A 72,089-nucleotide genomic window follows, 5' to 3' on the forward strand; every position below is an offset into this window, starting at 1 on the left:
CTCTAATATTATGCATTTTGATTTAGTAGTTTTGAAAATTATTTTATTGGGATCCCATTTTCAAAGAGTTTTATTTTTTCCTTTTTTTGGTAACCATAGCTAAGCATATTCCATCATGGTAATGGTTAATTAGGGACATTAGTCTTAATATCATGGCACTAATGTTTAATTAATGGATTAATTGTTGTGGACATTACACGGCCCTTATTTTGCATGTAGTTGCCTAATCTAACATGTGGTGCATGTGCACTTTGTCGTGGCGCACAACATAGAGAGAATCAGTGTGTGGCTCATAGACATTAAGCCTAGATGAATGGTTAAAAAATAATGTTATGTTTTTGAGCTATTTAAGCAAAATAAGGTTAGATAAGATGATTTCCATGCCTTTAACACTCATTCAATGACTTCAAGGTATTCTTGGGCATAACTGTTAGGGTTTTAAAGGAAGATTAAGCCAATGATTGACGATTTGAAAAGATTGAAGTGGATTTCCTTCAATTTTTTTTACATCTTTTTCCTTCTCTCTTTATTTTTGATATGGATATTGTTCATGTATATGTTTATGGCTCTCTTCTAAATATGTGTGCCTAATAAACTTGTTCTAGAATTATTTCAAACCTTTGTATTGATTAAGACTTGATAACTTTTCTCTTTTGGTAGTTAATAATATGTATGTGTTTATTTTATTCATTACTTAATGCTTCTAAGTACTCATTTAGATTGTTTTGTTCACTTAGGTTATACTTGAAAAAGATAGCTTAGGTGTAGAACTTGGTTAAAATTGTCTTTGACTTGAAATTTATTTAATAAACAAATAGTTTTATTGGTAAAATGGAGATATTTTTACTAACCTTACATAGTCAAATTAAGGTTGATGCTTCATTTTTGTTTTCATTAATTAATTGAAGAGACCCATAATTTTTAATGTTAGCAAAACGATTGATTTTGCCTCGAGAAAGCTTTTCCAAGTAATTTAGAACCTCATACTAATACATTCTCATTCAAAATCTTATTTGAGAGGATGTTAATTAAATTTTGGGAAAATAGCATTCAAAGACTACTATATAAAATTTATATCCCACAAGAATCAAATGATTTGATAATAGTGTTGCAGTCGTCTGGTCCTTTTAATATATTAATTCCATAGGCAAAAAGACCGAAATGCCCCTCATAGTTAAAAAACCAAAAAAAGTAGAAACCCCCTATTGTCCCGCCATCGGCCATCATTGGAGCCCCTGCTGCTTGTGGGGTTGCCAGAGCTCCGATGCGAATGACATTTTATTTGAAAACTGAGGTTTTTAGGTGGCCAATGGTAGGTTTGATCCCATGACCTTTAGCCATATAATATATATATATATTAACAAAAAAAATTATAAGTAGTAAATCAAGCACAAAACTACTTCCATGTAATAAACTAATGTTAGTTATTAATTTCTAAATGGAACCTATTATTTTATGAATGTTACTTGTTTATCTGACATGGACAATTACAAATTAAGAGCAATCAAAACTTTACTCATTTTATTTGTTAAACGTCCTAATATATTATTATCAATTACAAATAGGTTATTATCAAAATCAAGCGAATACTTATTAATGAATGACTAACATGTACATCTAAATCTTTTTTATCATTTTGTCTAACTTGTTAAAATCATAATAGATTTTTGTTAATTTCAAATGAATTGTTGTTATTTTACAAATATCACTTGTTAGTCTAACATGAATAATTACAAATTGTGGGCTTCAAAACTTCACTCATTTTACTTGTTAAACATCCCAATGTGCTGTTATCAATCACGAATAAGTTATTTTCAAAACCAAATGAATACTTGTTAGAAAAATTGATAGGAAGGATTAATAAGTGTTAGTTATTCACTGATAAATATCTGTTTGGTTTTGATAACAACCTATTCGTGATTGACAATAACACATTGGGACATTTAACAAGTAAAATAAATGAAGTTTTGAAGCCCTCAATTTGTAATTGTCCATGTTAAATTAATAAATAACATTTGCAAAATAACAATAATTTATTTGAAATTAACAAAAATCTATTATGGTTTTAACAAATTAGAAAAAAATGATAAGAAGGGTTTAGTTGTACGTGTTAGTCATTCACTGACAAGTATCCATTTGATTTTGACAATAACCTATTCGTGATTAATAACAATATATTGGGACGTTTAACAAGTAAAATAAGTGAAAGCTTTGAAGCCTCCAATTTGTAATTTTATATGTAAGATTAACAAGTGACATTTATAAAATAATAACAAATCATTTGAAATTAACAAGAATCAATTATGGTTTTAACAAGTTAGAAAAAATGACAGGAAAGGTTTAGTTATATATGTTAGTCATTTACTAACAAGTATCCGTTTGGTTCTAATAATAATCTATTTGTGATTGATAATAATATATTGGAACGTTTAACAAGTAAAATGAGTGAAGTTTTGAAGTTCCTAATTTGTAATTGTTCATGTCAGATAAACAAGTGACATTCGTAAAATAATAAGTTTCATTCAGAAATTAACAATACACATTAGATTATTATATGGAAATAGTTTTGTACTTGTTTTACTACTTATAATTTGTTCTATATATATATATATATATTAAAGGGCAAATGTAATAACACGATCCCTAACCCCTTACATTGGTGAATGTAATGCTGGCATGTGTCCCCTCACGGGCCCACGTGCGACTTTTTCTATGATAGTACATGGGTTATTTCTCACCCCACCAAAGAGGTTATTAGGAACCTTCCTAGAGATCAATCCCCCAACCTCTCCTACCTTAGTGAAGTTGTGGCCAACCCTGGTACCATTGAGTCAACAGCACCGCATTCGCCAGCGTAAGGGGCTGGGGGCCATATTATTACATAAAAGGTGCTTTTTATGTAACAGTCCTCACCCCACTCTATCAGGGGTTATTTGGACTGGGCCAACCTACATCATTGTAGAAAAAGTCAGTTTTTCCCAATGTGGTATTTAAGTTATTAATCACTCTACTAAAGAGGTTTTTTGGAGCCTTCCTAGACTGAAACCTCCAACCTCTACTACCTTAAGGAAGTTGAGGCTAAGTTTGGTACCATTGGGTCAAGTAACAACCTAAAAAATTTAATTTAAGGTTAATAGGTTAATTAAGGATAAATTATACAATTGAGAGTTAACTTAGATTAAAAGATAATGTACAGAAGGCTAATGGGTTTATCGAACCCTAATTAAGGTATAGAATTGGACCTTAGAAAATATTGGGCCATATTTAGGCCTAATTAGATGGATAGCAGTTGGAATCTAAAATTTTGATCTTTGGTCATAGCCAAAGGCTTATTGGTCATAGTCAAAACTCAATTTTTAAGCCTCTAGGCCTATAATTTAGCTCAAAAAAATTAAATAGTTAAGTGGAAGTCCGAATGTAAACAAGGAGAGCTTTGCTAGGGTTCGTTGTAGGCATCTAACTGAGTCTATTTAGAGCTTCTAGTCACTTGGAATAAGTGTCTACAACCTCTTCTCTTCCTCTTTTGTGCATTTTCAACATTGTTTTTTGGTAGTTCTTTGAGAATTCAAAAAAGAGTTGAGTTTGCCTAAAATTCTGACTTCAATGGAATTAATGAGATTTTATTTAAGTGTCTAACTTTTAGATTATGATGCTATTGATGTTTTAGAATTTCAAAGTAGGGTTTAGAGTAAACCCTAGAGCTAATTAGTTAAGCTAAAGAGGTTATGAGTTACTAGTGGTGTTGATTAGACTAATGAGAGTCTAAGTGAACTAATGGAACCTAAAAATGGATTTGGTTGTCGGTGGATGACCACAATGAGATTTTTGAATTTAGGTGTTGATTAGAGTTAATTAAAGGTAATTAATCATTAATAACTATTAATGTGTTTTATTATAGATTGACCATTGTTGGTATTATTAAGCTTCTTGAAGACTCCATTTGATATTCATGGGTAAACCAAGAGTTGAGGTAACCAAAAATTTAAGTATAGTATATTATTGTATTTGCAATTACACTTTAAGCATTATTATAGATAGCTTGAAATGAACTTATAGATGAATATATTGATTTTAAACTATCATCCAAATATGAAACATGACTCATTGTGATGAGGTATTTGGTGATCATATTTATATATATGTTATTTGGTACTTGAAATATGGATTGGGCTTTGATTAGATGTGAGTTGATTATATAACGAGCCATTGTAAACTATAATATGGTGTAAACTATGATAAGCATGTAAGTTCTAGAAATTTTGATGATAATGAATCACTATGATATGCATGAGTTTAGATTTACATATGTTGATTGAACTTGCATGATCATAATGGGTGGGAGATCATCATAACATAATAGAGAGATTATGATAGAAAATCCACGTGGCGTAGCCTCTACTGAGTTTGCGCACAGTGGTTGGCATACTTTATTAATATATGTGCTTAGTATTGCTGACAACCTACGGGTGCAACATGGGTCGAGCATGATGCTCAGTATCACTGATCCTAGATTGGACGGTGTGGGTCAAGCACTTATGACACCTCAAAATTCAAATAGGGGGAATCTATGGTCCAAAAATAAGTATGGAAGCTTTTGGCCAGGTGACCCTTCACAATTAGAAAGCGAGACTAGTCTAGTTATATAGGCTAGACCTATATGAGATAATTGCCCATGGATTCAGTTAGATGATATAAAGAGTAGTATAAGGTGGTTGCATTTGATCATGCGAAATATATTATAAAGATGCATTGTGAATAATGTTGGTTTGCCTTATATGATATTATATGTTTAATTGTTATGATTACCACACTTTAATATGTTTGATTAAATTACTTGGTTACTGAGATGTTTATCTCATTCCCGTAGTTTAATGTTTACAGGTGAGGATGAAGTTAAAAGCAAAGGGGAGGCCTGTGAAGTTAGAGACTGAGTAATCAATTATATTATCTCTAGTTTTATCTTTTATGTGTAATTTGAATACAATATTTTTTAACTAGGGGTCTTTCATATTGACTTATGTTTATTTAAAATCTACTTGCATTTGTAGTCTAAAACATTATATTTAATCATTTTTGGATTTTTTTAGTCACAAAAGGGTCCAAACCCCTAATCTGACCATGGTAGTATGCCAAGATAGTTTGAACAAGTATATCTTGATAAGTTAGATGAGTTTAACATGTCTTGAGCAATTATTTAGCTTGAATGTAAATAATTGCATTTTTACCTCCTTATTATATACTTCATGGTGGTTAAGTGGTCAACTCTTGTATTAAGAGTTGTTTGATAGTTGTAACTATTCAGACAAGTATATTAGGACTTATTGAGTGTGATTTAAGCCCTTGTATGGGCTAATGGCTTATGGTTTAAGATTTAGACACTTAGTTGATGGTTTAGAGGTAAAAATGTGAAATTATGGTTTTAGGTATCTAAATTCTTCATCTGATGTTGAATTGACATGAAACTAAAACCATTAGTTAGATTATGAAATTGTTGAGATGTGGGTGCTTGAATTACCTCAATCAGAGATTCGAGTCAAAAGTTATTCGTGTCGGAAATTCATAGTTCGGGAGCTATTATGACAATTGTTGTCATATCTTTGGCCATGACCAATAGGTTTTTGGCTATAGCCAAAGGACTTTCCAAGACCATTTGGCCATAGTCAAGAGAGAATTGGCTGCAGCCAAAAGCTTTACTGAAAGTGTTAGCCACGGCTTAATATTCTTTAGCCACAACCAAGTACTTTTGTTTAGCAAAAATGACCTTTTTTACCTCATTTTGACTTGTTTTCAACTTTAATTATTATTGATGCTTCTCAAACACTTTTTACTCCAATTTATAATAGCTAAATGACCTTTTAAACTCAATTTTTTGATTTAATAATTTATGGGATCCCATTTTTATGGGGTTTTTTTACTTAGCCTTTTTGAGTTTTTATGTAGCCAAGGTTGATCTTTTTTTTCCATAACATTTTTATTATTAAATTAGATATAAATATCATGGTAGCTCTACCTTAAAATTAATTATGTGCTAATTATGTGTTTAAGAAGTGGAGGTTTTACAGCAGATGGCAAAGGGTCATAGGATCAAACCCATCCTTGGCCACCTAAAAACCTTAGGCCATGTTTGGTACACAGGTTTCAGTTTTGAGGGATTAGTATTGGGATTAAGATTGGGATTGGGATTGGGAATAAAGTTTTAAAATTATGTTTGGTATGTAGGAATATTTTGAAGGAATACCTTATTTCATTTTATTTTTTACTTAAATATAAATTATAAAAAGACAAAGATACCCTTTAAAATAATAAAAATAGAAAATAAAAACCAAACGTGATCATCCCTTTGTCTCGTCATTTCTTCTTCTCACCGATGAACTTCTGTGACGATGAACTCAAGAGATCTCCGGCTTCCATTTTCGATCGTAAAGCTCCATATTGTGAAGGGTTTTGTTCACGCCATTCTAATTTCTCTCAACTCCATCAACTCATAAGCGCCTCTAAGTCGAAAATGAAGAGCCAAGGAGAGCATGTCAGGTATGCTTTGAAGCCTTCAAACTCTGCCATTCAGCGGGGAGATGAGCGAGGGGCCCAGGTTAGAGGGGCCTAGGTTAGTGGGGCCCACCTTGGAATCTAAGGTGTCAGTGAAGCTCAGGTACTAGGGCTTGAGGGAGTCGAAGTGATGGGAGACGGTGAAGGAAAAGCGAGAGGAGGAGCAGGAGCCGATCTTGGCCGTCAACTTAAGGGGTCGAATGTCTCGAGAGGAGCAGGCTCTCGGGTAAGAAACAACAGAAACTAACAGCCAAAAAACTAGAAAAAAATAAACAGCAAAAATTGAAACAGCAAAAACTAACAGTTAAAAAACCAGAAAAAACAAATAAACAGCAAAAAGAAACAGCAAAAATAGCAAAAAAACTAGAAAAAACAAATAAACAGCAAAAAGAAACAGCAAAAACTAACAGCAAAAAAACCAGAAAAAATAAATAAACAGCAAAAACTAACAACAAAAAGACCAGAAAAAACAAATAAGCAGTAGAAAGAAACAGCAAAAATAGCAGAAACTAATAGCAGCAATATACCTTCACATATTCATCCCAAACAGTCTTGGGAGTTATCACACATTTTTTTTAGGGTCCCAACCAAAACCAGATAAATTAAAAAGGTCAGAAACCACACCATAGTTAATTTTTAACTTCTTGACTCTTGACTGAATATGGGGATGGGCCTTAATACCACTTCTAGGTACCAAACCATCAAGCATGTACTCCAAAGTATTTAAGACACGTGGCCTTAAACCATTATCAGATACAAGTTCTCCCTTATCATGTAACACCATCTTGGATTGAATTAATAATCCATCCTCTTCGGGTGTCCACATGTGCTTGTCTAATTTTCCAGACCTACTTGACATGTTTGTTCAGCTAGAAGAAGAAAATGTTAGAACTTGAGAAGAGGTTAAATCACAATAAGACAATATGACAATATATTATTATTAAGGACATAACAATAATACATGTTCTATCATGCCATACACCACACTCAAAGAAACAAAGAAAATTGACATATTCAAATAAACAATAATGTTTAAATGAAATAACTAATTCATCTAGATATCCTATTAGAAGAAAAAGTAGTGAACATTTCATTAGCAAGAGTATCACTAAAGGTAGCCCATTTATCAGAAGCATCCATGTTTTGAATTGGGGTGTTTTCCATCCCGTCCATATCAACACCTCTTTGGTGCGTGCGGGAGAAAAGGATCTATACCACCTCTGACAAACCCGAAGACTCTTATGTAAGAAGTTCCTCTTTCCCTTCTCGTGCAGGGAAGCTAAAGCAATCCTATTTTCAAGCTAGTTCTCAGAGAGAATAGAGTTTAGATCAGGCCTGCAAGTCAGAGCAGTAGGCAGTTTCTTTCTTTACTTCTAAATCACATCTTGACCCTTCTTTCTTACATCCTTGTTAGCCAGGAAAACAAGATTTGAAATCTTTCCTGTCAGCTAGCCATCCTTGCAACCAATCTAAAAGCAGTGTTTTCTTGCTAAGACGATTCTTAAGAAAAAAAGATGCTTTTTTCAGGACATATCTTAAAGTCCTAAAGGATTAAAAAGAAGAGTGAGCGACGAGTGGTTTAATTCGGAATGAGAGTGAGAGACCACTAGCGGAAAGAGTTTTCTAAAATACTAGGGTTTCTTGCATAAGATTTAGCGAGAAGTCCGAGTAATCAAAGGAGTCTAAGTGTCGGTTCGCTGCCCTAACCGTGCGATTTCAGGGCATCTTTTCAAGTATTCATCTAAACTAAATGCTGGTGTCGGGTATATGGCAACTCGTATGGTCTGGAACTCTACTATAGATCTAGAATCTTCCCTCACCTCACTAGGACCACTAGCACAAGCGAGTATAGAGAATACACCACTAGATTTCGTTTCGTAGGCAAAGGAAAGGGAAAGGCATTAGCAATTGAAGCACTTATGACTGAAACCCTTTTTTCTGCAATTGAATGAGAAGGCACTGGAACTAGCTCGCAAGCATAAGCAATGGCAGGACAAGAAGATCTATTTTCGGACTTAGCTTCTGAGATTCTCTTACTAATAGAAAACAATCTTTCTTTTGGGAAAGTCTTTTGCTTCTTGGCCTGGCCCAGATCTTCTTGAATAAACTACAGTTTGCCCCTTGGAATTAAGCCTCTTAGGCTCAGGAACTTAGGGTCTGAGTGAAGGAGAGGGATAGGTAGGCAGCTCAAGCTAATAAGCTGTACCGAACAAGCAGCAATCAAGTAGAAAATCTTATTCTATTTTGATTCCCAACATGCAGAAGTACAAAACCAATTAACATAGAAACTAGAGTAAGTTGGATGGAACCTGATGATCTTCAAGGCCGAAGGGAGTTAGAGTGGAAGCTGGCGCGGGAACAATAGGAGCTCCAGCTCGCTGAATAAGCCACCACGTGTTTCTTTCACACCAGCCCAGAACGGATAGCTGATACAGCTAACGAAGTAGGACTATTCTAATCCTACCCAAGAAAGCAAGAAGGAGAGGGATAGGTAGGTAGCTCGAGCTAATAAGCTGTACCGAACAAGCAGCAATCAAGTAGAAAATCTTATTCTATTTTGATTCCTAACATGCAGAAGTACAAAACTAATTAACATAGAAACTAGAGTGAGTTGGATGGAACCTGATGATCTTCGAGGCCGAAGGGAGCTACAGTGGAAGCTGGCGCGGGAACAGTAGGAGCTCACTCAGCTTATTAGCTCTGCTGGTTCACCTTCTAAACAGGTCAATGCAACAAGCCAAACCACATGGGTCGAGTACAAAGCAACCAACGGTCAAACGGTTTTATTGAACTTGAATCCACTATGTATTGAGAAGTGGCTTTTGTATTTCCAGCTCTTTATCTCTTTATCTTCTATTAGAGTGTGATCTTTCATCAACCCCAACTCGGCACCTATCTTTTAAATCTGAGCTGGCTTGTTGAGCTTGCCTCTGATCGCATTCCGTTGACCTGTGATTCAATAGACTATATGTGTCTGGTTCAGAAGTGGATACGGAAGGCATGGCAGGGCCGATGATGACTCATCTAATTCCATGCTGTGCTTTTCAAAATCCCGCTCAATCACGTAAATAAAGATCAGATAGTTAGTCTCCCTCGCTGGCTGAGGACGCACCCCTTTCTCTGACATCAAATTCACTGATAGCGATCGATTAATGAAAGGCAGGGGAACTCGTTCTCCGATGAGACTTTCCTGCTTTCAAGCCAGTCTTCTTCCCATGACACCGACCTATATCCCAACCAATCCAGCAAGCAAACTTGTGGGTCTGACTGGCTTGAAAGCAGGAAAGTCTCATCGGAGAACGAGTTCCCCCGCCTTTCATTAATCGATCGCTATCAGTGAATTTGATGTCAGAGAAAGGGGTGCGTCCTCAGCCAGCGAGGAAGACTAACTATCTGATCTTTATTTACGTGATTGAGCAGGATTTTGAAAAGCACAGCACGGAATTAGATGAGTCATCATCGGCCCTGCCATGCCTTCTGTATCCACTTCTGAACCAGACACATATAGTCTATTGAATCACAGGTCAACGGAATGCGATCAAAGGCAAGCTCAACAAGCCAGCTCAGATTCAAAAGATAGGTGCTGAGTCGGGGTTGATAAAAGATCACACTCTAATAAAAGATAAAGAGCTGGAAATACAAAAGCCACTTCTCAATTCATAGTGGATTCAAGTTCAATGAAACCGTTTGACCGTTAGCTGCTTTGTACTCGACCCATGTGGTTCGACTTGTTGTGCCAACTCACTTAACCAAATATATCGGAGAAGAAGTTCTACTAGATCTACAGCACTTGCTGCTTCATGCCCGATTGCATCTGACTCTGTTGGTTCACCTTCTAAACAGGTCTCCGCACCTGAGACACATCCTTCTCCTGTTGCTTATTCTTTTTCCTATATTGTGGTGGCTTATTCAGCGAGCTGGAGCTCCTACTGTTCCCGCGCCAGCTTCCACTCTAGCTCCCTTCGGCCTCGAAGATCATCAGGTTCCATCCAACTCACTCTAGTTTCTATGTTAATTGGTTTTGTACTTCTGCATGTTGGGAATCAAAATAGAATAAGATTTTCTACTTGATTGCTGCTTGTTCGGTACAGCTTATTAGCTCGAGCTGCCTACCTATCCCTCTCCTTCTTTCTTTCACGGGTAGGATTGGAATAGTCCTACTTCGTTAGCTGTATCAGCTGTCCGTTTTGGGCTGGTGTGAAAGAAACACGTATTGTACAAAGGAATTCATCGTTCTTTACTCGCATTGAAACAACGTAACGCGCCTTATCTAGTCTAGTTCGGATGAAGGTGAAGGTCGCCTGCCCTCGTCACAATACGAAGTAGGACTATTCCAATCCTACCCGTGAAAGAAAGAAGGAGAGGGATAGGTAGGCAGCTCGAGCTAATAAGCTGTACCGAACAAGCAGCAATCAAGTAGAAAATCTTATTCTATTTTGATTCCCAACATGCAGAAGTACAAAACCAATTAACATAGAAACTAGAGTGAGTTGGATGGAACCTGATGATCTTCGAGGCCGAAGAGAGCTAGAGTGGAAGCTGGCGCGGGAACAGTAGGAGCTCCAGCTCGCTGAATAAGCCACCACAATATAGGAAAAAGAATAAGCAACAGGAGAAGGATGTGTCTCAGGTGCGGAGACCTATTTAGAAGGTGAACCAACAGAGTCAGATGCAATCGGGCATGAAGCAGCAAGTGCTGTAGATCTAGTAGAACTTCTTCAGCTGCGTACTCCCCATTTGCGTATCTCACACTCCCAAAGCATATCTTTTTTTTCATATTTCACTACCCATAGCCATAGGTCGGCTTCGTGCAGATAGATGTTTGTCGGGGGAGATTGGTGCTCCTGAGGTATGCCCTTTTGGTGGGTTGTAAGACCAAAACTTCACTCTGCCTCTTCTGAATATCTAGTTCCGTACCGTCAGGTCCCGTTTCCGCTCCTAGCGAGCTAACATCATAAAATGAACTTCATAACTCTCCTGCTATTCATTCCTCCGCTTGCCAATAACCTCCATTCGAAGCCCAGCCGGGAAGGCAAAACAATGATTTCCCCGCCTGTAAATGCATTTAAGGAACCCCCTGAGCTCTCCTGCTTCTGCTAGCCCATCTATTAATAGAAAGTACAAGCCTGCAAAGCCTTTCCTAGCAATAGTGGTCGAAGCCATCTCTTACCTATTCCTTTTTCCAGTGCCATGCGAGGAAGCTACGAAGCAGCATCATCACCTCCCTGCCCGAGAGGCTCCCATCACTAGCTCCATATAGGCCCCATAGAACCATCCGATCTAGAGCGAGCCTCAAAGCAAGATCTTTCCCCTACCTTTGCCTTTGGGATACTTCTCACGGCCCTCAAACTATCAGGACGGACTGGCGAACTCCATCTTGAAATGTATCTGCTAAAGCATTCTTGGTGATCCCGCCCGAGGACGACTAGATAGAAGGAGGAGAGAGGGAAGGAACTTCATTTTCAAGTGGATCTACACCTTCTTGACGAATTAAGTTGTGTAGGAGGCAACAAGCAATTATAACTCGGTTATGTGTTTGAACAGGATAAAATGATGCACTTCTTAAGATAACCCACCTTAACTTCAAAATACCAAAACACCGCTCAATTACATTTCGTGCAGAAGAGTGTCTCATATTAAAGCACTCTTATGCACTTCTAGGATGTCGCACTTCTCTCCATTCACTTAAGTGGTATCTTTGCCCTCTATATGATGCAAGAAATCCCTTACAGTTGGTGTACCCAGCATCAATCAAGTAATAGTAACCTTGTGGAACTCTCAAGACATTCCTTCTACTTATGGCATCATGAAGAACCCGTCCATCTACTGCGAACCCTTCCCACCTAGGAAAAACATATATAAAGAAACCATCTTGTGAGCAAACACCCAACACATTTGTAGTTATCTCTCCTTTCCTATTCTGGTATCTTGCCTTGTCGAGAGAAGGAACTCTTAACTTGATGTGAGTTCCATCTAAGGCACCTAAACAATTCTATAAAATAGAAAAGTAAAAAAAAGTTAATACAAATTGTTCACACAACTTTCAAAAATAATGATAAATACATAACATGTATATTTACCTTAAACCACTTCCACCTTTCGTCGCTAGAGTCATCAGCCACTGGCTCTAGTTTCTTCAACAACATATCTCCAAGTCTCATCATACTAGTAAGTACTGAGTTGAAATGCCTACTAATAGTTTCTCTCGATCTACCAAAGTTATGTTGTATTACTCTATTCTTCACATGATGTGCTAGTATGTGTAAAAACATAGCAACTTGTTCATCTACAAGCATGTTCTTACTGGGTTTAAGACCACCCACATCCATTAGCATAGAACACAACTTATCAAATGTTGATCTATGCATTCTAAGTAAGTTGTAACAGGCTACATCATTACTAGACATCATTCTCTTTAGGTAAGATCTCTTAGCAATAAAATCCATTTTGTAAGGTATATGTCTGATTCTTCGTCTCCTTAGTATGATAGTCATACACATACAAATACAAAACGCATACACTACCTCAGTCATGCTCATCCAGAAGAGAAACAAACGTAATAGTATTCTCTTTTCCTCAGATAGTGCCATAATTGTGTACCAATTATATAGATATATAAGAGATTAATATTTAACATATGTAATAGAATAAAAGTAATTAGTGGTTAACAATAAATCACAGTGATAACACTCTTCAAAAAAATAATAGATGAATTGCTGTGCAATATAAAAGTATAAAATAATATTAGTATAGCAAATGATCAAGGACCTGTTTGATTTATTTTATTCTGCAATTAATTTTTCTTCCCAATTGTTTTGTAATAATTTAGCCTAGAGACATTTTCCTATACCTTATGTTTCTTAACTTTGTCTTAATATCAAAACAAAACAAAATAAAAAAACAAAGGAAAAAGCCTGTTTGAATTTTTTTCCAAATCTTTTTCTATTATAAAATAAAAAATTAGATAAGTGTTTTAGATTTAAATATTTAAAAAAATAAAAACATATCTTAGACCAGTATCTTTATGTTATTTTTTTTAAAGCACATTATTTATATTTGAATTCAAAACTATCATCAAGTATGGTTAATTATTATTATAAACATAACTTGATTTTTCAACTTTAAAACTGTCTTCACATTAACATAATTATAATTATAGATTTTTTTTTTTAAGTAGAAGAGGTGATGTGTGTGTCCAACAGGTCAAATAGATAATAAGTTATTAACAAGTTGGTTAAAATATTGGAAAATTAAGTAGACAGATATTGTTTGATTGATTCAGAGCTGCTTCTTTTTTGTTGCTTCAAAATGCCGTTAAATATTTTATTAAGTAATTATGATATGGATATTCTATTCCCTCAAATTATGGACCACTTGTATACCTTATGATTTTAGGACTAAATATAATATATTTATTTTGAATATAAAAGAAAATGGCATCTCTTAATTATAAGGTAAACAAACTAAGGACATGTTGGAGAACAAAAAGAGCCTGTAATACAGACAAGCTAGACTTTTCAAATAGAGCTTAATATACGCAAATATATTTAAAAACTCATATAGTAGCTAAACAATATTTAATGCTGCTGAAAATGATAAGTAATGAAACTGCTGAAAATGATAACACTTTTATATTACACAATAATTCATCTATTACAATTACAAAGCTAAACAAGATTTGATGCTCTGAAAATTTAATCTCAGCTTCAAAAAATGCATATTTCTTCTAGGAAAGCTACTTCATGCACTCAAAATTCTTACAGGGAGTTCACCATGGAATTTACAACTACAGCATCCAATCATTTATGAAGGAGAGATCACCAAAAATAAGCATGCAAACAAACTAGAATATCTCAAAGGAAAAGTAAATCAATAAATCAACAAACATTTTTCAGTCCGTGATTCATTAGCTCATTGAATCATATGAATAACAATCATTAATTTTGCTCGTATAATAAAGGAAAGATGGAGATGTACTTAATAATGAGTAGATGACAGCACTTAATTTATTCTTAAGGATTTTCTAACCCTATAATTTGTTGCCAAAAGAAATTACAATTAAAAAAATGTAGTAGTTCTCTTATTCAACAAATTACAAAATAAAAAATAGTATCCTAAACTAGTAATACGAAAAGGAAAGGAAAAGATACTAAACCCATAGTTGAATTTATGCCTAAATAAATGAAGAGAATGCCTATTAATTTCATGATGCGTACACTAAAGAAAATGAGATTGAGGTTGCCTGAACCCATAGTAGGTATGTACGCAATACCTGCCTCTCATTTACATTTTGGATTATTTCTTATACAATCGATTCTGTTTTCTTGACAGATGTAATAGGATTCTTGAAAGGGTTTGGCTCTTACAATTTCAAAAAATTTTAAAGATTATACAGATAAAAACCTGCAAACAATCATTTGTGAAGGAAAGATCACCGGAAAAGGAAAAGCCAAATACAAAGAAGATGGAAGAAGAAGATCGACGAAGGGGGAGGACGGAGCAACAGTACCTGAAGGCGCAATGAAGGAGATGGCGACAGGGCAGATCGATGGATGAGTCTCTTGCAGTGCCAATGGAGATGCGTTCGACTTGAGGTTTGCAATGCTGATGACTTTTATCAGGGCAAAAACTCAACAGGGGCACTCTTGTCCAAAAAATATTATAACCATGGATAACATTGTCATAAAATATTGCAAACCCAGGTTTAATTTTTCAATACCAGGTAGGAGGTGGGTTTATGTAATCCCATCTAAGTAGGTTTCAGCAAACCTAAATAAGAGCCAATGCTTTATACCAAACACATTAAATTGGGCCTTATTCAATGCCAATGCCAAACCCAACCCTTCAATGCTGCATACCAAACATGGCCTTAGTTCTCAAATAAAATGTCACCTGTGCCAAAGGTCCGGCAACCCCATCAACAACAGGGGCTCTGGCAACCGCACAGCCAACGGCGGTCTTACAGCCATGGTAGTCCGATAGTTAGCGACAGTGGAGGTTTCTTTTTTTTTCTGTTTTTTAATTGAGGGGCATTTTGATCTTTTTACCTATAGAATTAATATGTTAGAAGGACTAAAGAACTATAATGCTATTATCAAATTATTTAGTCCTTGTGGGATATAAATTTTACATAGTGGTCCTTGGATGATATTTTCCCTCAAATTTTTATGAAATACAAAGAGGAAAAATAATTCTAGGTTCCAATATTCTTAAAATCAAAGTCTCAATCAATTTTAGTTTTTTTAAAACACTTTTAACTTAATTTTCATTGTTTAGAATCAAAACCTTTTCATGATTTTGATCAATTTCCTTCATGTATTCAAACCATTCATCTGCTACTTTTTTATGCAAGGTTTCTATGCTTGTACTTCTCCTTTATTAAATTTTTGATTATTTTGTGGTTGATAATGTTCTTTAGTGATGTGTCTTGTGGTGGTAGACAATGATAATTATGGATAATGTTCGTTGAAAGTGATGGTTTTGACTTTTTGAGTATGAGGATTTTTTTTATTTTGACAAAGATATTTTAATGTTTTCATAATATAAATATGTATGCTAATTAAAAATTCACTTTCATTGCATTTCTACTTAAACTTCCTATTATACTTTCTTCAAAACAAAGACTCCCTCTTTTAGGTTATTTGACCTAAAAAGCTAGTGGGTTGAATTTAGGGTAATTGGATCATAAAAGAGCTTGAGAATGCAAAGCATAACAATGATGAAGGTCCAATTTGGCTTTCCTTTAAGTAAAACAATGTGTTCCAAAGCTAATTCCTTAGAGATGTGGTCAACCCATGATCCCCTAAATACTCGAAGCACAGCTTTTACTAGCACATAGCACTCCCTACTCCAGAGACATGGGAAAGGTTATTCCCCCTACTTGGTGGGAAAAATTCAAATTCAAACTAGGGAACTCTCTTTGGTATAAAAGTAGCCACAATGAAGTTGTTAGCACTCTCAATCACTAAAACAACTAGACAACCAAATAGTCTACAATTATCCTTACCATCACAAAGCCTGACTTAGCATGACTTTGTGTAACATCCTAAAAGTTTAACCTTGATTAATTAGGTTAAATGAGTATAATTAAGCAAATTAATGTGACATGTGGTTAGAGAGATTGTATTAGGTTGTGGTTTCAACCTTAAATTTAGGTCACTTGGACCTTAAAAAGGGAGGCAAACAAAAAAGTGTGGTTATATACCACATGCCATAGTGTGTGCAATGTGTGCCATGACACAATAGGCTAGAGAACATGAAGAGACCTCTTTGTATCACATGCTACGATGCATGTGGCATATGCCACAGTGCATGACTAAAATTTGATAGAAATAACCCGAGTTTTAGTTTGAGAAAGAGAGAGAAAACTTAAAATGAAAAAAAAAAGAGAAAAGAAGGGGCTTGACATTTGCTCTAATAGGGCTTGGAAATTTAAAGGTTTAAGATTGATTTGGAGCTAAAGAATATCAAGGTAAGTCTTTTTAGCTTTAATCTTCCTTGCTCTCCCTCTATTGACAGGTCTTGAGTTCGGGTTTGTATTGGAGAAGTGATTTTTGAAACTTTAAGTGCTCGTTTGGATTTTAGTTGGGTATAATAGATTATGAAAATAATTGATTAAATGATAGATTTTAATCATAATTGATTATGTTATAATGCAATGTATTTAAATACTATTTTTCTAAAATTAATTTTACAGAATTGATCAAATTAATTTTCCTCTACCAATTAATATTATATTTAAATTAGTTTTATAGCAAGTGTTAAGTAAAGGGTTGTGGTTGGCAGTAACTTATGTTAGTAACTTTTTTGAGGATCAAAAGTTTGAATTTTATTGAGAAAAAAAAAAGAGAAGAGAGTTTGCTTTTATTTTTATTAAATTTTGTGCCTTTCTTATATTTTTTTTACGCCTTTCTTTATAATTTTATCTAATGCTTTTTGATAGCTTTTTCATAGAAGCTCACAAATACAACTTAGCAAAAAAATCAGTTTTAACCCATTTAATCGATTGTCTCATTTTATTGCTATTTGGGTAATTTGCTTTTAAAAATCAATTTACTCATAGAAAATTGATTCCAGTGACAAACTAAACAAGCACTAAGGCTATAGGTCCAAATACATTAATTTAAATAGAGTTAATGTAAATTAATTGGACTATTTAAATCAAGAGTTGAAGGTTCAACTTGTTTTAGTAGTTAGCATTAATATCCGAAAATGTTGTATTAAATATGGGTTTGGAGATTGGTGGGAGACACTAATGGCCTTAAAAGATTTTAATGATGTTAATATGAGCTAAGGGAAGTTGTTAAACCCAATGGCTAAGCTCAAATGCAAGAGACTAAGGTTTTGGGTGTTTATAGATTTGAAATAGGGAGTTAGAATTGTGTAAAATGGTGATGTTAATAGTTTTGGATATGATTAAATATAGATTAACCATCCGTGTAATAATTTTGGCTTGAGATCAAGTTTTGGAAGCCATTGTTTGAGAGGTAAGCCTTTGATTGCTTAAAGATTTGAGATAATCAGAGAAAACTTATTCCTTTGGAATTACATGTTAATTGATATAAGTTTTTGAAATAATATTTATGTTAAACATAAAGAAAGATGCACCTCACATTCATTATCATATGTTATTTTGAAAAAGGAATAAATTGAGATTGTGGTGGTGATGTGTATGTTTTGATAAAATGATTATGACTCTGTAAATTGTCACATTTTTGTGAAATTCATGAATGTGACTTAGTAGAGATGAAGCTATGTACATGTGAATGTGTTGTTGTGGTTTGAACTCATGAAAGAATGGTTATGATATGATTGAAATATATGTGATGATATATAGGTAAATATGTTGAAATGATATTGTGAGAGATGAAAATCTGCTCATTAGGTTAGCTAAATGTATGTTATTGATTGATTGAACACATGAATGTGATTGACAGCATGCTTTGTGCATGAGCATGATTCATTATATGGTCATATTAGCAAGAGTTTGCCTATAGAGAGGAGTAGATAAATCCACATGGTATGGCTGCATTTTGATGTTCGAAAGCTAGCCTTATCCCACTATTTTTTAAGGGACTCAAACTTAGCTATCTCCACTTATTTGTCGAAAAAACTAGCTTAGGATTTACACACCTTAGAGATTTGAGAATGGGGAGACCATGGTTTAAGAGTGAGTGTATTGACCTTTGGTTGGGTTGATCCTTACAATGATGAGCTTTGATAGTTCATTCATATGAAATGAAAACTTTTTTTGATTTATAGCCCATGGTTTTAGTCGAAATGTATAAGGAGAATATAGTGTTAAAGTCAATCATGTATATTATCCCACATGTCACATGGTTGTTAAGTTTTTAGCAAGTTGTGATTATTGTGTTTGCTATTGTCACATGATTGTTAGTATTGTGGTAATGAGCAATGTGATGTAATTATGACAAAAAGTTTAGGGATCTATAATAAAATGCGAGCAAAATGCAAGGACTAAAAGTTATGTTAAAAAAAACTCACCCAAAATACCAAATGGACCCTTAGTGTGTGTTTAGATTACCTCCCAACTAAGGTTGGGGTGGTCTAAACCTCATTTAGGAGGTAAAAGGCTCATTAGTAGCATTAAAATTTTGTTTGGATAAAAAAGAGGTTGAACAGGCGGTGAGCTTAGAACATGTGTTTTGGTGAAAGCTGGGAGGAGTAGCCTTTTAATGAGTGTCAGGGGAGGAGCATTGGGATTCTTCTCTCTCCCTATATCTTAGTTAGTCTCCCTGTCTTCATAAATTGCAACGACAAGGTTCACAGTGCCAACTTCCTGGTGGCGAAGCACATTAGGGTCCTTTTTTGTCATACTTACCAATGTTTCACTTCTCGAAAAACTAATGGTACCAAGCTTACGCCAACTCACTTTCTTTGCCACCATTGTGCCATTGATTCACGCAAGCATCAACAAGATGAATAACGATTAGCATGATCATCATCATGATCTCTGTGATAGTCCTGATCACCATAAGGAGGAGGAGGATGTTGGAGATTCTAGTTCCACTATTGACTTTAGTTATGAAGATCACAATGATGAAGATGACAGAGAAAAGGAGGAGGAAGGAAAGAACTAGGTGGCTCCATGGTCTTGTGCTTCCACTTCGGTGTCATTGTCACCACTTGCGAGTTTTGCTTCAATTGGTTCTAGTTTAATCAGTGACATTGGAGTTTCAGTAAGAAGTTGCTAATGGCCTTTTCGATCTCCTCTATAGATAGAGCTGGGAATTCAAGCTGGCCGGGCCTATTCAGGCCAGCCTAAATAAGCCCGACTCCTCAAAAAGCCTAAATAGCTAAGCCTGGCTCGAATTCCTTCGGGCTTTGGGCAACTTGAATACCTGAATTTTATTTTTAAAATTATTTTTAATTAAATTTTTACTTTAAAATTAATTATTTTATTTACAAATTTGATACTTAAATAATGTATAAGACTCAAATATATGGTATTTTAATATAAAATGACGTAAAACTTAAATAATTAATTAACATTTATCATTTTTAATATATTTTATAAAAATAAAAAAATTTATTTGGGTATTTTGGTCAAGCCCATCAGGTTCGGGCTTGGCCTAAATTTTCTCATGCCTATTCGGGTAATAGGCCTGAACATAAAAATATCATAATTTTTTTAAGCCCGACCCTTACTTTTTTCAGGTGGGTTTGGGTAGCCTGTCGGGCTCGACCCGAATTACCGGCTCTATCCATATAGAACTATACATCTTGGTGGAAAGACCAGGTGGAAGGGAGGTCGGATTGGGGTGATGATGAGGGACTTTTCTTCTTGCACAGACATAAAAGCAAAGACGTGGTCGTGGAGAGTAGAGCTGGTAATTCAAACAGGTCAAGCTTATTCAAGTTAGGTTTAATTCGAGCCAGCTTATTTGAATTGGGCTTGAGGTATCCTGCCCTCTTAAAAAAGCTTATATAACCAAGTTTGGCCTTAACTTTTTTTGGCCGGGTTTAGGTTGGCTCATTGGATTTGGCCAAAATTGTCAATTCTATATGCATATAGAGTTGGAAATTATAGCAATCGAGTTTATTCGAGCCAGATTTAAAGTATCATACTCTCTTAAAAAAACTCATATAGCCAAACTTTGTTGTAACTTTTTTCAGGCGGGTTTGGGTTGGCCCGAATTATCAACTTTAGTGGAGAGGGAGTATTTTTTTTAACTTTATTTTTAAATAAAATTATAATTTAAATTTAAATTTTTGTAAAAAAATGTCTGGATAATCACAGAGTCTAATATTTTTCTCAAGAAATCAAATTAATCACAAAAATATATAATAAAATTTATGTCTTTTTTTTCATTATATATCTAAATTAATTTTTGAATTAAATCATTTAGATAAATTTTAATTTATTCAATTAACTTTTTTAAAAAATATATTTAAATATAAATCATGTTAAAATTATACCAATCTCAATTTGCTAATTTTAATTGAGTTTTAATTTCAATTATAAATTTGTTAATCACACGGGCTGCTGTGGTTCAAGGTTAAAAGAAAAAGAAGGCTCACACGCAACATCACATTACCAAAACCAAAAAAATAAAAAATAAAAAATAAAAAAATAAAAATAAAAAAAAATAAAAAAAAAAATTCAGCAGGACGGTCTGTGGCTTGGTGTGATCGGCGGCTTAGGGGAACCGAGCCATATCTGTGTTTGATGGATGGAGGAAGGCAGCGCAAAGGGGCGTCCCCTGGACCTTGACTGGAATAAACTCTTGCCTACCCACGATGACGGACCACCATCGCCTGTGGTCGTCATCAACACTTGTACCAAAACCATCGTTTCGATCACAGAACCCCAACGGACCTCCCATAGGGATGTCGATCCCCGCGCTGAAGACCTACGACTCCTAACCGATCACCAGCTTACAGATTCGTATAATAGTAAATTACGCACCTTCGAAAACACTGCTAAGAATTTGCCTGATAAAGGCGATAAACTTCGAGTCACCCTCAAGCACTATGAAGACGAGCTAAGTCGCAGAAGACGGAGACGCCTTGAGAAGGTCTGCTTACTTGATTTGTTTTTTCATTCTTGTCGTGATAACTGCCTGTTATTATGAAAGCTGCTCTCTGGGTGTCCGTTGTGTTGAGCCGAGAATGTATGAAACAGAAATGCAAAGCCAACAGAGCGGTGGGGTAAATTTGATTTGGATAAAAAAGTGTGTGTTGTAGTGTTCAACTGAGATAGCTGTTCCGTTGTATTTTTCCCCCTTGAAAAAAATATCTTTAATCTGCTTTCTGGGGCAAAGGTGCACTATCTATAGGCATTTTTTTTTTTTTTTTTGCTTTCGCACCTGTATCCTGAAGCGCCTGAGTATTCTAGATTCATTGTCCGCCCAGGCCACTTCAGACTAATCCAAACCCCCGCTTAGTTGGCCCTTTTTGAGGTGGTATTTGCTGGTACCGCTGGCGAAGCATGCTTTTGCTGGCTTCGCATGCTCAACTGCATTGTTGCATACCCTGAAACTCAAACTCAACACCCCAAGTTAAGCTGTCCAGGTCCCTACCAGTAGGACAGGCGCCCTTCGGTTATCTGTAGGCATTCTGGCGCACTACATTTTTTGCATTGGAAGTCCACTGTTTATATTGCATGTTTGCTACTGGTTTCATTTCATTCATTTGTTACGTAGAGAAAAAGGGAGGTGTACATGAACTTTCAAGTGAGAAAACAGCATGTCAGGCAATTACTTTGATCCCTTTGTAGAATTTTTAATGTATAATATAATTTTGTCGATTTTATTATACAGCTGTAAATAAGTATTAATCTATGCATGTAATTCAACCTGCTTTTTTTTTTTTTGGTGTCATAATTACTTATGCTTTAATGCTTTTTCCTCTGTAGAACAGGAAGTTGATGAGTGTGAGGAGTCCAGAACAGCTACAACCTCAACCATTATCGGTGAGGTTCTGGTATTGATCATGTGTCATCATGTGGCTAATTGAGAAACTTGATAGCAAAGATTTAAAAAACTGCATATGAGTTTTCCCTTTAGATTCATCTATTACAGGTTGTTTTAACTGTAAGCAAAATAATGATTTGCTGTTAGTCAAGCTTGTTAAATGCTGGCAATAGGGAAACTAAAGAAATTGCCTCTCAAAAAGTGGCTAACAGGGAACAAAGTTGATGGATAAGTCTTTTCAAAATTCTATTCCAAAAGGCACTTTTTTTTTATTGCATGAATTCTAAGGAATGAATTGCATTTGTTATTGCTTGTAAATAATGACTTGTATATTTTATCATATGTATTAATACATTGTGCCATGTTGACAAGGAATGGTATTTGTGGGTTGAGACATGGATTATATTATATTACTATTCTTTGGAAAAGGAAAGGGCAAGCATATTGATTTTGATGTCCCTTATGGGATCATTTTGTTATTTAGTGGATAGAGAGGATGAAAGGGGCAGTATCAGGTTATGAATGCGAGCATTGGACACTTTTGATGTTTTAAGCATGCTGCATGTTAAATCATCATACCTATCTGAGGAAACTGAATTATTTTGTAGATGTGTCTGATGGCTCGAGACAAGAGAATTTGCCATCTGAAGCACAGTCAAAATCCTCATTTGCATCTATTTTTTTTAAAAAAATTGAAGATGTAAGATCCTTTGCATCAGGCAACATCTTCTATGCTTCCTCTCTAACTTCCTGGCTGTTGCTTACCTAACTATAATTTGTTAAGCAGATTGATTGTGGGACACCCAATACATCCAAGAAAGAGTCACTTAGTAAGCATTGTGACAGTCAGAACACTAGAGACAACTTTGTACGGAAGGGACGAAAGAGAGAGCAATCATCTTCAAGACAATTTCCATATCAATGTCGCAGCAATCTTTCCAAATGTGATACCCCTAAAAATGATAAAAGGCGCAGAGTAACTTTCACTCGGTCTCTGCACGACATTGAGCAAGTGTCTGGATGCTTACCAGAAATGTGAGCAAAAATGCTTTGCTGATAGATTTTGTTCCTGTCTGTTATAATACTGACATTATTGTGGAATTTGGCACTGGTAGTTCACAGGGCAATTATGTTTTGTGACACAACTAATGCACTGCTCCCTCTCTGTACACCGATTACAAGTTCACTAGAGTCTTCCAGTGTGCATATGCTTGAATTGTTTAAAATTTTGCTCCTTGACAAGGATATCAATAAAAATAAAGCAAAATTGTGAAAATGATTCTACTTATATTTATTGGTTCATCAAATAAGTAATAATACTCACTTCACTGGTATTGGGTACCAGTTTTGTTCTCAACTCTACTAATTTCCAATTGTAATATGAGCTACACAAGGGGTGGGGATTGTGAGTACAAGGCTTTTCAAGTGAGAGGTGGAAGCAATTGCTCTTAAATCACAAATGCACAAATTGACAGATGCACGTCTAGGTTATTTGGGTATATCTTCCTTTATTGTTTTCTTGGTTAATCTTGATTATTGATTTGTGATATAAAGGTGGTTATTTCCTCCTTAGTTCTCACGCATGATCACTTCTCTCAGGCAAAGGTTAACTATAATCTTTTTTGCATGAAATTTTTACTAGGATTTCTTTTTCTGTACCCTTTTCCACTTGATCTGAAGTTGGGGCTAGCGTGTGTGTGTGCATGTGTCTTTGTTTTTGTTTCTAATCGGATTTTCTGAATGAAAGAATTCTTTATGTTGTTATTTCCCCACCTGCTAGGAAGGATGCACCTCAGGCAATTCGATTGGATGATTCAAGATCCAAGAAGGTACGTCTGTAGTATCTTTTATAACCCAAACTACAGCTGCTTACTGGTGAAGTAAGTGACAATTTGATTATTAGTGTTAACAATCTATCGATAACTGATATCTGACAAAACTTAAGCAGGGTCAGGCCATTGTTCTTGATGATGAGGATGAAACTTTTATTCTGGAGAAAGAATGTCAAGAAAAGAAACTTGATGAATGGTATGCAAATTTCGTCACTTTGATGTCTCCATCTAATCATTCTCATTTCAATTATAACATTTTTCCTATGAAATTTTAATGAATTTCATTCTCTCTTTTCAAGCCTGAATGAAGCTAAGATATATTATCCATCAAGGTACAACAAACTAATATTGCAGATGATTTGATTTCATTGTAATTTTTGTTTGATTTATTCTCTGTTGCATGACATTTTCATTGTTTTTGTGTGATGGCTCAGGGACGATCCAAAATGTGTTGAGATTTGCTACAGAGACATTGATTGCCTGGCTCCTGAAGGCTTTTTAACATCAACTATTATGAACTTCTACATTCGGTAGGCATGTTTGGGCCTCCCCTTTCAATTTTCTTATGTGTTCTGCTATTAATGAAATGATTCAAGGGTCTTCTCTTAATATCTCAATCTTTTGGGATGATTGCACTTATGTGGCATCTGACCAAGGGGTGAAGAATTTGATTCTTGTCACCTAATTCATCATTATTAACTTAATTAGCTAAAGTATACATAGTCCTTCACCTTTACACAACATTTCATTTTAGTCCCTTAACTTTGTAAAGTGTTTTATGACTTCTTTAACCCTAACACTGTTAGTTTTATCCCAACAAATTTTTATACTTAACTTTCAAATGTTGACAACACATTTTCAAATGTTGACATATTAAGTTTAATTTTTTCAAAATAACAATGATTGGTACAAAAATTAATTATTTGAAACTAACGATGATAGGATTAAAGGACTACAAAGATATTTTATAAAATTAAAGGACCAATTTGGAACCTTATATAAAGTTAAAGAACTAAAAGTATATTTTAACCAAATTAATTTTAGTATAGCTTGTTTCTTGTTCAAAAATCAAGCTCAAAGGACTTTCTCTAAGGAAGGCAATTTTAAGAGAGTTTAATAAAACTACTAATGTTTGAGAGGAAATGATCCATGACAACTATTCTAGCTGGTTGTAAGAGGAGCTCATAACTCTGACACTTTGTATCACTAGCCAAAGACAAAGGGTTAAAATTTGAAAACAAGAACTAGAATCAAGACTTTCTTGGTTGACATGACATTGAGTTTGTAATTAAAAAGGAGTAGCCACCATTTGCATGCATCTTTTATTTTTGGGTAAAGGGGCAAAAATACTCACAAAGTGGTCAACGATAGACGTTTAGTATCCTGAAGTGAGAAAAAAAGGCAAAAATACCCGTAACGTTACATAGATGGGTGCAAAAGTAACTAGATCATTCACTTTGACCTAATGCCATTAAATTCGATCATTAAATGTTGACTGCGCATGCCATGTGTCAGTCTTTGTTGACGTGGACCAGTAAAGGGGCAAAAATACTCACGAAGTCGTAAATGAGGAGCAAAAATACCTATAACGTTACCAGAGTTAGTGCAAAAGTACTAATCCATCTAATCCCTTAAATGTTGATTGTTTAGCTGACACTTAAGTAAAAATTAATTATTTTTTCACTGATGTAGACAAAAAATATTTCCAGATGAATTTTTACAAATGTTGATCAATCATCATATGAGTGTTCATAATATTATTTTAGTAGGTGTAATAGTGACCAATCTATTAAAATCAATGTTACATGATTTCTTTCCATCGCTACGTATCTCGCCCTCTTCCTTTCTCCTTCTTCACTCATTTTTCTTGTTTGTAAAACCTAAGATTCAACATAATGAGATAGGCTATACAAAATCGAAGATCGAGAATGAAGACATCTAGCTTTAGAACATTGTCACAACCTTAAGCAATTGCATTCATGAGAGGTTCAAAAATTTTCAAATTGTTTTTGTCACTGTTGCAAAGAAACAAGTGATTTAATTTGATATTCAATCAAAATGATATTTTCTCATATGATATTCATATAATGACTAATTAACCTTTAAAGAATTTTGTCTAGGAATATTTTTTATCCATATTGGCGAAAAAAATGGTTAACTTTTGTTTAGGTGTTAGTTAAACAGTCAATATTTAAGGGATCGAATGGATTGATACTTTTACATCAGTTTTGGTAATGTTATGGGTATTTTTGCTCTTGGCCTACGACATCATGGGTACTTTTGCTTTTTTATTAGTTCACGTTAGTAAAGACTGACATGTGACATGCATAGTCAGCATCTAACAGTCAAAGTTAACGACGTTAGGTCAAAATTAATGGTTTGGTCACTTTTGCACCTATTCATGTTATGTTATGAGTATTTTTGTCCTTTTCCTCAATTTAGGATATTGGGTGCCCGTGGCTAACCATTTTGTGGGTATTTTTGCCCCTTTACCTTTTATTTTTATGGTTAACAGTTTGCCATTTTATTTTATTTTCTTAAATATAAGGGTAGTATAACAATTATTTTTCATTTGACTCCTTTTTCCCCTCACGTTGAAATCAACATATTGATATCCAACATTTTTAGCATGTCCTTTTCCCCCTCCTTTTGCCTGCAAGAATGTCTTTGGTTTGAGTGGACTTTTCCTTTCATCTTAAAGTATCAGAATTATTTTAGACTGTAATTTTCTCTGCAATATATTTACGGCATATCATATTCAATTTTATGGGATAAAATATAGGTTATTTAGACGTGGCATTTTTCTTGATATATACATATATAAGTTGGAGTTTAATGGTGTTCAGCATATTGTATGCCTGCCAATTTGTTTGCTATGACTTCTTTTGTCACAATTTTTAATCTGCAACTGATTAACAGTTATTATTTATTACAATAAATGAATAAATTATGCTTTCTTCCTAGTGGGATACCCAAAGTACATGCACCTACCCTCTACTTTGAAGAATTACACTTCCTTCTCTTGAAATTAATAGATGCATTGTATTAACCTCCTTTGCAACCAAGAATAAGCTGCAATAGCACAGTTTAGACCAAAATACCTTAATAGTTATCACTTGTGTGATATAACAAGTAGCAAGTTTTACATTGCATTTGACCAGCATCAATTAGTTATTTTTGAAATTTAGAATAAATTAAACTTAGGGTTTTTTCAAATGACATTAGTATTTAAAAGGTATAGGAAATTCATTTTTGTAAAAGTTATATCTTTAGTAAAAGAAATTAAATATTTTTTAGGGTATTTGGGTTATCTTTTAGCTTTACATGATTTTTGTGTATATTTTTTGGGAAAATAACAATTATAGACCCAACAGGATGATTAATTATAATTATAGAACTCCAATTAACGAAATCTCTTGGAAGGACCATGGTTTTTGTCTGCAATTAAAAAACAAATAAGCTGACAAGATTGCCTTTATGACCAAAGGTAGCTAGCCCACTTGCAAAAACTAGATAACCCACTAATGGGGTTGTCTCCAAGTTCCCAAGTTTTGGAGAGGCACAAGCTTAATTTTAATCCCAACTATTGATTATTGAAATTGCATTAAATCAATTATGAATTGAGGGTAACCTACGTGTGAAAATCAGGTAACCCGTAACCTCACTTGGAAATTAGGTTTTCTCCTAGTTTCCAAGTTTTGGAGAGGCCCAAATTTTCTTTTAATCTAGACTATTGACTATTGAAATCACATAACATCAAATGTTAATTCTAGGTAACTCGCTTGTGAAAACCAAGTAACTCACTTAGAAATAAGGTTGTCTCCAAGTTTTCTCTTAGTACCAACTATTGACTATTGAAATCGCATAACATCAGTTTTGAATCCCAAGTAACCTACTTGGAAACAAGGTTGTCTTCTAGTTTTTTAAGTTTTGGAGAAGCCAAGTTTTGTTTTAATCCCAACAGTTGTGAAATCGCATAACATTACTTGTGAATTCGTGATAACCCACTTTTGAAAATCAAGTAATCCACTTGGAAATGGCGATGGTTCTCCAGCGAAGGGTATTTTTGTCAATCCTTAATATTTTTAATTACAACAAAGGACCAAGGTCTTTTATTTGAATTTGAATAATCTGAGGTCCTTAAATGCAGTAAATGTTTTTATAGGGTCATGAATTGTCATTTTCATGATTTTTATATGGAGGAGATAATTGTATAAATTGGCCAAGAAACGGAGGAGTTATTTGTCCTAGTTACCATTATCATGTGATTACTGCTTTACTTGTCATTTTAAGCTTTGTTAATCATGCATGCTTGTAAATAGTGATTCTTCATTTTCAGCTTTCTTTTTTCTAAGCCGAAAATGTATGACTTGTTTTTATTTGACTAGATACCTGCAACAACAAGCGTCTGTAACAGATAGATCAATATCTGACTATCATTTTTTCAACACATATTTCTACAAGAAGCTTAAAGAGGCTGTTTCCTACAAGGTAGTTAATTTTCTTCTTGCTGGCATAATGTGGTTATGTGCTTGTGCATTAACCCCCTGTTTGGATAGAAAGAAATGATGGAAGGAAAGAAAACTAGGAGAGAAAATAGGAGAGGAAATACATTAAGGAGAGAAAACTGGAGGGAAGAAAAAGCAGTGGGGAAAATAAGGTGTGGATCCACCTACTTCCTTCAAAAAAAAAATAATAATAAAAAAAAAATTCTCTCCACATAGGGAGAGATTTTGAGAAGAAAACTATTATTCTTTCCTTACCCCTCCCTCTTGACCTCTTCTGTCTCACTCAACCTCGTCTTATTAGTTCTAATCCACCTTGTCTTGCCTTTGAACTCCACCTACAATATCACAAAGACCTGGTTCTATTTATCCACCAGCCATATGACAATAATTCATCCAGGCATGTATCACCAGCGGCTTGTTCTGTATATCACAATTTCTCTTGTTGAAAATAATCCTTTTTTATTTTAAATAGAAAAATATATTGTTACCAGATTATTTGATTTTAAAATAGAAAAAGCACATTGATCTTTTTGCCAAAAAACTTGATTTTAAAATATTTCGATGGTGTTAATTTTTATATGGTATTTACCTTAAGTTTATTTGATAGAGATTATGACATGAGACCTTATAGATCATGATATAGGGGTATTATTGTCATTGTAACATTTGCCTATTTTCTTTGCTCCACGTTTTCTCTTGCTCATCCAAATACAAGGAGTGATTTTTACCAAAAAAGGAAATTACAAGGAGTGATAACATTATCACTCCTCTCGATTTTCTCTCCTCCCAACTTTCCTCCCATCCGAAAAGGCCGTAAGAGTTTCTTGTTTTAGTGAGTGGGCTAACTTTTTCTGATAAAATTGAGTTGTTCCATTTAAAAGACTTTAAAGCTTCTTGCTGTTTGATTGTCTGCAGTACTTGTTGATGAGTAGGTGCAATGACTCATTATCTTTGACTTAATTTCTATCAATTATTATTTTGCTTGGAACATTCTTGGTGTCCTTAGGCACCAGGAAAATAGTCGTTTACATAGAAATATCATCATATTGCAGTTTTGTAGCAGGTTTCTTATCTCTCTCTCTGTTTTTTTTTAAACACTTGGGGCATAGTTATTTTAAGACTGAACTTTTGAAATTTGACAGAGTTGAAGTGGGATAAGGAATACACTGGACATGTGTTTAAAAGGAGTAGGGTGAAACTAGAAAGTGGATGCAAAGCAAAATAAGTTTTAAAAATAGAAAGTGGGCAATGGCATGTTAACAAGGAATTTAAGTTTGGGGTAGAAATGGAAGTTGCAGTACTCTCATCTCAGGGAGTTATCGATAGCAGAAATAAATTTTGTCATTGGATTTAATTTCTTCCTGTTTCCTTTTTCTCTGGCTTTTATTCAGTGCATGCTTAACGCACATTTCATTGGAATATCCAGCGGAGTGACAGAGACACATTCTTTGCAAAGTTTAGACGGTGGTGGAAGGGCACAAATATTTTTCAGAAGGCATATATTCTAATTCCGATTCATGAGGAGTAAGATTTTTCATTAGTATTGGAGTATTGGAGTTTTGTTATATATTTATGAATGATAGAAAGTTTCCTTGTTCTTTTGAGTTAGATTATTATGGGGAATGCCTGTCACATGATAATACATTCTCTTAACAATTCTTGAGGTATGTCGGATCCTCTTCATCTTAAGATGAGGAGAAGACTCAATGGGAAAGTTGAATTTCCCATTAAAAACCTGGGGGAATAGGAGGTACTTCATTGATTTTCTTTAATTGATTTCTTATTTGAAGTTAGGTAATAATTTGAATCAAATGATGAGTAACCATTTGATTATAGTGGGGATTTTAAGTTGCTATTTATGGAAATCTGTTTCCCTAGTTTTGCATCTTTGTGATGCACAGCTCATAATTTTTTTGGGATGTTCCTCTTGTGGATGCTAAAAGGCGATGCTTTGTTCTGATTTTTGTTCCCATTGAGAATGGGCTTGCTGCCACTAGTAGGCCCGTCTCAATGTTTACCGTAACTTTCCTTTCTTATTTCTCTGTTAATATCTTCTATTATCACGGCTTTATTATTCATATTTTTATGAGAGATTAAGGGACTTGATCAGATTTATTCTCTCCCTCATGTACTATATATCTAATTGATTATAGTGAATAAAAATCAGAGCTTTTGCTGCTCAAATTACTTCAGTTCCTTTTGGTTTTTTTATTTTCTGTCTCCTATTCTTCTGTTGGTGACCTCACGTAGGGCCTGTTTGGTATCTTGGAAACGTCTTTGATGGAAATGGAGATAGAGATGGATATAAAAATGGAAATGGAAATGAGGGTGGATGTGGGTTTTAAAAGCATGTTTGGTATGTAAATGGAGTTATGATATATTTTTTATGTATGTATTTATACAATCAATTTACCAAAATATCCTTGTCAATTTTTCTTTTTAAAAAAATTCTTTGCCCTCTGCAATCTGCATCCATTTTCTTGGCACCCAAACCTATGGCCATCCCAACACTCAACAAGCCACTCATGATCCTAGGAAGTATAAGCATCCGAAACCTTTGAATCTAGATGAAACACAGTAGATAAGATGAAGAAGAAGCTGGAGAAGTTGAAGATGAAGAAGGATCATAGATCTGGAGAAATTGAAGTAGTAGAGAAGAAGACGAAGCTGGAGAAGTTGAAGATGAAGAAGAATCATAGATCTGGAGAAATTGAAGTAGTAGAGAAGAAGACGAAGCTGGAGATCTGTGAAAAGGAGAAGTCAAACATGAGGAAGAATCAAAGATTTGGAGAAATCGAAGTGGAGAAGAAGAAGAAGCTGGAGATTTGTAAAAAGGAGAAGGTGATAAAATCACAAAGACGAAGAAGAAACCAGCAGAATTCGCGGAGAGGAAGTGGTGAAGAAGACAAAGATGGTGGTTGAGTGCCGTCGCATCCTTGCCGTCACCATTGTTCTGAAAATTCTTGCAGATGCCAATAATGTGGTCTTCTGGACTGCTATGATTCTGGATTTGTGCTAGAGAATGATTATATTTCTGCATTGAAGTTTTCCAAATATATGAGAGAATCAGGAGAGGAGATAAATACTATACTGTGTTGCCACTGTACTTGCTAGGGATGATTGAAGAGGAAACTGTCCAAGCTACCTTGAACAATATGTATGCAAAAATAGGAGAAGTTGGACTCAAGTGTGTTTGGGATTCAAACAAGAGAGCTTGTGAATAAGTTTGCTTTGGACCCTCTTGCCTTTTTCCAGAAATTCTCAAATTCGGTGGTGAAGATGGGGAATATTCTGAATCCAAAAAGCTTTGTTAATGGAGAAGTCAAGAAGAATTGCAGATTTCTTAACTCTTGGAATTTGATAGAGCTTTGCTCTATGTTAATTACTTTCAACAGAACTTAAATGCAAGAAGGAAATAAATGAGGGAAATTCCAAGGGTTTTGATATTAAGACTTAGAAACCGAATCAGTGTTACAAAAGAGAAGCTCACTTATTCTGGCCAAAACCCTATTCCTTATGGATGAAAATTACAACAAAAGAAATAACACAGCAATAAGAACACAGCCTCTCACTGGTGTTTGAGAGACCAGCACTCTCCTTCCTTCTGATTAGCTTATCGCAACATTCTTCAGTGCTCCCCCAAAACAGCAACAACAAAATAAGGAAGCAAAAAAGGTGACCAACGTATCTAGACTGAATCTAAGCCACCTTACCATACATCATGACTTAATCCTTAATTTCTGGACCCTAAGGATATTAACTTTGATCCATTGGGTATTTCTTTTCTATACCCACCTGCCCCCTAGATCTCCTCTTATAAGTCTGACCATATTTCAAGGTTACATCATTACCCTCCTCTGAGAGTTTCACCTTGTCCTCAAGGGGGAAATCTGGAAATTGTTGGGAGGTGGTGTCAACCGTCTCCCATGAGTTCTCAAACTAGGGCAAGTCTTTCCATTTCACTAAAACCTCCATCTGGCCTGTCATAAGCTTCCGAACTTTGCATATGTCTTGAGGTTGCACCTGTAACTCTAATTCTGCAGAAAGGGCTGGTGGTATTGTGGGAGTGACAATAGCTGAACAAACTAAATTTTTGAGTTGAGAAATGTGGAAAACTGGATGCATGCGAGCTGTAGGAGGGAGTTCCAGCTTGTATGCAACTTTCCCGACTTGCTCTATGACTTTAAATGGTCCATAGAAATGCGGGCTGAGCTTCTCATTGAGCCTTTTAGCTAAGGATCTCAACTTGTAGGGTTTGAGCTTGACATAAACCAAATCACCAATGTCCAGTTGCACATCCCTTCTGTGTTTGTTTGCTTGCTTCTTCATCCTTTCTTGTGCCAAAGTGAGGTTGTCCTTTAAGATGGCGATAATGCAATTTCGAGATTGAATCTGTTCGTTGACAGCTTCAATACCTGATGGTTCATCATTCATTTCAAAGAAAGAAGGAGGGTCTCTCCCATACACCGCTTTAAAAGGTGTCATGCCGGCAGCTCCATGATGAGAGGTGTTGTACTAATACTCTGTCCAAGATGACCATTGCACCCATTGAGTTGGTTTCTCATTGGTGAAGCAACACAAATAAGTTTCCAAGCCCCGATTCAAAACTTTTGTTTGGCTGTTGGATTCTAGGTGGTAAGCGGAGCTAAGACAAAGTTGGGTGCCGGCTTGCTTAAACAATTCTTTCCAAAATTGGCTAACAAACACCCTATCTCTATCTGATGCAATGGTTTTTGCTTTTTGGAAACCCATGCAATTTTACAATTTCATTAACAAATCTGTCAGCTACTTCTTTTGCTGTAAATGGGTGTGCCAAAGCCAAGAAGTGGGCATATTTTGTCAATCTATCAACAACAACAAGAATGACATCATACCTTTTGGATTTTGAAGTCCCGTGATGAATTCCATGCTAATATCCTCCCAAACTTGTTGAGGAATTGGCAAGGGTTGCAACAGTCCAGCCATGGTCAAAGCTTGATACTTATTCTTTTGGCACACGTCATTATGAGAAACATACAGTTGTATATCTTTTTTCATGCCCTCCCAATACACCACAGTAGAGAGCCTCTTATAAGTGAGCAAACAACCCGAATGACCCCCTGTTGGTAAATCATGAAATTCCTTTATTAGTAGGGGAATTCTAGTAGACTTCTTTGGTAGCACCAGTTGTCCCTTGTAGTGTAAACAACCCTTCACCAGGCTGTACCCCTCTAAACTCCCGGGTCTGGTGATGACTTGTTGCATTATATTATTCAACTTGGGATCGACTTGCACTTCTTTCTCTCACTCTTCAAGGTCATCGTGTTGCCACAGGAAAAATGCATGCAGCTCTAGGTTTTCTTCTTTTCTTGAGAGTGCATCGACTGCACGATTTTCCTTGCTTGGCTTGTAGACTATCTCAAACTTGAATCCCATCAGTTTGGTGACCTAGTGCTGCTGACTCTCCTTGACAATTCTCTGCTCCAGCAAATACTTCAAGGCTTTTTGATCTGTTCAGATGACAAATTTCTGCCCCCATAGGTAATGCCGCCATTTTTTGATGGCCATAACAATGGCCATAAGTTCCCTCTCATAAACGGAGCATTGTTGAGCCTGATTAGAGTTTTTGACTGTAAAATGCCACTGGGTGGCCATTTTGCATCAGCACTGCTCCTATTCCAGACCCGGAAGCGTCTGTTTCCAACTCAAATAGGGCAGAAAAATCAGGCATGGCTAGTACTGGGAGAGAAGTCATGGCTGTCTTGAGGTTTTGGAATGCCTCTTCAGCTTCTGGAGTCCATTTAAATGCATCTTTTTTGAGTAAATTAGTGAGAGGACTGGCTATTTTCCCATAATTCTTGACAAATCGTCTATAATACCCCATCAACCCTAGGAAAGCTCTTAAGGATTTCACATTCTTGGATTTAGGCCACTGCACCATACTCTCAATTTTGTTGGGATTTGCTTGCACCCCCTCCTTAGAAATAATATGCCCAAGTTATTGAATTCTTGGTTGGGCAAAAGTGCATTTCTTAAGGTTGATCACTAGCTGATTTTCTTTCAGAATAGACAAAACAACTTTCAAATGTTTCAAGTGAGTTGTTAAGTCATGGCTGTAAATAAGTATATCATCAAAAGACACAAGCACAAATTTTCGTAGATGCTCACTAAATATCTCATTCATTAAAGATTGGAAGGTGGAAGGAGCATTGGTTAGACCAAAGGGCATTACCTTGAATTCATAATGTTCCTCATGGGTTCTAAATGCTGTTTTCGGGTTCATCTCCAGCCATAATTATGATCTGATGATATCCAGATTTCAAATCCAGCTTGGTGAATATGGCAGCTCCTTTTAATTCATCCAACAATTCATTAATAGCTGGTATGGGAAACTTATCTGGCACCGTGATTTTATTCAAGGCTCTATAATCCACACAGAATCTCCAACTCCCATCTTTTTTTTTTTTGACTAACAAGACTGGGCTAGAGTAGGGACTTTGACTGGGCTGAATGATACCTGCCTTCAATATATCTTTCACCATTTTCTTGATTTCATTTTTTTGAGCATGAGGGTACCGGTAAGGTCTTATGTTAGGGGGCTACTCTCCAGGTTTGATGGCTATTGCATGATCATGAGAACGAGTTGGTGGTAACCCTTCAAAGGGTTGGCAAACTGCAGAGAATTGATCTAGGAGGTTCTGAATTTTAGGTGCCAAATCTAGAGTTACAGGTGTTGCTTCTTCAGTTCTTATCCCATTATATTCAACCATGTACCCTTCTCCCTTCTTCTGAATGGATCACATAAGTGATTTAAAGGAAACCAAAGTCTTGGTTAAAGTTGGATCACCTTGTAAACATACCTTGTTACTCTTCTTACCAATCTTCATAGTCAATTGCCCCCAATTTACCCTTACTTCTCCCAATGATTTTAACCACTCGACACCTAGAACGGCATCCATGCCACTGAGTGGAAAAGGATAGAAAGTTTAAATAATGTTCAAACCTTGTACTTGCAGCTTGAGGTCACTATAGCGTTGTTTCCCTCTAGAACTGAACCCATCCCCAACAGTGATCGAATAAACAGCAATTTCCTCTACTGGAATTTTGGCTCTACTAATTAAGTCTTCAGCGATAAAGTTATGAGTGGCCCCACTATCAATTAAGATCACAATTTCAGCCTTTTCTAGTTCCCCACGCACCTTTATCGTATGATTTCTTCCAAACCTAACAATGGAGTTTAGTGATAACTCCATCTTAGTAGTGTCGTCTTCCACCCCTTCACTATCCTCAATTTCCACTGGTTCATGGTTTTTGGCCCCCTTTTCAGTTTCTAATTCCAGCAACATAACTTGCATATTTTTATTCTTGTAGACGTGATTAGGCCCGAATTTCTCAGCACATTTGAAGCACAAGCCATGCTCTCGTCGTCTAGCCAGTTCCGCATTAGAGAGTCGTTGAGTTTGTCCTCCCAGTCGAGTCGACGCTGGTCTAGACGCGTTACTTCCCATTCTTGAGTCAGTTGTCTTTGTCTCTGTTCGTTTCTGGGCTCCCGAATTCACAGGCATTAGAGGAGTGTGCGTGTATTTTTTGGGCTCAAGTACATGGGTTACCCTTGTGTAAGAGGTTTGGGTTGAATCATTGCTAGGCCCACTTGGAAGATGTTAGGCCCGTGAAGCATGTGAGTCTTGGCCACTGTCATTAGCTTCAATTTGGCTCGGATTTCCAGCTTCAACCCAGTTCTGAATGCTCCAACCAAGCAAGCCTCCGACGTATCACTCACCATGGCTGATACTTGCTCAAACTCTTCCACGTATTCATGTGTAGAGCCTTCTTGCTTCATGGCTAGCATCATCTCGTACTGGTCCCCCATTTGTGATGGATGAAACCGGTGCAATAGCTCCCTTTTAAACTTAGACCACATTCGGACAGGGGCTCTGGTTTTGACCTATTGATAACAGTTCAGAGCTTTTCCTTCCAAACAGGCGATTGCTGCATCTATTTGTTTTGTTTCGCCACTGGGTTAATTCTAAAGTACCTCTCCACTCGAAATAGCCAGCCAATGGGGTCCTCCCCATTGAAAATAGGTAACTCAAGTTTTTTGTACTTCCCTCCCTCTTTCTCATGGTTTCTTGTACTTCCAACAGTTTCCTCATGGCTGGGTTGCTCTTGTTCGTGGTTGTCAGGCGCCTGTTTCTGCTTTTCCATTGATTGATCCAATGTTCCTTGCATCTTCTGCATCATGTCTTTCATTAAGGTCATGTCTTTTGACAAAACTCCTATTGTCTCCTTTAGCTCTTGTACACCAGGTCAGCATAATGTACTCCCTCTGCCATGTCTTCCACTTAATTGGTCCTTGGTCCAAGGATTGCACTGCTCTGATACCAATTGATAGAGCTTTGCTCTATATTAATTACTTTCAATAGAACTTAAATGCAAGAAGGAAATAAATGAGGGAAATTCTGAGGTTTTTGATATTGAGACTTAGAAACCGAATCAGTGTTACAAAAGAGAAGCTCACTGATTTTTTGCCAAAACCTTATTCCTTATGGATGAAAATTACAACAAAAGAAATAACACAGCAATGAGAACACAGCCTTTCATTAGTGTTTGAGAGACCAGCACTCCTTCCTTCTGACTAGCTTATCACAACATTCTTCAGTGCTCCCCTAAAACAGCAACAACAAAATAAGGAAGCAAAAAAGGTGACTAATGTATCTAGACTGAATCTAAGCCACCTTACCATACATCATGACTTAATCCTTAATTTCTGGACCCTAAGGATATTAACTTTGATCCATTGGGTATTTCTTTTCTACACCCACCTGCCCCCTAGATCTCCTCTTATAAGTCTGACCATATCTCAAGGTTACATTAGAATTGAAGTTAATTTTTATGAGATTGGTTTGTGTTTTGTTTGATTAATAAACATAGAGAAAATTTTTTTTTATGTTATTTCTATCATTGTCATTCGCTTTCTCCTTGACTAATCGTGTTAGATGTAAAGAGAGTGGCAGCTTGTGCTCTCTTCTCCACTAATTGATAGCAAATAATCAGATAGGGTTAGGGTTTTCAATCGGGGACTTGTGCTATTTGATTGATTGAAGGGGCAAAACTATTCAAAAATTTCATAACTGAGGTTATTTTTGTTTGAAAAAAATGCACTTCCATAGACCCATCTCATTTTCATAGGCCTCACTGTGGAACCCAATTCACCCTATTATGATTCATTTCATTTCAAGGTGGAAGTCTAGTTCATGCAAACCAAACAGGTAAAAATATGAATTGCAATTCCATTTCTAGCACACCAAATGGGGCTTTAGTGGATAAGGCTTATTGTTGTCGTTGGAGCCTAGCGAATGTCTGTTTTCCTTGTTTTAATTTTTAACCCTTTGTCCCCCTCGTGCTTAAAGATATTCTTTGCATCTTGTATAAAAAAGGTTATTTGATATCAAAGAGTTTGCAAGAAGTGTAAAATAAGGGTGTGAGTAATTTAAATTAAAAGTTTTGGTGGTTATGTTTCCTTTGCTTTTGAGAGTCTTAATGGCACTAATTTATGATTGAGACTTTTGTGCTTTTGAGGGATCTTGATGTGTGTATATATACAAGCTTTCTGCTTATTATATGTTCCCTAAAACATATAATAAGCAGAAAGCTTGTTAAAAAAAAAAAAAGCATCATTGTTATAATTTGTATGATGTCCCCTGGTTTTTTTTTTTTTTTTTTTTTTAATGTCTGTTACTTATTTATGTTCATCCTTGCAGTCTTCACTGGAGTTTGGTCATTATTTCTTTCCCAGAGAAAAAAGATGAATCTGGGCCAATCATACTTCATTTAGATTCTCTGAGTCTTCACTCTAGTAGATCCGTTTTTGAGAACGTAAAAAGGTGAGACAGGAGATCTCTATAGTTTATACCATTATTTATATGTTCTGCCTCTGGTCCTTAGTTCTTAAATAATCTTTCCTGCAAGGACATGTTACAGTATCATTATTCTTTGTTGGTTCTTATTTTTTATTTTTATTTTTTTATTGTTGTTAAATGGGAGAGTGGACTCAAATCAATATCAGTATTCAGTATAATCATTGCAATCAGAAGAATGTTTGGCATACAGCTTGTTAGGAGGTATTGGAAATTGGCAAATATCTTATATTTGTACCAGTGGAAACTAAGAGACGTGAGTTAATTGTTGAATATTGATGTTCAAATAACACTAATGTTCAGAACGCAAGATGAATAAAATCTCTTGAGAGATAAGGGAACTAATAACATTGATAACAGAAAATAAAAATCAGATCTTAATGTATCCTTTTTGGATAACAATGGACCTAAAAACCTAAGGGATGAGAATGAATCTTTTGTAAGACTCAAGGTTCTAAAAGTTGCTTCTTGCCTGTCATTTTGTAAGGCGTGTCACATGTGGCAGCATTATGTTTTGAAAATCATTAGAGATTTCTTTATATATTTCGATGATGAAAGTCTTGGACATTGTTCAACTTGATGATGTAGTTGCTTGTATCTATCTTTTGGAGGAAAGTTCTAGTGACACAACTTGTTCGTCCCTGTTATCCCATCATCATCTTTTGATTAGCTGCTTTTTTTCACATTTATCTTTGATGTGAGTAACAAACCAAGGATTATGTAAAATTATCACATGCAGTTTTTTAAAAGAAGAATGGAAATATGTGGACCGAGAATATGTGCCCTCAGATATTCCAATAGCTGACAAGATATGGAAGTATCTTCCACGTAGAATTGAAGATAAAATACTTGAGGTAATTTTTTGTTCACATTGTGTATAGGTTTGTACTTTAGGCTTGTCCATATCACCAAAATAGCATAAACTACTTGAGATTACCATGATCTTAACATGCTCTTCAATGTTCTTATTACTTCTAGATGTGAGATTTCTACTCTCCAACTCCAACAGTACCCCACCCCCTACCCAAAAAAAAAAAAATGTAACTAGACTTGCTTTTTCTAGCTTAGTCCATTTATTATTTGGGCCCAATTATATTTTACTTAAACTCGTGTTTTTGGAGCCTCAGAGGCCATAGGTTAAAACATTCTTCTTTATCACCTAGGCCTGTACAATTGAACCTCAGGCCTTTGGTCCAATATTTTTTTAGGATCTCAGATCTTCTTGTGGTTAGGCTCCCCTCCCCCCTCCCCTTCTTTGACACAATATTACGTTCTTAGCTTGTGCATGGGCCTGGCCTTCGGCTTGTTCATATCACTAAAATAGCCTGATCTAGTTGATTGAGATTACTACAAGATTACCACAAGCTTATATGGCTTTCATATGTATGCATATATATATATATATATATATTTTATTACGTTCAGATTTTAAATATTAGATGTGGCACTTATTATCCAACATTTTTGTATTTGGCATGCACTAGGGTGAAGGAATCCGTTTTTTCAAATTCCAATGCTTGAAAGTCAAGATATGTAGTATTTGTTATATCCCAATAATTATTTCACAATTGCAATTATTTTTTTTTATTAATACTTTTTATTTAGGGAGATTAGTGACATTTCACATGTAAAATAACTCATTCATCTTTCCATTCCATTCCATTCTCAATACTGAATGAACCCTGAATGATGGCTTCGAGCAGCGTGTCTTCCAAGCCATAAAGGCTTTGTCTCGATAGGTCAACTGCATCCACAATTCCAGCTCATTTGAGTTAATTATTGAAATTTGACGCTTGGCATGCACTCTTTTTAGTTTTCATCATGATTTTTTTTTTCTTTAAATATTGCCAAGATCTGGGTTAATGTTTGCGTGCATTTGCCTATTTGCTTTTGCACCAGGTTCCCCAACAGAAAAACGAATATGACTGTGGTCTTTTTGTGCTGTACTTCATTAAGCGTTTCATAGAAGAGGCTCCTGAACGATTGAAGAAGAAAGATTTAAACATGGTAATGGATGTAGATGTTTCTTTTGTATGAAGACCTTTTAAGCAATGGACGTTTTTGGCTGATACATTTCAATTTGCAGTTTGGCAAGAAGTGGTTTAAGCCTGAAGAGGCATCCAGTTTGAGGGTGAAAATTCGTAATTTGCTCAAAGAAGAATTCCAAAATTCATGCAAAAACATGTCATCTGCTGTCACTCCCCCTGAATGTGTCAAGACAGACAAGGATTCTTGACCCACTTTGGGATCATGCATTGCAATCCTCATGTCACTGGATGAACAATCTGTGCATAGCTTACGCTGTTGTTTATTTGGTGTACGGACAACAATTGTTTTGCAGGGAGTCTGTAGGAATCAGGGTATCCGATGGCCTTGCAAGGAAAACAAAGGTTGCTGATAAAATACAGCCAACTTGGCCAGTTTCTGACCCTTTGGTAAGGAAATATTTAGATACCAAATATGACAATGTGTACAGTAAGAAACAGTAGAAAGCTGAGCTCTATTTATTATGTCAATTTCTTAGTTTAGTCATGCTGGTCTGGTCGCTGAGAATTCACACAATCGCAATATTATTCAACCACCCTTATCCATATGCGCTCCATTTCTTGTTTATCTGGTGGATGAGAATTTTTGGCGCTTTGTTATTTCAATCAGCTTCTACTGCTTCTAATAGCTCATCCCAACTTGTCACGCTCAACAGTGGCGGTATTAGGATATTTTCTTTGGGAGGCGGTATTATTGTCAAGTGGATACTTTAAAATTAAAATCCTTCTCGTACGCTTTAGTTTACATTCTTATTTCATGGCAACCAAAAAGGGGATAATTCTTGTTTGTTGCATTAATGCATTTAAAATTTCATTGGGAAGTCTTTCTGGCAGAAATCAACTCTGAATTGATCAAAGAAAACATTATTGTATATCATCCGAATTAACCCTTTCTAAGCTGCAAGCCAACTTAAAAAAAAAAAAAAAAGACAGGATGAAAAAGCAAATTTGGCTCCTTTACATGAAAATCAATTCATCCTAAAATTTGAGAATTACAATAGGCGAATTGGACATGTCATATAACATGTTTAGCTTCCAAGTCCTGGAGCATTCTTGAGCAAGGATTTCGTGCCACATTAGACCCCACCCAAACAAATTTACAAGAAGTTCCTAAACATAGAAATGAGTATGTATTTAGTTGTTCAACCTTGTTTGTTAATTAGTCCTCCAAATAATGTGGTATATTCTGCCTACAAAGGAAAAATCCCATGAAGATTCAAGCAGAACTTCCAACTGCCATTCGGAATTGCTGTGGCACTCGGAGCAATGGAGCCTGAATAGTGCCAGGCTTACCAAGTTGACCACAGGCAGCCATCTGATCATCACCTCTACTTAGCCGTAAAAACACGGTGCACCCAGCTTCCGCCAGCTTGTTTCGGAATTCGATCATCCTTTCATCTTTAGTCGGTCTGAACAGTGATCCACTATGCGGATTGAAGGAGATGAGATTGATCTTGCAAGGAATGCCCTTAACAAGATCAACAAGCCTCTTTGCATCCTCATCACTGCATTAAGTATGGAGAGGCAGCATTAACAATTTGAAGCATTAAATATACAAATATGCACGAAAGAAAAAAGGTTCAAATTTGAACCATAATTATAAACTAATAAGCATGTCTTTTATCTGCATAAAAGATGGCAATAAAAGTGGAAAATGAAAAGCTCAACACATGAAATTACAATATTAGGAAATATAAAAGGATAAGCAAAACTTTTGATCCCTATACTTTACTCACATTTTACTTTTGGTTCCTATATTTTCTTTTTTGGTATTTTAGACTCTTACACTTTTGTTTTTTATTATTTTGGGTCATCCCAAAATTCATATACTTTGCTCATAGAAGGATCGAAAATAATGGAAAACAAAAATGTAGGGACCTAAAACATCGAATAAAAAGTACAGGGATCAAAACTAAAATGAGTAAAATACAAGAATCAAAAGTTATGTTTACCCAATATAAAATGTAAATAAGGCAAAAGAAAAATTCCATTTTGGGCACAATCTAAAAAGGCCACCCATATAGCAATTTTGAATTCATTGGTTCATTCGAACTCAAATTTTAGTTATGGTTAATTGTCTAGGACAATAGATTGAAGGCACAAAAAAAAAAAAAAAGGCAAAACAAAACAAAAAGAGTAGGGAGAAAGAAAAGAAAACAGGAAAATTTCATTTAAAGAGTTAAGATCCCTTGACCACACTAAATAAACAATAAAAAAAGGATATTTAAACTCTGAAAATTCATTTCAAACCCAGATATTGAAGTAAAATTAAAATGTAGATTATAATTACCTCATTGTCCTTCATCTCCTCTGATTCTCTACTAAAATTGTTCATTGACCTATATGAAGTTGTTCAATAATGGCACAAACAACTTTTATAGGTCAATGACCTTGATGTAAGACAATGAAAAACTTGTTTTATCATATTTACAGCACTTGGAATAAAATAAAGATTTAGCAATGGTACAAACAGTATGCAGGAAAATGAACAACTTGTTTTACTATGATTACAACACTTAGGAAAAAAAATAAAGATTCAATCATAACACAAACAACTTCATGTAGGGAAATAAGCAACTTTAGTAGAGAATCAAAGGAAATGAGAGATAATGAAATAATTTTACTTTGCATTTTAATTTCACTTCAGTACCCTTGGTTTGAAGTAAATTTTCAAAGTTTAAGGGGTCTTCTTTTTTACTAAGTGTGTCAAAGGTCTTAAATGAAATTTTCACACAGAAAATTCTGTTCTAGAAGTTCATTACCGGGCAAGACCATTTTATGCATATAATAATAGTCCTGCTCATGACAAATTCCACAGTAGTAAGGTTTTTGTGGAAAGATAAGAAATTCAACCTAGTAGGGCATTGGTAACATCACATGAAACATGAGAAGATGCTCAGATTCTACATACCAAACAAGGAATGCAAGGGAAAGTTCAACCAACCTGTCATTAATTCCAGCAAGCATGACATACTCGAATAGAACTTTATAATTATGTTTGAAGCGTAGTTCCTCCCGGAGAGTTTGAAGAAGCAAGTCCAATTTATACTTGCGGTTTATTGGCATGATCCAGTTCCTCACCTGCCATGTGAGATTGAAGCAAGGTCATTCCTCCCTCTCTTCTTCACATATCTTTATTTCTGTTTCAGTTCTAATAGCAAATAAAAATATTTAAGAAGCAAGGTACCTCATCAGTTGTTGCATTCAAACTAACAGCTAATGCACAGTTAGATTCATGAAGAAAACGTCTGATTTGTGGAACAAGCCCACTGGTTGAAACAGTGACCTTGCGAGGGCTGAAATGAAGCCCTTGCTCATGCACCATAATATCTGCAGCTTTAATCACATTATCAATGTTATGAAGTGGTTCTCCCATGCCCTAAAATAAATGCACAACTCTTATTAGTGTGCAAGAAATTAAAAGATTTCACTTCTTTCTCATCGTTATCTTCCCCTCCCCAACTCTAATGTGCATGTCATGTTAATGTTAGCATCAAACTGATTGACAGGAGTCCTAGACAAGAAAGATGTACAAAATTGCGCAACATTAAATGAAAAGCAACTAGAAGAATTTAAAAAATATATATGTAAAAGAGGTATAAAATATTGCAAAAGTTGGAAAAATACATGACTTAGGGTCTGTTTGTTTTCTGTTTTTGGTTTTTGAAAACAGAAAAATTTAAAAACTTGTTTGAATTAGTGTTTTTGATTTAATTGTTTTCAAAAACTTTTTCATTTTTTGTTTTTAAAAAATAAAAAAAGTAAAAACAAGTTAAAATTATTTTCATTTTATTTTTCTTGTTTTCAAAATACACTATATTTAATTATTAACAATTATAGTTATGTTAACCAATTTCTATAAAAAAATCACAACAATTAACCGCCTATAACCATTACTATTATTTTATGTTTTAATTCTAAAATTGTTTTTAAATTAACACAACCAAACAGATTTTAATTTTGTTTTGTTTTGAAAAACAATTTTCACAATTGTATTATAAAACATTTTTTAAAAACAGAAAACGAGAATAGAAACCAAAGAGGCCCTTAACATGCCCTGAATATCAAGAGTGCAAAAAAGTGCTGGTGCAGATGTATCATGAGTTACAACTTGTAGCTAACAAGTGTATCAATACATTTTCCGGGTGTATCAATACAACTTGTAGCCAAAAAGGAATTGAGGGGCCCAATAAAAATAAGCAATTAACCAATCTACAATACGATTATAGCAAAATGGGAAATATATATATATATATATAGGCAGAGAGAGAGAGAGAGAGATAAATATGCTCATGTATTGCAACACATAAATCAATACATTTAAAATGGACTTTGCCTCGAGAATAAAAGATATACCTGCCACTACGTTGACATGTGAGTACATAAATTGCAAGCTAAACAAATTCAAGGTGTTTAAGATAAGATTACCATCTTTTCTTTTTTGTTTTTTGTTTTTTTTGGGAGCAGGGATGGTTAGAAATCTGAACAATGATTGACAACTCAATGCACAGTATGCATTAGAATTTTCATTATTACAGCAGACCTACCATAAAGACAACATTTGTGATTAAGCCAACTTCACTTGTAAGCAGGCGACGAGCAAAAACAGCCTGCTCTACAATTTCTGCTGCAGTCAGATGTCTCGTAAGGCCCATTCTGCAAAATAATTGCATTATGATAAACTAGCAGTCAAAATATGAGAAGAAACTGAATAGTGCCACTAAATTGCTCCCGCAGGTGAAAGAAGGCTTGCCTTCCAGTATAGCAAAATTGGCAGTTCATTGCACATCCTACTTGACTTGAAACACATACAGTATTTCGGCCTCTATCACAAGGAATGATGACTGTTTCTATGACAAGTCCATCATCCAATGTGAATAAAATCTGCAACATCCTGTGAATATAATAGTCAACAAGAGAACTCTCCAAAAATGCAACTAACTATCAGTTACAGTGTGTGTGCAGTCATTAAGTCAAAAGACCACCTAAGGAGCATCCAGGTGAACTTGCAGCAATAGAAATCTAAAAGACGAAAATTTGATGGAAAGAATATCAGAGAAAGAAATGAAGAAAGATAGGTTGAACCTTCCTAGTTCCATCAGATGCCGTGCGAATTTCTTTCAGACTAAGAGCCCTGAACTCAGCGTTTTCACTTAACATCTTCTTGAAATCTTTGTTCAAACCTAATCATAAGATTGATATGAAATTATATCAATTATTAGTAAATTAAGAAGGCGCAGAATTGCGTATACATAGACTCACTTTGAGGATCTAAGGAATTAGTGCACAAATATGATCGTCCAATTAAAGTGTGCTACAGCAATTTCTAAAGTTTAGTTCATAAAAAGAAAAGATGGTAAGGGAAGAACCTTCCAATTCATCGCTATGATATGCCCAAATGTTGTTTCCATACATGCGTTTCCATAACATCATAGCCTGCCCAGGCCTGTATCCATGCGACTGGACCCATTTCTGCAGAAGAAGGGTTACAAAGCTAAAGCTTACCAGAACTAGCCATGAACTTTGAATCGACAAGCGTTAATTAAATCCGTCATTTCGCATACTGAAAATTGTCATACACTTTCATTAATAAGAATAGGAAAATTCTGAAACTAGAAAATTTTGTATATGGTCACGTCTAACTGACACGCTAAAAGCAGCACACGAGCATAATTCAGAAACCAAATTTCAACAACACTATCAACAAGATGAAACTAATCAACTTCGACACGACAAACCATACTTCAAGCTCAGTGTAAGTCATCCCTTTAAGAAGCAACTTGGAACCATTTCTAGAAACAGCAGTCCGGTCACTGTCCCCTACCCAAAAAACAAAGAGATTTCGTCAAAGAAAAGAACTTAAAAAGTAATAATTTTGATGCAAATATGAGAGTGACAATGCTCACCAAAATCGGGGGTATTGTCGTCATTCATAGAAGGAACGGAAGCTAAAGTAGCTGCCGGAGCTGAGAGCGAGCGATGAGGAGGAGGGAGGAAAGAGAAGAGAAAGAGAGGCATTCTGAGGGTAGAGAAGGAGATTGGTTTTTTAAAGGAAGAGGAGAAGAGAGCAACCATGGAAGTCCTGGAGAGAAGAGCAGTGCCTGTTCCAACTCCTAATGCCATGCTTCGCATCCAATTCGTCATGCTTCATACATGGCCACTGAAAATAAATCCCTAAAACCAGAAAGATGATGGATGAAGGGAGCTTCCTTCTGTTTCTCGTCTTGTTATGTAATAGTATCATTTTGATATTTTATTTTTTTCATTTAAAAAAAAGATGCTATAGAAAATGCACAATAAATTCATACAAATTAGGGAAAATGACAAAAAAGAAAAATAGAAGCAAAGGGACTAACCGTCCTAGATCCAACTCCATCGGTTTTTTAGTAATTGCATTTTGATTGATAAACAAAAAAAAACAAAAAATTTATCATTTTCCATTCCATTTTAATCAATAACCCAAATAAAGTAATCATTATTTTTTTTAGTTAGATTTAACTAATAAAAATTTCTTGCAAGGAAACTTATCATCTATTATTCAACTATAGTCATTTCTTCAAACAAAATACTTTTTTTATTTAAAAATATAAAGTATTTTTAATTAAATTTCTTCTCTCAATAAAATAATTATTTATTTTTAAATTAACATTATCTTTTTATATTTATCTCTATTTAATATGATGTATCACTTTCAAAAAAATATAAAGTGATATATTTATTACGAATAATTTTAAAAAAATATATTAATTATATCTTAAAATATTAAAAATATTTTATATTTTTTTTAATGGGGAAAGTAGTCATCTTCCAATCATAACTAGTTACTAATTTTTAATAGTTACACTTAATTGATAAACAAAAAAGGTAGAAAGAAACGTGTCATTTTTCATTTTGTTTTTGTTAATAACCCGTAGTCACAAGTTGTTTTAAGTTGAACTTGACTGATTTTTTTTTTTTCCCCAGAGGGAATCACTTATCATTTGCTATTCAACTATAGTTAATTCCACAAATAAAGTAATCATTTCTCAATTATAAATAGTACTTGATTTTTAGTACTTGGATTTGATTGTTAAAAAAAAAAAAATCTAGAGAAGCACTTATTATTTGTTATCCAGTTGACAGTTGTAGTCATTTCCCAATCATAATTAATAACCAATTTTTAGTAGTTGCACTTGACTAATAAACAAAAACGGCATAAAAAAAACTTTTCATTTCCTATTTTGCTTTTGTTAATATTCCAAATAAAATAGTCATTGATTTAAAAAAAAAAATTGGGGGGCAAATATGTCATTTGGCAAAAATCTAAAATATCAAATAAATCCCAAAAAACTACACAATAATTATCACATTTTGCAGTACTTATTTATCATTTCTATATTTTAATTATATATTTTTTTCAGATTTAAAATAAAGAGGTATAGATATCCTAGTAAACTAGCATTTGTGCCACCTTACTTGCCCAAAAGATGCTCAAGTTTATAACAGAAAATAATGGCATTGATCAGCCCATTTTTGGCACCCTATTTTTTAGGGTGGGGGCGCATGAATAGTAATATATTTATAACTAGAGTGCGAGGCTTGTACTTTGAAAGTTAAAATAAGACTTGCGCAACCAAAAAAAGCTTAGGTGACAATACCTTGAATAGAATTGTCTCTTCTCAATTGCCTATGTTTGTGAGCAATAAAGAAAATTAAGACACTCATAAATTAACATACCAACCAGCTTTTGGCTTTCATTTTGTGTCTTTCTATTCTGGTGCGTCACAAGTACATGCAATAACGTTGATAAAGGAAGTACAAGCAGAAGCAGCACTAAAAAAGCATCACCTCATTGAATTGACATAATTTACAACAAACAAAACATCCAACCATGTTCTGACTCCTGATTGTTGGAAGCCACGAATTCATACAAATTGATTGATCAGATGACCCAAAACCAAGCTAAAACAGATCCAGAAGCCAGACCAACAACCAGGAATAATACCATCACAGTACCTGCAGCCTCTGCATGCTGCAACTTTACGACTTTAGGTGCCAAAATCATCAATACACTGGTTAGGTAACCATTCGTAAGCCCTAACAGGCCAGTCAGTATCGTCACAGGAATCTCTGTTCGGAAGAATTTGGGACCGTGCAAGCACACGAGGAAGAGAGGGAAGAACAGCAATCTTGCTATGCAACTTCCTACTGCAATTTTTGGATTCCCAAGGAGATACACAGCAGTTAAACTCTTGCCAACAAGATCGAACACATTGTAGCATGTGATAAGGAGAATTGGATACCAATCCTTGAGAAGTTGAGAGCTCACATCTTCTGTGATGTACCCAGGAAATATGGCAAGAGTCACAATATATATAAGAAGCATGCCAAATCCATACCATTTCACTCTGCCCACAATATCCCACAGAGTTGCCCTCCAAACAGATCCAGTAAGAGGACCTTGAACTTCGCTATCCTCTGTGACAGCCAGAACCTTGAGTTCACTATAGTACTTCATAACAGGAAGCTTGTGCGCTACATTGTACAAAACCGTGCATATGAACATAACTACGATTCCTACAGAGAAGTAGAGGTTTGCACTCTTTTGCAGGCCAATGGCATCTTGAGAGTAAACAGCTTTCGTGAATATCCTCAGGAAAGAAATAAGGACACCTACATAGACATTGAAAAACCAAGCCACGTCTATGAGAACAAGGAACAATTTACACACCTGAAGTTCGTCAGGCAAGAAATATGGCTGATTTCTTGCAAATACTACACAAACTAGTTTGCATAAAAACCTTATACCAGCATATCGAATGCTTCAGACATGATTAATTACAACCAGGAGCCCGTGATGTTGGAACAAAATCAGCCGAATAACAACCTATTACAACACCTTCATTGTAGACGAAAGACGTCATCTCACATTCCTTGTAAAGTTTCAACCTAGTATCAAGCTCTATTCATCTTTGAGATATAACATCACTTGAAAATATAAAAAGGAAATAGAAAAAAGTATAAAAGGAACGAAAATCTTACTTCTGAGTTTGAATTTTCATAAGTAAATTATATTGCTGAATTCAGTATCTGGAGAATCTTGGACACACAAGTAATAGACGCCACAGGCCTAAAAATCTGAACACACAAAATGCCCTAGAATTCAAAATTTGATATTTGTGCATAAGAATGGCTGAGAATCCGAGTTTCCAACACATAATACGGTTTCAAAGTTGTTCATAATCGCTCAGATTGAAATACACCAATCACACAAACAGAGTTGATCCCGCCCTTTTAAGGAATTCATTAGATGCCTAAAGAGGATGGCTTCATAACAGCAACCAGACACATCTCATCAGAAATCCAAAAAAGACAAAAAGACATAAATCAGAACACATGCTTCTTTCACACATCAGTATCAAAACAAGTTTTAACAATCAAATAGGCATCTCAAAATCCGTGCGGATATCATATGCAATTGGCAGCAGAACTTCTAAAGGACATTTACAATTGAACCAAAAATAGTAACTGTACAGGAGATGAGGATATAGAAAAGGAAAGCTTACCAGAAGCAGCAGTGCCTGCAATAACAGCTTGCATGTACCTATCCGGCAACTCACCAGCAGACCCAACGATTCCACCTTGAACCAGAGCATCACCTAAACCCGCAAGCCCAATTGCTCCGACCGTCACATAGAACCCGTCATACAACCCGACCCGACCCTTAATGTACACAGCATCAATGATGGGAACTATGAGCATGGCCACCGTAAGCATCGCTAGACCAACGTTGATTCGCACATAGACATGGGATTTGTGGCTGTAAAGGATGATGATGAAGAGGGAGACGAGAGCGACGAGCATGTAAGCGACGGCGAAGATGCGATCAACGCTGGCTTCAGGGTAGAGGTAGGAGAAGTAATCGACCGCGGTGATGAAGGCGTTCCATGGAAGAAGGTAACCGAGGCCCAGGATGAAGTAAATAATGTAGGCTAAATGCCACTTGTCTTCGGGGACCTTGTTGGGCGGGCCTTCGGGATTGTTGAGGAGACGAGACGTATCAGAATCGGGATCGGAGCCGGCGAGACCCATTGGAAGACCTTGAATCCGGGTCGGTGTAAGGGATTTATGGGTTTTCCGAGGGATCCGACAGGAAGACGGATAAAGATTAACCGATTAAGGCTTTTGTCTTCTGAGATTCTGCAAGGCTGCAAGCGATGGCGTCCGGGCTAGAGACGACATCGTCGGTTTTCGAACACGAAACTCATCAGCACATCTACGTAGGGCTGTGCACAAGTCTTGTGGTCCGGTTTGACCAGATCGGATCGAGTTTTGAAAGACGCTGGTCTTGCACGACTAAAAAATTAAAAAGACAAGATTGATTTTTTGGATAAAATCGAATCAGAGACCAAACATCTGTATCAAAGTAATCCAATCTGGTCTTATAATTATTTTAATATAATTAAATTTATAAATTATTAATTCATAAGTTTTAGTTTTAGTATCTTAGGTAGTCTCATCTTATGTGAGCTAGATAGACTAATAGGTCAGTTCATTGCCATTCTCGCTAACAAAGCCCTAGCTCTTGCCCTTCGTAGCTCTGCCAATGCACCACCATTGTCAGTCGTGTCTATTGCCGAGCACATTGCACCATCACCCCAACCTTACTCTCCATCAACCCTGACCTTTGATTCAACATCAACATGTCACACCTTCAAGCACACAATTGTTAGGTATGTTCATTTCTAGTTCTAGTTTTTCGCATTCCTTTTCCCATTGAATTCTTCTTATTGGAATTGTATGTGCCATGAAAGATGTGTGTTTTATAACTGTTGTTTGATTAGTAATCATAGCTAATTAGTTTGGTTCACTGTTCTTAATGAACTGAGGTTTTATCAAACTTCAGCTGTTTATTATGAATGATGGTTTTATTTTTGCTTTTTTCACTTGTTTCTATTCCCTTTTTGCAATACAAAGCAAGGTAAGCCATCCTCTCCCCACTTGTTTGACCCATTTCCAACCTCCCTTGCTCTTATCAAATTTTGAATTTATTTATCTATCATAGTAATCATAAGGTTAGACATGACGAGAGAAAATTCTCATGAAATAGTGATGTTTAGTTGTCATAGTGATGATGCTCTTATTTCAATACTCTCATTATGCTATCTTATTTTTGCATTGATTTTTAGCTCCTTTCTGGAGCCTCTGCTTGATCACCATGCTATTTTTGTTTTAATCTCTAAGTTACATGTATGGTATATGATAATACCTTTTTTACCTACAATTAGATCAGTTGCACTAGAGATAGGAATGAGTAGATATTAATGTTGTTGTTGTACTGTTGACCTCTTAGAGAAAGAAATACTATACCCTTCCATCTTTTAATTATGGACTTTGGACACGTCAGAAGTTATTGTCGCCTTTCACCACATCTACTTTTATTGTCTGAAAAAACATTAAATTTCCTTGTTCTTCTTTCTTTTGTTGTTGTATTGTTCCGTCTTGTTACCTAAAAAAAGATGTTATGCTTTCCCTTTTCCTAAAAAGTAATGAATATATATGTCCTATTTCTTTCTTTCCTCACATGGCATCCATGCATAGATGAATGAAGACACCAAAAAGGATTCTTGTTAGAAGTTACAATGTTTGAATGTTATTGTTTATCATGTCATGTCATGTGATTCAATTTGAAAAAGTCTCCTTATTTAATCTCATTGGTAATATTTTGTATTTTATCATTGTAAAGTGATGGATATTGAGCAAACGTCCGGCATTGACCAACCTCAATCATCTCCTTTTACTGCTGAAAATGTGAGTTCAACTCTTTCTGGGCCATCTTTGACACCTATTCCTCCTCCTCAGCCCCTAATTACTATAAAATATCCTCCTTTTCTTACAACTGAAATTGAAAATGAAGCCACAAAAGGTAATAGAAAGAGAAAAAAAATTTGCAAGAAAGATATCAAAAGTGTGGAAACACTTTATTAAGTTACCATTGGAGGGAATAAATGGAGAAGTTAGAGCTACATACAAGTACTGTAATTTAGATTATGCTTGTGACCCAGGCAAGCATGGTTTAAAATCCTAGAAGAGGCATGTGCCAAAATATTCCAAGAATCCACATAAGGCTACACAAATGACAAAGTAATCAATGTTTAATTATGTGACACCAAGCAGGTAAGAGGGAAGCTTAGTACCTCACATGTTCAATCAAAAATGATGTTGCAGGGCTTTAGCTGAGTTCATCATATGTGATGAGATGCCATTTAAGCTTGTTGAGAAGGAAGGCTTTAAAAAGTTTGTGAAGGAGTTAGAACCACAATTTCAAATCCCTTCAAGAATAACAGTAGCTAGAGATGCCTAGCAATTGTATCTTAGTAAAATTAGAATCTTAAAAAATTTGTTGAAGAAGTTACTAATCGTCTTTGCCTCACTACAGATTGTTGAACATTAGTTCAAAACTTCAATTACTTATGTTTGATAGCCCATTTCATTGATAATGATTGGAACTTGCACAAGGAGACTCTTAGTTTTTGTATGGTTGAGAATCATAAGGGCAATATAATAGGCAAGACAATTGAAAGATGCTTATTAGACTGGGCCATACAAAATGTGTTCACCATAACCATAGATAATACAACTTCTAATGACACAACCTTGTCTTACTTAAAAAGGCATCTAAAGAATTGGAGGGGTTTTATTTGTAGTTGTGATTATTTTAAACTATGATGTTCTGCACATATTTTTAATCTAGTTGTTAATGATGGTTTGAAGGAGTTGAAAGATACTTTTAAGTCTATTCAAAATGCTATTAGATATGTTCGTTCATCTCCTGCTAGCTTGCAAAGATTTAAAAATGTTTGTGAATTGGAAATGTTAGACACAAAAAGTATTGTTTGCCTCGATGTCAGTACTAGATGGAACTCCACATATTTAATGTTGGATGTTGTTTTGAAGTTTCAAAAGGTATTTGAAAGATTAGAAGATGAGGATGAAAATTTTGTAAGCTACTTCAACAAAGGTTTAAAGCATCATGCTCAGAGTGACTTTGCTTGTTTAGGTGGTAACACGAATGCCTTTATTTATAGGCAAGGTGCTAGATCCAATGACAACATGGATGCTTTTCCTTACTTTAGGCAAGCTCCTCCTAAGCATAATGGCTATCTAAACAAACAAGCTTGGAATAAAGCACGGTTCTTTCTTAAGTTTTTGAAGGTATTTTATGATGTCACTTTGCAATTTTCTAGCACATTGAAAGTTACTGCACATACATGCTTCCATCAAATCACTTTAATTCAAGAGTTGTTAGATGAGAATATTGAAAGTGATGACCCTCTTCTTAGAAAGATGTCTTTGGGCATGAAGAGTAAGTATGATAAGCACTAGGGGGTAGTAGCTAATTTGAATCCTTTATTGATTATTGCTGTGATTCTTGATTCTCGATACAAGCTTGCCTAAATGATTTATGTATGATATATTGAAAACTTTTATTTCACAAAGCACAGAGGGACAAAAATATTTAAAATTTTTTTGGCTTGGGTATCCATAAAATTATTATGTTTTGAATATGAAATTTAATCATTTGATTATAAATGTATCAAAAAAATAATTTTATAAACACTTCTAAAATTAAAATTATTTTAAAACTTAAGGTTAATATTTTAAATTACTTAAATTTTTGCTTATTTTTTTAATGAAAAGGGGCCAAGCCAAAATCAAATTTATTAACTAATAATAATTGAGGTGACAAGTACCCCTTTACATCAACAAGAGCTCATGCTCAAGTAGGATATAAAGATAAAAAATGGGATGCTGCGTTTTTTAGTACCTGGATAAGTTGTTAATTTAATCTTTTAAATTTATTTCTATCATGTTAATGCCTATTGAGTTTTAATGTTTATCAAAAATTTATTTGACAAAAGTCTGTTTGATAAAATTTAATTTTTTAATAAAAACTTGTATTTGAATACAATTTTTTAAAAATTAATTTGGTAAATTAAAAATTGTTTTGATAATGTATAATGAAAAGTACTTTTAAATGTGTAATCACTAAAAAAGATATGAGTTTAATTATAAGTAATTTTTGTTATTCAAATCTTGATATATTTAAAAAATGATTTAATAAATAACATACCTTTTCAAAAAAAATTATAAGTATAAATTTATAATTCACATATACTAAATGATGAACCGTGAAGAAAAATGAAGTGTACACACACACATATAGATAATTAGAATCACAAGCTTATGTCTGGTGAGTGTTGATGCTACACATTCTTTATATTTTCATATTTTATTTTAAAAATAAATAAAACAACCTCATTCTCATGTATTCTGCCACATTTCCTTTATGTTTTTATATTTCATTTTTTTAAAAAAATAAATAAAATTACCTCACTTTCATGTATCTCTTCATTATCCCACATATTTCTCCATTATCTCTTCAAATATTTCTACAAAAATTTTAAAAAGATAATAACTACAATGTTTTAAAACTAACCAAAACTACTTTTCCTTATCTCTTTATTTTTTCTCCTTTATTTTCATTCATATCTAATCTTCTCTCCCATTATCCCTCTCATCGTCATAACTTTCACCTTAACATTGATTTTTTTTAAAAAATAATTTTTAAAATCAAACTTATGTCTAATAATGCCTCATGTCATGCTTATATATTTTAAATATAAAACTCTCTTAGCCTCGTATTTAAATATAAAACTACCTAAACTTCAAATATATCTTTGTTGTCCCCACCCCTTTAAAATTATTCATAATTCATTCAAAATTTTAAATTAACATATATTAACAAATCTCATAGGATGTTGTTGATTGGTCAAAATCTAAACCATCTCAAATGGTAGTCATTTTCCATTATCAAACAGGAGCATTAAATGCAATTGTTTTTGCAACTTCATTTATGCCCCCTGCTCTTCCCATTGCTTATTCTGATTCTCTCATTTCACCCTCATTGATTCATGAAAGGGAGTATAGAGGTCTTTCTTCTTCTTCGTGCAGTGGAACCCTGGCAAGCAATAAAGTGAGCCAGGGGTATCGAAAGATCTTTGTTTGATCTAGTCAACATATAGTCGGGAGAAGGGAGGTGAAACTGAGGAAGACAAACCACTATCATTTTAGGATTTTCTCTATGGAAACTTAGAGAAAGCAGTCACGAGCCCAGCCTTTGCCCCATCTCTCACAATTCTTCTTTACACAACTTAGGTATCATTGGATTTCTTTCTCTACTGCAAAATGGCATAGGTTTCGATGATTTTTTTACTTTCTTATAATATTTCTTGCTACTTTAGGTATGTGAGGCTATATTATTTCAAGTTTAATTTCATTCACTGAATTTCAATTTTGGTCTTTGATAAGGCCTACTGATAATAGTCAATAGCTAGAGATGAAGGTGATTGCTGTGTATTTGTTGGCAATATTGAGACGGAACACATCCCCTTTAACCAATGATATAAAGAACATTCTTGGCTCAGGTGTGCTATATGTAACATCTCGAGTTTTAATTTCTTGATTAATTAAATTTAATTAGAGTAATTAAGTAAATTAAGGTGGTGTGTGGCCAAAGAGGTCTAACAACTATATTTGATGGTATTTCAGCCCTATTGTAGGTCCGATATCGAGACGAGCCTACTCGGACATCAAAAGGAGAAGAAAAAGAAGAGTTGAAGTTGCTGTGCCACACGCCATGGTGTGTAGATCATCCATTATGGCGCACATCTATCTCTGAGCGAGAGAGGACTTCTCTGTGCCACGTGTCGCGGCATGTTATGCATCTGTCAAGGCACATGGCCATTTTCTGTACTTTATCAAATGCAAATTGAGATAGAAAAAGAAAGAAAAGAAAAGAAAAGAGAGAAGGTAGAGGCATGCCACAGCTCTGCTAGGGTTTGCTTAGAGATCACTTTGAGAGTATTTTGAAGGCTACAAACACCCAAGGTAAGTATCATACTCATTAATCTCCTCTTTGCTCCCACATTATGAATTTATGGTTAGGATTTGATAGTGGAAGTGAGATTTTAGTCCATATAGGTTATGGGTCCAAATTTGTTTACTCACATGGAGTTAATAGGGGTAGATTAGAGTATTTAAATCTAGGTATGATGAGTTTTAGTGTTTTCAATTATTGGGCACCATAAATACTTGAAAATTCCATTTATTATGGTGGTTGGAAGTTTGTGATGCCATTAATGGAAATTTAATGGCTTATTAATGCTATTGGGGGCTAATGATAATTATTAAACCTAATGGTTAGGCTCCACCCCTTATAAAGTAAAGGTTGGGCAAATTAGAAGTAGAGATTAAGGGTTTAATTATTTGAGTTTGGGTTGTTGATGGAATTCAAATTCATTAATTGTAGCTTTGGCTCTTGGTCACTTATTGGAGTGAAAATTCAAACTTAGAAGCTAATTGATTAAGGGATAAACTTTTGACCTTTCAAAAGTTTAAGGTAATGGGGGGAAAACTCTACTTTGAATAGTTGTATGTTAATTGATCGTTTGAATGCTAATGGTGGGTATGACATGCACGAGATTGATTTTATGTAACACTATGCATTAGTTTTCATTGGGTGTATGAACATTTGATTTAGCACAATACTATTTTAGCTTGAAATGCAAAATGCAAAGTCAAAAGGATTTTATTATGAAAATGCTTAGGTTTTAGAAATGAATGCAATGATGAATAGAGATAATTGTGTGTTAGTCATGAAATAAATTTGAGAAGAAGATGAGAATAAATACTTGGGTAGCACAAGGTCATGAGCCCAACATGATTGTGGTAATAGAGAGTATATGAAAGTGAGAACAAGTGAGTAATGATTAAGGCATAATTAGTGGCGGGAGTTCGCCTAAGGATTGAGAGTAGAATGATTAAGGCATAATCAGTGGCGGGAGTTCGCCTAAGGATTGAGAGTAGAAAAATCCATATGGTAATTAGGTTGCCCTTCAGTGCACAGGAGCTATAGCCTTGTCTCACTGTTTATCAAGGGACTGTCCCATAATTTGTCAAGGAACTAGAACCTAGTTATTTCTACCGATTCAATAAGAAGAATAGCCTAGGGTATTAGACACCTCAGGGATTCAAGAATAGGGGAAGCCGTGGTCCGAGAGTGAGTTCTGTGATCTTTAGCTGGATCACACATCACAATTGGTGAGTTTGGGTAGTCCAGTCACACGAACGGAGCCCTAATTAGTGTTATAGCCCATGGTTTCGATTTGAAGAAATAAGGAGGATATAAGGTTGGTTGATCATTGCCTAAGTAAATACATGATGTGTCACACGTGCTAAGTGGTGGCAAGTCACAAGAGTATGGGTCTTGTCTTATATCTGAGAATATAGAGACAATGCACTTAGCTATGTGAGTAAAAAAGCTATAGAGTGATAAATGATAAAATGTAATATCTGTGAACTTGTTTTACAAATTTAATCTTGTTATGCATGTATTTATGTTATAATTGATATATAACTACATAGGGTAAGTTTAACCTTGGTCACTGAGTGGCTAGACTCACCCCTCTTACTTAATACTTTTCAAGCTCTAACTCTGGTGTTGAGAGGGAGAAGACTAAAGAGGCAAGGAATTAGTACATTCCTTCCTGTATGCCTCTGGTTTTTAATGTAGTTGTGTAATAGCATATGTTTGCCAATTTTAAGATGCATATTACCCATACTTGCACTATTTTAGTTGAAAATGTTAGAATTGTATTTTGAGCCCTTAGCCTTTGTGTATTTTTGTCCTATATATGTTTATAGGGTCAAAATACTAGTGTAAGTGTAAAAGTAAAATTTGAGCATATTTAGAATGATTTGAGTTTAATACAATACTATTTTACCTCCCCCTTATTTATGGTAAATTGAGATTGAGGAGTGAATTTCAATTATAATGATATTTCAAGGTGTGTGATGTGTTGTACTGGTAGTCCTAGGTCCATTAGACATGGTCCAAGTGTTAGGAAAAACTTTTGGCACTTGTTGAGGGTTTTGGACACCTATTTTATATAAAAGTATTGAAAAGTGGTTTAATTGTGTTTGGGTGTCCAACTTCCTGGTGTGATGTGTTTTGGAAGTAAAACCCATGCCATTAGTTTGTACAGGAAAAGAGTTTTTTATAGACACCTAGATCATGCTAATCAAACATCAGACGGAGAATCAGGGTAGGTCAAAAGTTCCTCGATTCTGTTGTCATTTTGACAACAAAACCAGTGAAAATTCGTGCAATATGCTGCGACGCATGGTGCTTAAGCCGCAGCGCAAAGTGTGCCCACTACGGCGCACTGCTCTGTTTTTCAGCACATAATTATTCTTCACTATTTTTGACTTCTTTCACTCCTCTGAGGTATCCCATACTTTTGAAACTTATTTTTTACTCTAATGTGAAAGATTTCTATTGATGTTAACCTGTTTCTATTTAAAAAATTTGAGATCTCTTATTTTTGAATTAAAGACTTGGTAATCTATCTCCGAAAATAATCCCTTAATTACCATGAGCTTGATTTATTAAATGTGTTTAGTGGAGTGAGATAATACATTATCTCATATTTTCTCTTTTATTTCATTGTTCTTGCTTTCAATTTATGCTTTTTAATCTCATACTTTAGATTTGTTAGAGATTTTTCTTTCTAAATGATTGTACAAAGTTTTTGATTCAAAAATTATGAAAAAATTTGTATTTGTAACTAGCAACTAGAGTTAAAATGACTTTTGTTTTTATCTACTATGATTTAATCACCTCCCCTGAATTCTTGCATATAATTGACTCTTCAATTGCACAAGGCTTAATTTGCAAAGCCATTTTCCATTGCTTTCTACAAATATATCAGTGTAGCAACTGATAAATTTCAAAACAATCCCTTCAATATCTCATTAATGATTAAATAATCAACATGAGGGTTTTACTTGGAGATAGTTTTGAATCAGTAACATACCTTGATTTTATTCAAAAAATATCCTATTAATGAATAATTAATCACTACTTACAATGCCATCCAATCTTATTCTATAATGAAGATGCAGTCCTTATAAAGTTTTATGTTGCATGAACTTTTTTGTAATACTTACATAATGATATGTTTAATGAAATTTAAAAACTCGTATGAACAACTGCCAACACTATTGCATTTATTTCTGTGGGACAACTGATTGTCAATTTGTTGTTATAAGGACAAGAAAATTCATTAATTCTTTATTTGATTAATTATTATGGTTTTTTTAAGGGGATTATTTAGATAGAGGAAAGCACAACATTTTAGACTCTTCTATTATCATTAATATGTTCATTTCTATTTAGGATGTGTTAGGATATTTTGATGGAATCATTGATTTAGTTTCTACAACACATCTGTTGCCTTTAATTAGTATATTGAAGTCTAAAATGTTAACTTATAATGCTTGGTGCATTAGAGAAGCCTTTGGAGCTGCCAATCTTTCCTTTACTAATCATGGGTAATTATAACATGTTTCTCATGATTAATGTATTGATTGATGTTTTTAAAGGGAAGAGAATTCCTTTCCCTAATCTAATTGCAATATTCGAAGATACATGTCTTGATACACTCACCATCTCAAAATTTGGCATTGCGCTTCATGTATGGTTAACCATATATACAAGTTTTGCTTAACTTTAGAAATGTAATTGCAGGTGTATTTGGGTGATGGATGTTTGTCTAGATATTACTCTAGGTATATTTGAGTGATAGATGTCTGTCTGCATAATACTCTAGGTGTATTGGAGTGATGAAAATGCTTACACTAGAAAGGGCCATGGTATTGTGAGTACAAAATTAATATGAATGGGTTACGCATTATAAGTCAAACATCAATTAGAAGGGCAGAATTATTTGGAATGGATCTTTATATGCAACTCTTTGTAGGTCCTTATGACCACTTACTGGTGTATGTTCAGCATCTTTTTAATGTTTCTTTTCATTTCTATCACATGTTTCACTAGATTTATGCTTTTATTGAATTATGATTTGTGATATTTATAGTCCATTTTTTGGGTAGTCTTTTATTCTTTGCTATCTTTGTCAACAGTGAATTGTGTCACAGATATTACAACTAGAATGACATTTCAAAAGTTCTCCAAGTGTTTTACGCTTATTTTAAGAATAGGCCCCTATATAATGGAATTTGTATGGTAGTGTCACATTATTGGAATATTTTAAAAAGTATCTTACTTGTCACACACACACACACACACACACACACACACACACACACACACACAAGAGCATTAATTGATGTGGTTTTCTCCATTTTGGTCTACATTGACTACTATTTTGTATGTATGCATGCGTGTATTATATGCTTTTCAAGGAAACACTTTTAGGAGTAATGGTTGGACAAGTGTTGTACTAGGTTCATCTATATGCTAACAAAATGTTTATAATTATTTCAAAACTTGAATCTGAATGCATGTTGTGCAATTTACTCATTTCTATAATGATGTGAGGGCATGTGGAAGTTATTTTTCCATTCAAATATTTATGCATATTCTTGATATAGGACAGAAGAGATTAGAAATGAAGCTGCTTTATGTTGAAGAGCAAATGTAAAAGTATTGGTTCAAAAAGATTGTTTTCAATTGGTTGTTAGACTTTAGCTTAATTCTATTACCTATTAATATATTGAAAATATCTCCTTTAGGATTATTTTGAAGTAAATTTTATGAATCATATTATATATTTATCTTCTTTTTTCATTGTAAGTTACTTGGGATTTATTTTCCAATCAATAAGTGTATAAACAAATAATTTTTCAAATATATACAATTACATTAATTGTATTTCATATAATCATTGTAAATTTTTTTAATTTTGAACATGTTCAATATCATTAATTTAAACACATTTTAAAAGATAATGCAATTTATATTATATAACACTATCTCTTTATCTCAAACTTATGCAATGCAAGCATTAGCTCTATAACATTCTAAGTTTTCAATATGGGAATTATCAATATTTTTAAAGGTATTTTGATCAAATTAGATAAATTATTAATTAATAATGTTTATAGGAAACTAATATAGTTTTTGAATCCTTGGATAGCCTTAGAAGAAGGTTAAGTTCAAGTTCGAGTAGGCCATGGCCTAGAGAGAAGTTTAAATTGTGGTGAGGCTCTCTGTGCCATGCATTACGACGCACATGCAAAATCATCCTTTATCAAACTCACAAAAACAGATTGAAACCAGAGGAAAGGCAGAAGGGAAAATGAGAGAGCAATAGAGGAGACCCAAGGGCAGTTAAGCCACGATCTTAAGGGCATCATGAAGGCACATTGGGCTTACTACACCTTGAGTAAGCTTCCCTTTCTTCTCCTTCTCCTCTTTATGCAAATTTTAATGCTTTTAGGTATGGTTGAGGCTTGTTTTTGGTTGTTCTTGGGTAATGAACGAATCCATTGACTTATTTAAGGTTTTAGAGAGTTAAATCAAGCTTTTAACCCTAAGTTTATGCATTTTATAGTGATTTAGAATTTTTTACTAGAGTTTAAATGAACCCTATGTGAGAATTTAAGGTTTTGGGACAATATGGATAGATGGGTGGTTATGTTAGAGTGTTTGGATGTTAAATAGGATGGTTGAAGTGTTTTGGAAGGGTTGATCTTATTAAATAAGAAAATTGAGTTATGGATACTTGGAATCTAGTGAATTCAGGGTTTATTCAAAGTAATAATTGACAATTTTGGAACCTAGTGAATTTAGGATTTATTCAAAGTAATAATTGACAATTGTCACTTAATTATGTAGATTAAGGATTGTTCATGTGTTATTGTACGAGTGGGAACTTGTGGAGCTAACTTTGAACCACAATAATCCTTTTGTGATAAAGGATTGAGGTAACGGAATAATTTAGATTAATTGATTATATTGCTTAACTATTTGTGAATAGCTAAATATATTTGATTAAATGTGTTTTAAAAGCTTGGCATGTTATGAAAGATGATTTTCCTTGTGAATTAGAAACTACTTTCAAAATGATAAAAATTTTTGAGTCCTTATGTGAAAAAGATAGTGATTTTTTACAAGTGTATGAAAGGTATGGAAAGTATGAGCATGATCATGTTAGGGGGTGAGAGTTCACCTGTAGGAAGGAGTAATGAGAGTCCATATGGCATGTATCTCCTTAGTGTCTAGTGAGGCATGATGTTGAAGATTTTCTCCTTAGTATCCATGCAGCATATGGCATTGGAGAGTGATGTTTCTCAGCATCAGTGATATGGTGTTGGAGTAATGATACCCCAATTCGTATGCAATAAGGGGAGACTATAGTTCGAAAGTGGGATAAGACACCTTTAGCCAAGTGATCCTACCACTGAAAGTGAGATAAGGCCATTGTAAATATACACTTAGTCCAAGAGCCTATAACTTCAGTCGGGATGATATGGAGACTTAAATGGTAGAATGATCATGCTAGTAGTAAATGATTTGTGTTTATGAAAAGGATTTGTTGAATATGCTAAAGTGAAAATAAACATTTACTATGGAAAATGTTATGTTATAATATGCTAAAAGTGTGTTTTGGTAATTAATAGCTTTACTCCTATATGGTTGTATATGTTAATTAATAATAGTGAATTATTCTTTTATTAAGATATTTATCTCATTCCGTGGTTATATTTTACAAGTGAGGCCTTCGGTAGGGGCAAAGGGAAGGAAGGGGCAACTGAAGAGTGAAGAGCTCATTTGTATAGCTCTTCTCCTTGTCATTTTGGTTTGTAACGAATATACCATAAATATTATGCCACTAAGGATCATGACATTGTTTTAATAGCACATGTATGAGGATTTATGATATGTGTGCGTATCTTGGTCTAAGGTTGATTCTATTGTGATTGAATGAGTATGTTGGCCAAGATATAATTACAAGTGATATAATTGTGATAATTTATGTATGAAAATGATCAAAATAATATTTATATTGAGTTTTATTCACCCCTTTGTGTTATTGTGAATTGGGGGGTTTGGTGGTCATTTGAGTATGTTTGGTCATTTGTGTGATATGAATGGCCATGTGTGTTGTGTGTAGTCCATTTGAGGTGGTTAAAATAATTTCAGAGCTAATAACATTTGGTATTTTGAGTTGGATACTTTTAAATGTGTTTTGAGGTGAAAACAAACTATTTTAGGTTCAGGTGTCTATCTTTTTAATGGATAATTATTTGAGTATGAGACTAATTCCATTAGCTAGAGGCAAGCTTTGTGTGGACATTTGAACCACTCAAATCGAACATCAAATGGTGAAATGATGCGCTTCGAAAGTTTAGAGTGATGTCATGACAGCAATTTATTGTCATGACAGTAGGATCATATCACGACACATAGCAGTTACGCCGTGATGCAATACTTGCTGAGGGATTTGTCCCTCTGTACCATCCACGAGTGGGCCAAATTCTAAAAAATTTCAAATTGTATCAACTTGTTTTTAAGTGTGTTTGATTTTCATACTTTCGTTATCATATTTGATTGATTTCAAACCTTGGTTTGAATTAAAATAACTTTTAAAAATGATTTTCTTGGGATTCTTTTGTTTTAAACTAATTATTTTTAAATCCTTCGGTTTAATAACTTTTACTTGAGGTTTTAATTAATCTTGGTTATCACAACAGCGTGTTAGTGTGTTGTCCATTAATGTCAAGGCAGACATTACAAACTCCATCCCACTATTCTTTTGTATTCTTTGTACTTTCTCATGTCTTTTCAATTTTTCTAATTAATTCTTATCTTGTGGTTTTGGCCTTTTAAACTATACATGTTTCACCATATATTCCACACTGACAGGATAATGTGATGACTACTTAAGTATTTTAAATAAGCAAAACTTAAGTGGTAGAGTATCTTTTTAGAAACCCTTTTATTTTGCACATAAAAAAAAAAGAATAGGAACTAAAAAATATAAAAGAATAGAATACAATTTTAAAAAACACAAAGAGCGATCCCTTTGAATTCTTTCTTATATTCATAATTATGTCTAATTTTTTTATGTAATAAAAAATGAAGGGTTATTAAGAATTCTAAAGAAGTATTTTTTTTAGCCAATATTATCTAAGCACTCTAAAAACAAGTATTTTCTACATAGGTTTTTCATTATAAGTTTGAGAAATCAAGATAAGATGTGTACAAATAAATTATCCAAGAAAGAAAATGATTGAATAGAGAAACTTCTAAAAATTTAGTCATTTCAAATGTGTCGATATTAATGGTATCGATAATATTTGTTTTAAATTCCTTAATTTCAACTCATGCAATGCACCAAAAATTGTCTAATTTTTAATTTAAAAATTGTAAAACTATCATGCAAGTTGAAGGTTTTGTGAACGTTTTGAGCGTTTGTCATAAAGCACTCTTTCCCAATTGTGGTTTTCCTCAACAATCACCATACGTGAGTTAATTGTTATTTTTGAAATCGAAATTCCCTCTCCTAAATTTCTTGAGTGTGGATATCAATCTAGCTAGAAACCACTTTCAGTCGTTGGAGACAATATTGACTTCAATTATCTCACCTTTAACTCCAACATTTTAGACTCCTCTTGAGCATAGGGATATTTTTAATTTATCATATAATGATCTTTTCATGATTTTATAGCTTCACATGTATATTAAACTTTCATAACAAAGTCAAGCTTCTTCAAATCCATTGAATGTTTCCCCCCACAACTTGTGCACCTTGGGCATCTTTGTGCAAAGTTGTTTTCAAAACCATGTTAAATTTGCTTAAGGATTTACTTGATAAATCCTTTAAGACTATGGAGAAGATAATACTTGAAAATATTGATATTTCAGTTGGAAATCAAGTTTTCAGTACTTGATATATTAATTTGTTTATTTGTTAATGTCATATTTAATCATAAATAAAATTTACAATGCTTTGTAAATCCATCTATCCCCGAACATGATTTTGTGGAAAAAATGGCACCCAATTATACAATCTTTAATTTTCACCTTGTAATCTTAATTTTTCATAAAACATTATTAAGTAATAAACTATTTCATCGCCCTACGATGAAGAAAAGATACGAGCTATTTTATAGCAAGTGTGGGATATTTGGATGAAGTGCATGTGATCACTAAAGCATACACAATATTGGTTGTGCTATAAAAATAATAAATTATGATTTCAAATAAACTTCAACAACCTTGATTATTAATAATCATATTAGTTAATATTTCAATTTATTTTACGTAAATATTTTGCCATCCATATTAGTTAATATTTTAAAATTATTTTACTTTAAGTTACAAAAATATCCCCCCTCACCATGCTAATTATCACAGTTTCTCAACTTTTTATTCACAATTTTAAATTTCAATCTTAAAAATTTTTATAAATTTCAAGCATCATAACTTTCACATTACCGAATTTATGAAGTTAATTTTAAATTCTTAATTATAATTTAATTGTTCAATGTAAATATATTATTTATAATTTAAATATATTTTATATTTAGTTTTTAAATTCATTCCATGGGAAGCTACATAGGGATTTTTAAATCATTATTTTATTTAACCCATCATTACTATTGGAAAAACACCAATTACTTCAATTTAGAAGTGATTTTTCTTTAGTGATAATATAAATTTGTAATTTAAATTATATATATATTACTCTTATTAATTAAATCATTAGTCACGGGACACATACTAGTTTGAGTTAAAAAATATCAAGGGAATCATAAATTCATGATCATATTTTAAACAACTACATTTTAGAAATAAATGGTTTGAATGAAAAAATAAAAAGAAAATAAAAATTAATCTTCTTTCACCAAAAACACATAAAAAATAATGTAAGAAATATCATAAAAAATGATTTCAGAAAAATTAAATAAAAATAATTGAATTATTCTGTTCAAACTTAAAAATATATAAGTTTATGGTAAGAAAATAAACTGCAAGGGCAATATGGTCTAACTAATTTTGATTCACTTCAAAGTAAAAAATAGAGACTGAGAAGTAAGTAAAAGTTAAGTTTTACAAAAGTACATTTCATAATTTTTCAATGAACTTTCTCAATATGCTTTGAATTTTGGAAGAATCTCATTGGGGTTCTTAAAAATAAGAAATTTGTAGATAATAAGGCTGAATAGAATTTGATATCACTCTAAAGGTCTAAAAGCCTTATTTGCAATTATCTTTCTTGATGAAATGACCCATTTGCCCCTCCTAAAATCAACTAATGTCTTGCTCTCTTCTTCTTCCTCACTCTTCCTTCTCTCTCTTTCTCTTTTGGCACTAATTTAGGTGATAAGAAACTCATGCTTGAAATATTAGATTCATGGATTTGGTGATTTGTTTTGATTGTGTGGCTAGATAGTTTCAGATCTAATAGATTGTTCTCTCATTCCTGCTCTTAGATTTTTGTTAGTATTGTACTTAACTTGCCTCCAATATTTTGTTTGGTTTTGATTTTATAGTGTTGTGATTTTTTATATAGCAGCTTTATATTTTGTATTTTGCAGGTTGAGGCTACCAACATTTTCACCTTTGTTTGGGGAATAAGATTTACTTATTGAAGAAAATAAATCACTATGGAAATAACATTTAAGCACTTCTCAAGGATCAACTATTTCTAATACTAGTGTTGCAAATGCACCAATCAAGAAAAGAAAGCTCCTTTTGGTTTAAGCTTCATCTTCTTTGGAGAGTTTACAAAGGAACATCATTGAATAATTGGATTATGTGTTGTGAAAATAGTGGTGTTGTCATGTTAAAATTGAATGTTTAGTTCCAAAAAGTTGTCACTGATATAATCTAACTTGGTTCCTGATATAATCAAACAATTGGATTATGTGATTTGGTTGCTGATATAATCTAACTTGATTTTTATAGTGGATTATTTATTGTAAAATCATAATAATTTACTTGTTCATATTGGATGTTCACATGTAAATTGAAAAATTCATGACTTATCCATTATCATGAAAATGCCCTATCAGAAGCATTGGATTATGTGTCATGAAAACTAAGCATTATCTTATTTATATTGAATGTTCAATTATGAAAAATAAAAGTTGAGTTTCTACTTGTAGACATTTTTTTATATTAATAACTTGTCTGTTGTAGGTACAAAAGATGGCATGGCAAGTGTCAGGACTACTATATCTTCATAAGACAATGTATATGGATATGTTGAAGACAAGGAGGATATAGAGTCTTAATTTCAAGCACCCTTTACAAATTAGACAAGCAACTTTTACATGTTTTGAATATAATTTTTCACTTTTTATATATATGATACATGAAATGTGATATAAAATTTTTTATCTATACTTGCTTTAGTAGAAGGGACAGTACCAACATGGAATATAATTATTTAGATCTTATGTACATGTTTTTGTTAATTCAATGAAAGCATTTTGTTATTTACAAAGTTTATGTTGTACAAATTTTGCAGTTAAGTAATGTAGATGTTCAGGTTTGCCACATAAATAAACCTTGTGTGTTAATATATGGACCTTGTCATGTTATTTGTGGATGTTTTATTGTAAATTTTACTAGGATAAGTTGTACATTCTAGTTTTACTAAACCACACGAATAATGTATAAAGCATGAACCTTGCATTATTAATATATGAATATTTTAATGTTATTAATGAATGTTCTATTGTAAATTCCACCTACATCACCAATACATTCTTGAGCTACTAAATCACATTAACAAAGTATAAGTATCGGCTTTGTGTTGTTAATATACAAATCTAGTCATGTTAATGGTGGATGTTTTGTTGTAAATTCAACTAAGATAACTTGTACATTTCATTGAAAATGATTTAACTATCATACCACAATAAGCGTTCTCCTAATTGCATTTACCTTCTATTGTTTTTGTTTTCCTTTAGCAACTGTTATAAGACTCCCTCTCCTCTTCACTCATCTTGTTTTAAATCCACAATGAAAGGTTTGAAAATAACAATCAGAAGTCCAATCATTTTCGACAAAATGTTCGTTTATATGTGCAGCACAACCAAAAAAAAAATTACAAAAAAAAAAGCATAAGTAATAACTTGCTTTAATTGAATTAACATAAAAATGAATATCATATCTAGATAGTGCCATGTTAGTGTTGACCCTTCTAGCGAAACAAGTACCAACATGAAATTTTTCATTAAATTTCATACAAATATATACAAAAAGTCATCAATTACATTTAACTTGAAATTTACAAGATAAATTTACTAGTAACCCCTGTTCAACTTTAACTATCAAAACCACATATATTCTAATATATGGACATGTTATTGTAAAAAAAGAGGAGATTTCATAGAAAATTGATGGACTTTTCTTGTTTAGACAAGAAATTTTTTCAATAATTTCACCACCATACCACATACATTTTCTCAAAATATAAACAATATTTGCTTCAGTTTTGAATAGAACCAGAGGAGCACAACCCAGAGTCAATCAAACCATGAAAAAATCCTTAATTTTTTAGCTTCTGTTCTATTCTTCCTTATCGAAAGTTATCCCAAAAATATTAAGCTATCATATTAAGTTGCTCAAATGTAAGACGTCTCCTCTTTCCATATTCAACATCCCTAGACCTAGAATGATGTTCGTCCTTTTGTGATAATCTTGATTTGCTTTGAGTCCTTGATGACCATCCCATTCCTACTCATCTTCATAGTTTCGCTTCGTGAACTCTCTACCATTAAGAAGAAGTTATTACAACAAGAAAAAGGAAGCAAGATATTCAAGGAAAAAAAAAAAACTATCGTATATTACAAAAAGCCACATAGGTTAAATTAAGAATTATAAAATAATAAAATCAATAACACATTAGCAGCTGAAACTAGAAGATTTTGCTTATGTATATTAATTAATTCAATGTATATTTCATATCAATAACCTAATTTGATTTAGAACTAACTTAAAAATTGAAGTAAATGTTAATGATTGAAATAATATAAATTAAATTTGAGAGATTGAATTAATAACTTGTCTAAATAAACATAAGGGACTAAAAGTCATATTATCACATTAAATATTCTATCTTATGAATCATGGTGCCTAATTATTCTATCTCGTGAATCACGAATCATGATGCACTGAAGAGTGAAACTAATCAGTTGCTTGTTTGTTTTTTTTGGTGACCAATAGCCATTTGCTTGGAATCGAGGAAAGATTCACATGGCCTAATGGAGAATTAAAAAAAAATCTATATTCTCTAATTGTTTGATAACCAAAAAAATTTATTTGACATAGATATCTCGAATCTGTAATTATTTTAATAAGAAATCAAGACTCACATGGTCATAGGGGAATTTAAATATCTCTGCTTATTTTAATAGGTGATGTTCTTTTATGAGCATATTCATCCAAAAACCGAAATTTCACGTTAGCATGTAGATGAAAATTACAAGGAATAGATCCTATGTCTATAACTCAACTCAATGCAATTCAAATGTTATAATTTGGAAAAATTGCATTCAAATATCATAGAAAGAAGTTTATAACCAAGAGATCTCATAAATTTTATAAAATACTCTGAAATTTTAAATCTTATGTATTGATAATTTCACTAAGGGTGTTAACAATTGGACAACGATCATTTACAACTTGCTATTACAAGATGTCATTTTCTTTTGTAAATTGTAAATAACTGTTGTTTTTTTGTTAATATCCTTAGTCAAATTGTTAATGTGCAGAATTTAAAATTTAAGAGAATTTGTAAAATTCATGAAATCTCTTGACAATAAACTTTCTTTTGTGACACTTGAATATAATTTTCTTAAAAATTTTAATCACAGCACATGAATGGAAGTATTTTAATATTGGAGGATGTTATTAACTTATTTGCATTTAAGCAATAATTTGTTAGCAAAGAAACAACTGAAAAATCTTTCATTATATATATAAAATATTAAAAATAAAATTTTAGTTCAACTTAAAAATAGGTCATAAAAACCAATTAATTAAAAATGCTAGTCTTCTCCAAGAAAAGTGACATGACAACCACTCACCCACGCGCGAGTTGCTTGTCCGCAAAGGATCTCTACTGAAAGAGTCTGGCAAATAATGGACGGCCTGTAGAGACCTTTTGTTATATATATATATATATATATATATATAATATTACATAATTAAAAAATACATTTGCATTATTTTTTTGATGATAAATACATAATTAAAAATAAAAAATAGACGCGCCGTATTGAATAAATAACCTGAAATGATATGTGTGTGTTGCATTTGTGGATATCTACCTGTGTTGCTTCAAATAAAATTTTGGTGATAAAGTAAGACTTTTTTTTAGGTTGTTTTTTTGGGTCAGAAGTCTTTTTTCAAGTTTAAGATAAGGCAGCAAAAAAGTTATGAATATTCAAAATAATATATATATATATATATATATATATTTGCATTTGTTTTGGTTCAATAATGTTTTGCAAGTTTAAATAGTGGACTCTACGATATGATTCTCTTTGGCGTGGCTCCCACCAGCCAGCCTAAGTTGATGATTAGGAAACACTTGAAGCCTTTTTGTCCTTCCTGTGGTCATGCCAAAACCAATTTTTATTTTTCCCAAAATATAAGGAATTCTAATATTTCCCTTATTTGCCCATTTCTCAATTAGATTAAATGGCAAATAGCCTTTAAATTATAGGTTCGAGAATGTGTGAGATTCTAAACTCATTTTTGATGTAATATTCTATTTTAATATTTTAAAATAATGCAATATGGCTCTTAATAATAACAAAAGTTAACTTGATCATTAGTTGATCAAAAAATTATAGAAAATAACTTCAAAAATATAAAAAATGATCTAAGAAAATTGTAGAAAAGGATTCAAAAAATTACAAAAAATTACCGAAAAGTTATTGGTCCTTTTATATAATTTTTTACATTCTTTTTATAATTTTTTTAATTAACTAACAGTCAAAGTCAAAGTTAATAGTTATTAACTATAAGAATCATATTAAATTATTTTTACAAAGTTGAAGAGGAATATTGCTTAAGATCTCAACGAGGTCAATTTAGGACATATTCATTAAAAACTACTATCCTTGTAATTATTAAAACAAATTTATCTAATAAAAATGAACACTAACCTTATGAGAGATAATTTGGAGAAAATGTGATAAATATTTATTGAAATTTATAGTTTTGCCTGTAAATGAAAAAAACACATGATAGTTTTTTTTATATTTAAAAATTGAGGAAGTAGCATGCAATATGTAAAGATTCCTACTTGGCTGCTTGATAAAATGATGAGGATGATTAACCAATTTGTCTGGGGATCCACTGAAGAAAATTAGTCTCGTCAAATAGGACATTATGTGCCAGCCAAAGGGCCAAACCCTATCACATTGGGTTCAAGTTGAAATCAAAGAAAAAATA

General features: G+C 33.9%; 3 protein-coding genes across 6 annotated transcripts; 1 reads left to right on the top strand and 2 right to left on the bottom strand.

Annotated features, from left to right (window-relative positions):
* Positions 1-21,183: 21,183 nt before the first annotated feature.
* LOC129284380 (ubiquitin-like-specific protease 1D) lies at positions 21,184-41,308 on the top strand. Of its 2 annotated transcripts, XM_054919840.1 has the most exons (14): positions 21,184-21,584; positions 22,429-22,480; positions 23,090-23,181; positions 23,269-23,516; positions 24,262-24,310; positions 24,430-24,509; positions 24,613-24,645; positions 24,748-24,843; positions 28,702-28,804; positions 30,248-30,345; positions 38,562-38,684; positions 39,457-39,571; positions 40,617-40,724; positions 40,804-41,308. In XM_054919840.1, the coding sequence occupies exons 1-14, from the start codon at positions 21,240-21,242 to the stop codon at positions 40,951-40,953; spliced, it is 1,692 nt and encodes a 563-aa protein (XP_054775815.1). In that variant the 5' UTR covers positions 21,184-21,239; the 3' UTR covers positions 40,954-41,308. The 2 variants fall into 2 exon arrangements, with proteins under 2 accessions (XP_054775815.1, XP_054775816.1); XM_054919841.1 differs by lacking the exon at positions 23,090-23,181 and having other exon boundaries at positions 22,424-22,480.
* Positions 41,309-41,697: 389 nt separating this feature from the next.
* LOC129284381 (uncharacterized) lies at positions 41,698-46,981 on the bottom strand. Of its 3 annotated transcripts, XM_054919843.1 has the most exons (10): positions 46,669-46,981; positions 46,506-46,582; positions 46,132-46,234; positions 45,848-45,945; positions 45,516-45,646; positions 45,310-45,418; positions 43,950-44,141; positions 43,707-43,843; positions 43,053-43,101; positions 42,128-42,267 (listed from the first exon to the last, which is right to left on the bottom strand). In XM_054919843.1, the coding sequence occupies exons 1-10, from the start codon at positions 46,904-46,906 to the stop codon at positions 42,265-42,267; spliced, it is 1,137 nt and encodes a 378-aa protein (XP_054775818.1). In that variant the 5' UTR covers positions 46,907-46,981; the 3' UTR covers positions 42,128-42,264. The 3 variants fall into 3 exon arrangements, with proteins under 3 accessions (XP_054775817.1, XP_054775819.1, XP_054775818.1); XM_054919842.1 differs by lacking the exon at positions 43,053-43,101 and having other exon boundaries at positions 41,698-42,267; positions 46,669-46,977; XM_054919844.1 differs by lacking the exon at positions 43,053-43,101 and having other exon boundaries at positions 41,698-42,267; positions 46,506-46,575; positions 46,669-46,747.
* A 1,488-nt stretch (positions 46,982-48,469) lies between these two features.
* LOC129321404 (equilibrative nucleotide transporter 1) lies at positions 48,470-51,072 on the bottom strand. The gene is made up of 2 exons (XM_054967155.1): positions 50,308-51,072; positions 48,470-49,414 (listed from the first exon to the last, which is right to left on the bottom strand). Exons 1-2 carry the CDS (start codon positions 50,831-50,833, stop codon positions 48,684-48,686), a joined length of 1,257 nt encoding a protein of 418 aa, XP_054823130.1. The 5' UTR covers positions 50,834-51,072; the 3' UTR covers positions 48,470-48,683.
* Between the last annotated feature and the right edge of the window lie 21,017 nt (positions 51,073-72,089).

The sequence above is a fragment of the Prosopis cineraria genome, unplaced genomic scaffold, assembly GCF_029017545.1.
Source record: "Prosopis cineraria cultivar Desert tree isolate PC_DT_omini unplaced genomic scaffold, ASM2901754v1 PC10, whole genome shotgun sequence".
Classification (NCBI taxonomy): Eukaryota; Viridiplantae; Streptophyta; class Magnoliopsida; order Fabales; family Fabaceae; genus Prosopis; species Prosopis cineraria.

What these genes read in the sequence shown, in the direction of transcription:
- LOC129284381 (XM_054919842.1), bottom strand. Translation starts at nt 46,906, where the DNA reads ATGACGAATTGGATGCGAAGCATGGCATTAGGAGTTGGAACAGGCACT. An exon ending in CATCTGATGGAACTAGGAAG is followed by an intron (nt 45,647 to 45,847) that starts GTTCAACCTATC and finishes AGGATGTTGCAG; the next exon opens with ATTTTATTCACATTGGATGA. An exon ending in CTTGCTGGAATTAATGACAG is followed by an intron (nt 42,268 to 43,706) that starts GTTGGTTGAACT and finishes TACTTAATGCAG; the next exon opens with TGATGAGGATGCAAAGAGGC.
- LOC129284380 (XM_054919840.1), top strand. Translation starts at nt 21,240, where the DNA reads ATGGAGGAAGGCAGCGCAAAGGGGCGTCCCCTGGACCTTGACTGGAAT. An exon ending in AAGATATATTATCCATCAAG is followed by an intron (nt 24,646 to 24,747) that starts GTACAACAAACT and finishes GTGATGGCTCAG; the next exon opens with GGACGATCCAAAATGTGTTG. An exon ending in AGAAGAAAGATTTAAACATG is followed by an intron (nt 40,725 to 40,803) that starts GTAATGGATGTA and finishes TTCAATTTGCAG; the next exon opens with TTTGGCAAGAAGTGGTTTAA.
- LOC129321404 (XM_054967155.1), bottom strand. Translation starts at nt 50,833, where the DNA reads ATGGGTCTCGCCGGCTCCGATCCCGATTCTGATACGTCTCGTCTCCTC. An exon ending in TGCAGGCACTGCTGCTTCTG is followed by an intron (nt 49,415 to 50,307) that starts GTAAGCTTTCCT and finishes ATGTCTATGTAG; the next exon opens with GTGTCCTTATTTCTTTCCTG.